Genomic DNA, 59,285 nt, shown 5'->3' on the forward strand with positions numbered 1-59,285 from the left:
CAGTTTTGACCGCGACTCTGGAAGACTTGGAGTTAAGCTTTTCTCTGAGAAAAGAACAAAGAACGGCACTGAAGTCATTCTTAAAAAAGGAAGATGTGTTCGGAGTTTTGCTGACCAGATACGGCGAATGTTTAATCTGTTTAAGCTCTGTTTCACCTTTGTTGCTCTGGTTGGTGTAGCGCTATCCTATCACGTGCAGAGGGAGTTTGAAAGACAACCGTTTATCCCGCCCCTCGGATTGAGCTGTCTATGGGGAGTTTCCAGACCAAACATCTTGATGTGGGTCTGGCTTGTCAGGCTAACAAAGTGCAGCTTTAAGAACATACATACATTTATACATACATCTGGGACAGCATAATGGTGAGTAAAATAAGAGAATTTGGATGTTTGGGTGGATTATCACAGATAGGATAAATAAGTTTCATGACAAGTTGTGCATGGAAACTTTGATTTTATTTACACTATTTACAGTTCTTTTGGTTGAATTCAGCTGAAATTCATAGCAAATGTTCGCAACACTGTATATTACATGTTCTGTAACTTAGCTGTTAAAAATTACAGTCATTTACACCCTGTTTTCCAGATTAGATAAGAAATATGAATAGCATTTAAAACAGAGAGATATTGAGCATTTAACCGTTTAATGTCCAGATATTTCCTAGAAAGTCTTAAATTGCACATATTTTTATATGAGCATATGTGTAGTTCTTTTGCAGTTCAGTTTTTCACATAAGAAGGGCACAAATCTGTAGAAATTCTCATGAGTCTCCAAATGACACCCAGCAAATTGTCAGAATCTATTTCTACGGTTGTCTATTTTGTATGATAGTAGTTTAGCCACCAAGAATATTGTCAGGTGGAAAAAGAGGAATACAGTCATTGGCAGTATTGTTTTCCACAGACTTGAATGGGTTAAGTGCCTTTTAAAGGAGACCTTTTTCTCCATGAACATTCAGTGGTTCTTAGTGTTGTCCAGTAGATGGCAATGTTGCACAGTTTTGATGCCATCCATCCATTCATCTGTGGTGGGCAGTATTTGTATTTCATTATCCAGCTTGTAAGGCAGACATTAAGCTGCCTCTGTCTTTGGCAGTGATTTTAGAAAAGAACCGAAGTCTTTTAGTCATTTTCAAGAAGATCAATGGGGCAGTCTCCGTGGGGATGGGGAGGGTGGTCTTCGCACTGGGGGCAGATCATAATGCCCGGGAATGTGGCTGTTGACGGGCAGATCATAATGATTCTGAGGTTCCTGTTCCACAACGTTGCCAAGGGTACAATGTTCTGTAATACAGTAAACAAACACATTTTACACCAGATGTGATACCTGACACACCGAGAAACCCAACCCATGTACCCATATAGAAAAATACTGTATGCAAATATTTCTATATATATTTAGAAATACATTTGCAGAAATATAATTTTTTATTATATTTCCTGATTATATTTTAACATGTATTTCCTCATATTTTGACCATTTGTTGTACATTTTCAGTTTAAATTGTCCAATATATATATATATATATATATATATATATATATATATATATATATATATATATATATATATATAAAATACATTTTGCATTTAGCAAAAATATATTTAAAGACTCTGAATGAATGTTTTTTTCTTTAGTAATAGATTTTGTTAATTGATGAATAATATAAAATATTCATCAAAGAATCCTAAAAAAAATATGTTGTAATTTTTTATTTTTTTATTTTTAGTAAAAAAGTAAGCAGCATGACTGTTTCTAACATTTGTAATAAACCAGCATATTAAAATTAATTCTGAAGGATCATGTTAGACTTTGCATCACAGAAATATATTATATATATTCAGTTTTTGATCACATAAATGCAGGCTTGATAAGCATAAGAGACTTTAAAAACATAAAAAATATAGTAATGCTTCTGATATTTTCCTTTTTCTATCCCTCAGCACAGATAGAGTAATATCCGGTTTCTTTGAATAAAAATACCTCTGCATGAGAGAGTGGAGGGCGTCATGACCGGTGGGCTGATTTCAGTGTAGGATCTTTCACGAGGCACTGCAGACTTCATCTCCATGTAGCTGCACTCTGGAGGACATGGTGGCAGTCCGGGCAGATCTTTGATGGTGGCGTACGGGTTCTCACTGTTCAGAGAGCTGCTGCTTACTGCCACACATGAATCTTTCAACTCTGCAACCACAACAGGGTTTTAGACACGATTAAATAAGATATATAGAAGCCCAATATCTTGGGGACTTTTACCTTTGTTGTAATGCTTCCCCATGGTAGCACTATAGCTGTAACTTCGATCAATCCCAAAAGCCCCTGCAAACACAATAAGACCACATCCAGTTTACTCAGACAACCGCACAGCACAAAACAAACTCAGACTACAGTGCAAGCATACAGTGGAATTGTTTCCCAGTATCCATTACCTGGATCTTTAGGTGGCTCCTGGTGTTTCCAGCCTGGAGGAAGAGTTGCATTTGTCTCAGCTGCAAACAGACCTCTTCTCTCCCTCTCCATGTTTTTCAGACTGCAGAACAGCTGGTTGTTGGTGTTCTGTCAAAGCATGAGACGTAAAGGAAAGTCATTTCTGTTATATCTGCAAAATTCAGCGTAAAAAGAAATGTTATTTTGCTCCAAAAACAGAAAATGACTGCTAAAATTTTCTGTTAAATATGTAATCAATTAATATACAGCACTACTGCTAACATAATGATGACTTTTCATCTCATTATGACATAATATTGTCATTCAATTTCAATTTAGTATTTCACAATTTTGACTTTTTAATCTCATAATGATGACTTTTTACCTCATTATCATTTACCAAAGCATGCTTTTTTTCTTGCGGAAATGGGCTTCCATAAATTCTGTTTAAAAACACCAGTTTATATCAGTTCTGGTTCATTTATTCACCTTGCAAATCAAGTGGACTGCATTCTGGGCTAGTGCTGTATACTGTACATCGTTCACTGTATATTGTTTTATTATGCTCAAATGTTTTATTTTAGCAGATGCTTTTAACTAAAGGGACTTACAAATGAAAAACATAAGCAATTTGTCACAGTGCCAACAATATGATAGTATAGATAGTATATATTCAGAACATAGCCATAGTAGTACCTTGATGGTTCTGTCCTGGTTGTTGGGCAGGTGTGGCAGTGGAGGTCTGTTCTGAGACAGTGTGTGATAACTCGGGTTTGAGTAGTAGTGATGGTAGCTGTGCGGAACATCTAAAAGAAAAGTGCAAATGTCAAATGAAATATCATGTTGAATATGGTTATGTAAATGAAGGAGCTTTACTCTTTTAAAGAATCCATGTCAGGTAGCACACATTGCTGAGGCTGACACAAACAAATAGCTATATTGTCTATTTAGAAAAAAGTGACAAGCACTTCAAATGCAGTACCATTCAAAAGTTAGGGGCCAATAAGATTTTTTTTCTGGAAAGATATTAATGCTTATTTAGCAAGGATGCATTAAATTGATTCAAACTGACAGTTAGATTTGTATTTCATATGAATGCTGTTCTTTTCACTAAAAAGTTTAATGGTTGTCACAACTGTTTTTAACATTGATAATGGTGGAGGTGGTTGGGGAGATTCCCCCCTTCTATTTGTAAAACGCTTTGAGTGCCTAGAAAAGCGCTATATAAATGTAACAAATATTATAATTATTATATTGTATGTTTCTCCAGCACCAAATTAGCATATTAGAAAGACTTCTGAACGATCATGTGACTGAAAACTGGAGTAATGGCAGTATATATATATATATATATATATATATATATATATATATATATATATATATATATATATATATATATATATATATATATATATATATATATAAACATAAAACATTGAAACATTGAAAAATTTTAATTGTAATAATACATTTTAAATAATTTAAATAATAGTAATACTTTTTCAATCACTGTAAAAAATTCTACTTAGAGCCACTGTAGTGAGATGGGCTCTCTAATGACGTCTTTAGTGTCTTTTATGAGCCTTGAGAGAGGAAATGACATTAGTGTCAATGAAGGCCTTTCTGAGCCTTTAGATTTCAACAAAAATATCTTTATTTGTGTTCTGAAAATGAACGGAGGTCTTACAGGTGTCAAACGACATTAGGGTAAGTAATTAATAAGATAATTTTTATTTTTGGGTGAACTAACCCTTTAAACTTTTAAGTTTTCTCAACTTTTTTTTTTACAGTGCTATATTGCTGTATTTTATATTGCTGCAGACTTGTTTAGCATAAGAGACTTCTTTCAAAAGCATTTAAAAAAAGCATTTTAAGTGGCAATTTAAATGTGGCACTACAGAAAGTATCAGAAACTCTCGTGGCTTACCTGGCACAGCATACTCTGAACTGACTGTGCGGGTTGAGGAGAAAGACACGACGGGTGTGTTGCTCTGTTTGTCCTGCTGTCTGCGCCGATATAATAGCAGGACAGCCAAAAGAAGCACAACCAGAATCACCAGCACCACAATGCCTGCGATCGCACCCCAAGAGTCCCTTTCCACCGGAGACACAGGCACCATCATGCTCAGCTCCTTCTCTGAAAAACACACAAGCGTTTACGTTACACGCACTGATACAGCATTGACGATGTCAACATGACATATAAATGTGTGTTACTTTTAATACCTGGTTTGCAGTCCTCGCCTGGTCCAGGCACACATATACAGTCTCCGGTTTGAGGATCGCAGGAATGGTTTGGGGGACACAAGCAGGTCTGAGCACAGTTAGGGCCGAACGTCCCAGGCTGACACACTACAAAGACAGACATTTGGCAAAGGCTTGATGAACTTGTAGAGAGTGATAGACATATAGAGCCTGATCCAGGAATAAAAAAATATTTTCAGCTGAGAATCACAATATGAGGTATTTCTTCTGAAACCACATCCAGGAAATCTGCCATACAGTCCCTTTGAGGATAATCAAATCTAATATTCACCTTCAATGCTGCACAAAGTCATGTTCTTATTCTGTATTTTTGTCTTGTTTTCCCAGTAGAAATATCTAAACGTTCTTAAAATCAAGATATACTTAAGGTTCAAAATGATAGTTGATGATAGTTTTGTTTTCTAAAAACTGTATCAAAATTAAGTAAGGGTTATGGTTAAAAAAAAAGAAAAAATATCTACCAATGGGGTAAGAGCAATCAAACTAATTCATTGACCATCTATGGCTCTATATTGATGCATATATGAATATTACATGTAATGCTATTTTTGTCTTCATTTCTAAATGTTTTATCATCTTTACCAGCCAGCTTCAAGTTTTACCCTTTATTGTGTTCATACTGTATATTGCACAAAGAAACATGTTTCCGTATAACTGTGAATGCATGTACACACATTCACCAATGAGTTACAGCAGATTTCTAATTCCCAGCATGCTTTGCTTCTGACTGTTAAAGGAGAGTAAATTGAAGTATTATTTCACATGTTTTGCTCAATGTTAATATAGGGGGAGATCTGTTAGCTTTTGTATTACTTTTGGAACTGTTATTATACTTAAGTATAATAGTAATGGCTGCAAACGCTTCAACACAGTCATAGTCTCTTTGCTAATTACTTTATTATACGGGTGTCGAACGACAGTAATTATTGATAGAATTTTCATTTTTGGGTGAAATATATATATACATACATACATACATTATGATATATTATTAAATTGATAGTCACATATTTTTTAATATATGAAAAGGGGCATATCCTTATGTATTATTCAATATATTAACACAAAATATTATTGAATATTACTGTAAATATGTATATTTTCAAATATACTGTTATTTCATTAATATATAGATCATTCACACAGCTCTGGAAAAAATTAAGAAACCACTTAACACTGATTTCTTAATGTTAAGTTGTCTCTTATTTTTTCCAGAGCTGTATATAGGGTAATATATTTTCTTTCCATATGGGGAAAACTCACATAAAGCGCAGTCCGGTCCAGTCCATCCCACGGGACAGAGGCACAAACCATCCTGATGGTGACAGGTTGCATTGTTGGTGCACCTGCACACATTACTACAATGGCTTCCATACCGACCAATTGGGCAGGCTAGAAATAAGACAAAAACAGCATATATTTTTTATAGCAGGTTTAAAAGAATGGTTCACTCAAAAAGGACAATTTTTTTAAACGATTTATGTTCTTATTTTCAGTGAATAGTGACTTAAATTGGCAACTTTTGTGCATTTTGGCCGTTTTTGGAGCTTGACAGATAATGGTCGCTATGAACTGTAATTGCATGGAAAATTACTGCGATGAAATTCCCCTTTTGTGTTTGATGCGTTTTTGTTAGAAATTACATGAGGCAGTTAAGCAAATAATGACAAAATTTAGATTTTTTGATGACTGTGTGTGCATGTTTATATCTAACCTTGTTCGCACAGTTGTCCCGTATATCCAGGCTGACACAGACAATCGCCTGTAATGTGATGGCAGGACAAGGCATGCACACATGATGGGCATTGACGGCTACACCTCTCTCCGAATAGACCAGCACTACACACTAAAGAGAAAAGATGGGAGCTCTCTTTAAACCAGCTCTAATGTGACCTGAGCTCTCAGAGACACGGTGATAACGGTGACTGTACAGAATACTTACTGTGTTGACACTCAGCTCCCCAGAATCCGGGTTTGCATACGCAGGCTCCGGTGTGTGCCTGACAGGTGGCGCTGTTGAGGCAGGAGCAGGTCTGGTTGCACTGATGGCCCCACTTTCCCTCTGGACACTGCTGTGTACAGCGCAGACCTGCAGAAAAAATAGCCTAAACTCTAATATGCTGTTTAAGATTAATGATCTATTTTAATAGCTTGGGGAGGAAAACAAATCTAAGTTTCATTAGTTTCACACTAGATTTTTCCAAATATTCTGAGAACTGATTATATACTCAAGACTGATAACATACTTCAACCATTGTTTACAAAAATGGTCACTTGTTACTTATGTTTGGGGTCTCAGATATATTTTTATAAATCTCTGACTAATATACATACTGTAGAGATTTGTGCAAAATTTCTTTAGGCATGCAAACTTAGATGACAGACCACTTTGCTGATAAATACAAATCCCTGTACATGACAAAATATATATTTATATATTGTGACCATAAATTAAGAATTTGTTTCCATTATTTATTAATTTGTTCTCTTGTTTAGGTAAATCGTGGCCACGTTGAACTTGTCCCTCATTTTAGTTTAATCAAAACAAGGGAACAAATTAAAGGGTTAGTTCACCCAAAAATGAAAATTCAGTCATTAATGTCGTTCGACACCCGTAAGACCTCCGTTCATCTTCGGAACACAAATGAAGATATTTTTATTGAAATCTGATGGCTCAGAAAGGCCTTCATTAACACCAATGTCATTTCCTCTCTCAAGACCTATAAAAGACCCTAAAGATGTTGTTACAAAGCCCATCTCCCTAAAGTGGCTCTACAATCATTTTATGAAGCGGCAAGAATAGTTTTTGTGCGCAAAAAAACTAAATAACGACTTATATAGTGATCCTGAATCCTGAATCGATTCACTGATTCATAATGTTTGAAACTTTGTTTAGAAATCACTATATAAGTCGTTATTTGGGGGGTTTTTTTGCTCACAAAAACTATTCTCGTTGCTGCATAAAATTATTGTAGAATCACTGTAGTGAGGCTTTGTAACGACATCTTTAGTGCCTTTTATGGGTCTTGAGAGAGGAAATGACATTAGTGTCAAAGAAAGCCGGTCTGAGCCATCGGATTTCAATGAAACTATCTTCATTTGTGTTCTGAAGATAAGCGGAGGTCTTACAGGTGTCGAACGACATTAGGGTACGTAATTATTGACAGAATTTTCTTTCTTGGGTGGACTAACCCTTTAAAACGTGCTGACGTATTAGTATTTAATAACGCATACTGAACACAATACTCTATTTAATAATGCAATGTGCTTGGCTTATCCTTCCATTTCCAGTGACAGAATATCAGTTGTGATTTTTATCTCCTGCTTGACTCATTATTTGGTCAACCAAAAGCTATTCATTTAAACCTTTATAACTGCATGCATACTGTAAACTGTTTTGCGTAAGGCAATAATATACATAAATGTGAATAAAGTCCTACCTGTCCAACCAGGTAAACACAGACACTGGCCCGTAACACTCTCGCATCCTTCATCATGCAGACAGTCACATTGCTGCCGACAGCCTGGGCCGAACGTCCCGATCTGTTTAAACCAAAATGGAAATTCTGATTCAGAACGATCAAGTAACTATGACTCTGCCCAGTGAGATTAATCGGCTCTAACTTAATTACTACTTTAATTTAAAGGATGGCCATACAACATATACTCAGAGTCAGAGGAGTGTTATTCATTTGCCATCCGATTAATAACTTGTGCTTATGGTGTAAAGATTACTGGAGCTGATTTAGGAGACAGACATGCTGAACCGACAACAACACAGATGTCAAATTCAGTTCATGAGAGGAAAAAGTGTGACTTAAGCTGAATTTCCTGCATCTTATAAACTGGTTATTGTAAATCAAACGCATGTGCACTGTATGATAAATCAGATATTTGATTTACTGGACAGGACTCGTGACAGGAAGCTCCTCTCCAGCCTGCAGTGCACCTGCAAGAACCGTCGGCAGGGTGGCAGGATGCTCCATTTGCACACTGGCAGGTAAAGTTGCAGCCAGGACCCCATGTGCCCTTTAAACATGCGATGGAACAGTCAAGTCCCCTCCATCCTAAACACACACACACATACACATTAAACATTTTAAAACACTGTCGGGGTGACATTGTTCTCACTTCTACCATCAGACAGTCAATATTAAGAGGAGAGGCAACAAAAGGAAACTTAAAAAAAAAAAGGTAATATAATAACAGGTTTTAAATATTTTATGTATATCATATTAATATATTTTAACCCCTTAACTGTCAGCACTTGCTGTTTTTTTAAATGCCATTTTTGCAGAACACCTTCATCATAAATTAGGTATCATGCGAAAGCTTACGAACTCAAAATCCTGTGAAAACCCATTATGAAATTGGAAGCTGCATTATCATTAAAACAGTACTTTAATTATTTAAGCAGGCTCCTCCCCTGGTGGGCAGTGATTGGTTTGATATTACAACATTAACTACTTTATGATAAAAACCTTAAAACCATAACCTCTAATCTTGACAAAACCTATCATTGGAAAGGTCTCAAGGTTCCATGTTTGGTTATATTTTGTGATAGAAATGATATTTGAACAGAAATGTATTTATTTGTTACAGAAGAGAATGCATTAAAAAAAATCAATGGAATGTGGATGACTATTTTTAGTACAGTGCCTAAACAAAATCTCAGGAAATTGAATTTGTGTGATATCAACTTCCAATTAAGAACACATCTTAGGTAGATATACGGCTTTGATTTTATAGTAATTTCATAGTAAATTATTTTGTCAAATATATGTTATATCAGTTAAAAATGTTTAAATGAGTACATTTGATTGTGATTACACTCTAAAAAATGCTGGGTTAAAAACAACCCAAGTTGGGTTGAAAATGCACCGACCCAACAATTGAGTTGTTTTAACCCAATGGTTGAGTTGTTTTAACCCAGTGGTTGAGTTGTTTTAACCCAGTGGTTGGGTTAAATGTTGCTTAAGACAACCCAATTGCTGGGTAAGAACAACTCAACCATTGGGTTAAAACAACTCAATTGTTGGGTCGGTGCATTTTCAACCCAATTTGGGTTGTTTTTAACCCAGCATTTTTTAGAGTGTATGTGTCTTATTTAAACCAATAACAAACATATTCTATATTCCAAAGCATTCTTGAATTACAACCATTTAAATTGAGATTTCCACATCTTTTCTCAAAGGGGGGTGAGGGGTGCAGTTAAAGGGTTAAAATGTCATTTAAATGTAATTGATGACAAAGCTGATTTTTATTAGCCGTTACTCTAGTCTTCAGCGTCACAGGATCCTTCAGAAATTATTTTAATATGCTGATTCGGTACTTAAGAAACATGTCTTATTATTTTTAAAGCTAAATAGAAATATTTTTTGACATTTATAAATGTTTTTACTCTCACTTTTGATTAATGTAATATTTTTTTGCAGAATAAAAGTATTAATTCCTAATATGTTTATGAGTATATGTGTGTGTGTGTGTGTGTATATATATATATATATATATATATATATATATATATATATATATATATATATATATATATATATATATATAAAAACCATACATTATATGATAAAGATCAAGAGTGCATTTGAGGAGATTGTTCCCTTTATTTTGTCATTCATTTTGAATTTTGTCATTATTTATTGACTCATTTACTGTCTCACTGATGCTCTTAATTCATTGACCAAATGTTTTATTCACAGTTTAATTCGTTTTTCTTTTCATTTGTAGTGTACCAAAACTCACCTTCCTTACAGAAACATGTTCCATCAATGGGAGAGCAGGCTATAGAGTTAACGCAGGTACAAGGAGACAAGCAGCCCTTCCCATAGAAACCATCCTCACAGAGCTTCTCGCAGTGCAATCCCTACACACACACATAGGAATATTAAACATCTGGGGTGGCATTAGTTACCTGTATTATGAGTTACTGTATTGCATAAGTTATTTTGTTTGTGACCATGTCTGTCCCACTCACCGTATATCCAGCAGCACAGTGGCACTGGCCAGTCACTGTGTCACACACCCCTCCGTTCACACAGAGGCAGGGCTCCAGGCAACCGTTACCATAGTAACCATGAGCACAGGTTTCATTACAGTACAGCCCCGCCCACCCAGGCTGACAGGTACACTCCCCCTTCAGAGGGTGACAGCTGTAACATCCACCACACAATCCAAACATATGACATGTGGGAAAATTGCTGAACAGCATTTGGTTATTAGAATGATCAGTTGATTGATTGGTCAACACAAATAGTGTGTCTTTGTTCTCAGCAGTTTTGTTTTCATTAAAGCTTGAGTCCGTGACTTTTTTTGTGTTCAAGATTTACAAAAATGATGTAATGGAAATGTACAACATTAAAGGTGGGGTAAGTGTTATTTCAAAATCGTTTTAGAAAAAGGACTCAGGCCAAGTGGAATAACAAACTTGTAGCCAATCAGAGGTAAGGGGGCGTGTCTATGGTGAGAATAGAAGCTTTTGCTTGAATATGCGTGTGTCACGTTCGCTTCTTTGTCCATTTGCGATCGTATTTTCGCTCACTTCAGCGATGATAAAGACCCGTTCATTTCCACACCATATGGAGCATCTAAATCCCCTCAGTGTTTCAAGGTTTCAAGCGTCAGCTCACAAAATGTATCCGACAGGTAAGATACTATACTCGTAATATTATGTTTGTTTCCTCTTTTCATCTATATAACCCATCCGGTCATAATTGTAATATTTCATTAGCTGGACTATCGAGCTTGTATACTAACGTTATCAAGTTGTTCATGAGAACTGTTTGTGTTTTTGTGATCGCTATAACTCTAATCTTGTAATAATTGTAATATGTCATTAGCTAGACTGTCGGCTCGTCTTCTATCGGTTTGTGTTTTTGTGATGGAAGGGGTGACTTTTTCATCGAATATTCGACCTGGATTAGTAACACACAGATTCTTCCATAGTCGTTGCCTGGGTTACGTATGTGTGGGGCGGAGCGTTCAAAATAGGGCCAAGACCCATTTTGGGGGTAGGGGCGTGTTTGTTTTGGTCATTTGAAATATCAACAACGGTTACCAGAAAGCACTTTACCCCACCTTAAATCCACTTTCCAAACCGTGTTTTTGTCCTACCCTGAATCATTATGGTACACTTATAATAAGTGTTTATATTGGGACTATTTCAGGCCAGATTGGTAGGAACCGCTGCGGAGGAGCACAGTCCCTGCATGACTCACCATAGACGTTAACAGAGAGAAGTAGCTCTGGCTGCAATGTTCTTCCGCAAGACTCATGCAGTTCTGTTTATTAACCACTAGAGCGCAAAAAGTTATGGACTGCAGCTTTAACTAAAACTTTTAAATATGAACTAAAACTTTAATCTTAAAAAAAAAAATGTTAATTGAAATAAAGCTGAAATAAAAAGTAAATAAAAAAATGAAAACTCAACAAAAATGAAAAGCGTTGCCTTGGCCAGCTGAAATAAGTACTAAACTGACTAACTGAAATAAAAATAAAACTTTAGAAATATTTTCAAAAGCAAATACATAAAACGAATGCTAAAAATTAAACTAAAAGTAAAATGAAAGTAAAAGGTCATTCAAAATATGTATAAAAATATCATATAATATAAAATCTGCTCTGAGAACAAAGATGAAAATCCTTCAATCATTAAAGTCAATCATTTTTTCTAGTAGTAGTTGTGTTTTCACACTGGCAAATCAAAGCTAGTGCTCATCAGTAAGAGTCATTGAAGCACAAAGCACACCTGAGAGTGTTTTGTGAGTTGCAGAGGCAGCGGTGTTCGCAGTGCATGCCGTAGGCCCCATCAGGACACATCCTGTGATCGCAGCGCGGACCCTTAAACCCCGGCTCACACAGACACCCACCGTGGATGTTATAGCAGCGGGCTCCGTTAGCACAGTCACACACGCCCTTACAGTCCGCGCCATATGAACCCACTGGACACTCCTCGTTACACCTTCACAGGAGACACTCATAGTGAGCAAATCATGGAACCACACCGCTCAGATAACATCAGAAGATGTACTGTGGATTTTAGACTTTGTTCAGCTTTACTAGAGTTACAAATCCATAGTTACATTACTAAATACAATTAATAAGTTTGTACAATCAACTGCATTGTTAAATGTAGATTGAAATCAGAGATTTATATACATTTTTGATGATACAATTTTATTGCAAATATCTTTTTATTTTTTATTATATAATTGACATTATTTTTATTCATGTAAAATTATTTGGACAAATGTAAACTTATTATTTATATCAAATATAAAATCTGGGCCCTGAAGAAAAAATATACTTGAAATTGTGCTCAAGGACAAACCCTTTTCCACCATCAGACGAACAGTTCTAAGCATGGTAAGGAGCGGTTCCGGTTACTTTTCCTCTTTCCACCATTTTTCCAGGATTGGTCCCTGTGTCTGTTGCCTGGCTGCCAGTTTCTCTGTAGCTGGCCAAGCGCCTTATTCAAATTCTGTCATCATTTATTCACCCTCAAGTTGTTGCAAACTTGTACGAGTTTCTTTCTTCTGATGTTGAACACAAAAGTAACAAAGTAACAAAGCAGAGAGAGCAACCACTGACCACCATAGTATTTTCCCCCACTATGGTAGTCAATGGTTGCTCTATATGCTTTGTTACAAGCATTCTTCAAAATATTTAATTTTGTGGTTAGCAGAAGAAAGAAACTCAGGTTTGAAACAACTTAAGGGTGAGTAAATAATGACAGCATTTTCATTTTTGGATGAACTATCCCTTTAACGTAGAAGGCTGGAGCACGCTTACGTCATTCACAATGTAGGGTTTTTGCAAATAGACTGAATAATAGATTTATCATTTAAATCACGCAGCTATTTTCACTTGACTGCATTGCATGTATCCGAAGATGAATGGAGGCAGCTGAATTTGATGCATCTTTACTTGCAAATTCATGTTTTACTTGCAATTACACATGTTCATCAATAAGGTGAGCACCAGGCCCATTATAAACCTAAATATTCTTGAATTAATTAACAAGATTATCCAAGTAGTAATAGTTTGGTGACCAGACTTTGGGGGTCAAATGCTCCTGGGTTTTTTCAGATTGCCTAGTGTCGAAGGCATTGTCTGGAGTCTGGCAATTTTATTCCCAAGTGCTACTTCATAGTGGACGAAACAGCGTCCGGCTCAGCCGACCTCGATTAGGAGCGAGCTAGATGGATAAATTTGAGTCAAAGTGTCGACTGGAGACAGGTGAGTAGGGGATTTTTTTACAACAGTACCGACAAGGCTGTATTGGCATGGAATGGAACTGTTAAGCAGTGAGAACGGTTTGACCTGATGGTGGAAAAGTGGCTTACAGTATGGCTTGATACTTAAGGGCCTCAAGCATCCTTTCAGCCCTGATCTTTAAACTATATTTTAAAATGTATATAAGCTATATATTCTTTATCTTTAACCTTAATTTGAAGTAAAACTGTTTATCACCTGTGCTGGAATACTAAATTCTAGTATAATCTGAGAGTACATTATACAAACCTTTCTCCTGTATAGCCTGCATCACACTGACATTGGCCTTTCTCTGGATCACAGTGACCTCCATTATGGCACAAACATTCTTTAGCACAGTTTGAACCAAAACGGCCCGGTGGACACTTCTCAGTACACACCGCACCCTGAAACAGAGAGAGAAGCTAAAAACAGATGACCAACAAATAAACAAAAAGAAAACCATGACTCAGATTTCTCACCATCCAGCCGGGTGGGCACAAACACACCCCTCTCCCCTGGCAGATGCCTCCATTCTGACATGGGCAGCGTGCAGGACAGCGTTTCGTCCCCAAACACGGCTCTTCGCATCTGAGCGGCAAAGACATCATTCAAAAATGTAAAATATGGAAACATTATTCAGTAAAATGTTTAAGGAAGATTTCAGTTGCACACTTTCTTGGCCACTAACCAGATAAGTACATCTGTGACAAAAGGTCGTGATGCTTCCATTCAAGCAAATACTAAGAAATTTCAATTAGTTTTTCAATTCAACTTTTGATTCAAATTGTTATGCTGATCAAAAAGTAAAATAAATACATAAAATAGCACAGGCATAGACATGGCATTATGTTTTCCACTCAACTGAAATCGCAGAAAAGACCAAGGGACAGATTTACTAAAAAGGGCAAATTAGCGTGAGAGTGCCAATCCAAAAAAACACTGATGGTAGTGGAAAGTTCTGCATGTGATCTACTGATGATGCGCAAATTAAAGAACACAGACGCAGCCGGATCATTTCCATAAATAACCAACACAATCTACCAAGAGCAGCACAAAATAGGGGATTGAGTCATGCTTTTTTCGTGGTAAATAGTGCCGCAAATACCAGTAAGCTGACTAGTGCAAACCTTAGTAAATCACATTGCATGATTCATGTAAATACTCTCCTCCCAAAAATTTTGCATCTGAAAGGAAAACTCCTACAAATGCATACGCAATAAGGTCAGCCGCAAAAATAACTGTCCACGCCTTTTCAGCACTATTTTTCACTGTGTGTCTTTAGTAATTCCTGACAGTAGCTTTTTATGCCAAAAGAGGGTTTGCGCTGGCGCAAGCTGTTAGGAAATCTGGCTCCAAGAATACAAAAGTACAGTATATGAAGCAATCCTCTGATAATGTATGTGCACGCACACGCGGACACACAGAGTAAGTCTGCATACTGGCTTAATATGAGAATAATGTTAATAGAAATATGCATAGGCTTATGCGACTAAATTTAGCATTTGAAATCCCTCCATAACATACAGAACCCAGTAAGAAAGTACACTATTATTCTAAAGTACTTCCTGTACTTACAGAGTTCCCGTAAATCCATCTCTGCACACACACTCTCCAGTGGTTTTATTGCAGAATCCGCCTGTTCCACACTGGCACTGCTGCAGACAGCCCTGACCGAACGACTTTGCCGGACAGGGGTCCTGACAGGAAGAAAACGTATTTCATTAAAATGATTCAACTTTCAATATAATGTACGTTGTAACTTTAGCTTTTTGTATCTTGTATACACTGCCTGGCAAAAAAGAAGGTTGCTGTTTGGATTTAAATAGACAGCTGCTTAAAAGTCTGTGATTGGATCACTATTGCAGAGATTATTATGTTTCTTGCATGTTTTATGTTTGAAGGTCTTTGGGACGTGCTGGAGTAGACTGAGCATGAAAGAATGCTGGACTCTTACATTGTCAATATGAGATCTTGAACAAAAATTATTGCACCTCTTGATGGAAGCAGTCTGTAAAGTCTCCTCCAGCACATCCCAAAGACTTTCAATGAATTTAAGTTCTAAAGTCAGAGGTGCCAATTCATGTGTGAAAATTATTCTTTTTGCACCCTTCCAACCAGTCTTTCACAATTTGAGCCTGATGAATCTTGACATCCTGGAATATGGCCATGATGTGTCTTTAAGAAATGAAAAGCTACACACTCCTTGAATTAGGGTTAGAAGAACTGTTGCCAAATATATAACATTCTAGAAACATAATAATCACGGCAATAATGAACCCCTCATAGACTTTTTTTGCATATTTAAATTCAAACAGACTTTTTTTTTTTAGCCGGGCAGTGTATCTTCTCACAAATCACACAGTAAAAAATGGAAAATGTGCAGTAGTTACCATTTTCATATTAATATTGCATTTAATAATATATTTCACTAAAATATATTAAACAATAAAACCAGTTCATTATTGACATGATACCATATCAAGATGAATAAAGAGGATGTTTGTGCGGCCATACCTGGCAGCGTTCACCAGTGTATCCGGCTGGGCACTGACAGGTTCCTGTAAGAACGTCACACTCTCCCCCGTTCTGGCACTCACAGAGTCGCCTGCATCCTGTATCCCAGTGCTGGGCATCACATGCTAAACACAAAGAAAAATTCAGCTAAATCTGAGATATCAGCAAAAACACATATTACAAAGTCTGTTCAAATGGTTTTCTTTGATTAAGGTGGTCTGACTGTGTTTGGTCATTTGAGGAAATCAGGCTTCCTAAATATTTTCTCTTGAGCATCCCTGGCATTTAGAGCATAAGTAATCGATAGCGTGATTGGCCAGAGAATTTGTACGGAGCCCAACAAAAGGAATGAGTTACAAATGGGAAATTTAACAGATGGAGTTTGGCCGGACCTCAGAGAGAGCTCAGCCCAGCACTCACACAGGGATTGGATTTCGGTCATGACACAACCTTAACTGATGACACGTACCCTTTACGGGTTAAGAAGAGGAATCCATCACAGACAGACACACACACACACACACACACACACACACACACACACACACACACACACACACACACACACACACACACACACACACACACACACACACACACACACACACACACACACACACACACACACACACACACACACACACACACACACACACACACACACACACTCACACAAAGAGGATGAATAGCTCAGTACCGAGAAAGCTTCTCTGGAATTAAAGAGATCATTAATCAATAATCAATTTTTGAAGGATTTCTTTCTATTTTGATTTAGATATATACTTTTTTAAAATAGAAATTCGATACTACAATTGAAAAGTTAGGGTTGGTAAGATTTTTTAAATGTTTTGAAAAAAAAAATCAAAAGTCTGCATTTATTTAGTCACAAATGCAGTAAAAACAATAATACTGCAATTATTATTATTATTAAATTAATATTATTAAAATCTAAAATGTTTAAAATGTTGTAATGGCAAAGCTGAATTTTCAGCAGCCCACACTTAAGTCTTCAGAGTCAAGTAATCCTTCAGAAATCCTTCTAATATCAAGAAACATTTATTATCACATTTATTATCATAGTCAAGAAACATTTACCGTTACAGTTGATGAATAGAAAGTTTAAGAACATTAATTTGAAATAGAAATCTTGAAATGAAAATCTTCAACTTTTGATTGATTTCATGCTTGATTTCATGTCTTTGAGGAATATACTATTAAAAAAAATTCTTACTGACCCCAAACTGTATACTTTTTATATATTCTGCAAAATGTTTGTTCTGTCTTTCCTTCAGGGCAGAGATTTACAGTCCTGTGGTCTGACACTGACAACAGGGGACGTGAATGATTCCAGCACCCCACGTCCACATATCAGGCTTTGGGAACTGGAGCTCACCAGCTGTCTCAATTCAAACACTGAGCTGACGTCCAACCAGTTCTCAAAGCAAATGCATACCACTTTAAAAAGACAAGAGGAAGCCTCAGAACTTGATTGATTTTCAGCTCAAAGCAGTTTCCTTGACCATGACACTTAATTGGGCTAAACTACAAGTCCAATTTTTTGTTCCCAAGCCCCCATGCCCTAAAGTCCCCCAGGATAAATCAGCATCATCTAAAATTACAAACTTGTGATGTAAGATTATAAACAATGAAGCTGATCATTTTCACCCCTCTTTGTCCATGTGAGTCACATGTTTATATTGTGTGAAGATGAAAAATAAAAACAGTTTTATCAAACAGTGTACGTGTTTCTAGTAGATATGGAATGACTTTTTGAGATGTGGGAAAATTCCTCTATAGTCCACAAGGGAAAAGTTGTTGATGGGTTAAAGGTCTTGTCTTGAAGGGCACTTTCCCAGAAGCCCCAACTTAAATAGTTAGCCTTACATTTTCTCTCCAAAAGCTGTTTTTGCTTTGTGTAGCATGCATTTTCGATTTTAGTGTATCTACTATAGGCTGTTATGTATATTCTACTTTATTAATGATCCTTTTGCATGATTTTAAACAGGCAAGAAGTTGATTAGCAGTTTGGTCTCTCAGGACAGAGTGAAAGAAATGTGTATTTAAAACCTCAAACCGCTCTAATTTCCCACAAAGCTCCCAACACACAGGCATTCAGGAAGTGTCAAGCCTCCTCTAGCCAATGCGAGCTAATAATGGGGTTTCACAGTCCAACCAAACAAAGAGCAGGGCCAAATTAGAGAGAAAGGTCTTCTGCCTAGAACCAGTCTGTTTCCGTTTAATTTATGTAAACTCCCCTCAGGAGCCTATACGGTACTGCACTCCTCTGAAGCCACAGTTTTTCAAATCAAATCAGTATCACAGACTAATTAACAGACTGGCGTAACTTACACAAGTACTGGACAGTCACTGCAACACTATAAAAATGACTCAAACTTAAACTAAAATGTAAACTGAAAATATAAAAATAATAGCTATTTTAAAATAAATAAATGTTATAAATAAGAGTAAAATAACACGGTTACCTTAAAAGCTACACGGTGTAACTTTTTTAGTTTATTCTTAGCTAAAAACACTTAGTTCTTTCAAAAATATATGTGCTCATTAATGTTTATTTACTTCTTTTAAGTAATAAAGTATTACTAGTATTAGAGATTCTCATAAGCCGTTCTGAAGCGAGCTGGGCGTTGCCATCTTGCGAGCGAGTCATTGCGTGTCACTCCCGGATAACAGAAAATGGGCAAAAAGGCGGGAGGTGGGCGGAGCTTAGTTGCTGAATGACTATAGACGGTGGATAAATGGCTAGCCACCTATCACTCAGAGTAACCACGCCCTTAATTATGCAGAACTTTAAGGCTTTATATAACGTAAACTAATGAGTTATAAAAAATTCACCCCCTCACAGTTGTCATGAAGGTCATAATTAGCCGTATAGGCCAAAACCACTATTTGTACCAGGCTGTAAACATGTTTTTTTTGGGTTTTTTTGCTGTAAAGTTGAGAATTTTAACATGAGGGTCAAAGAGATTCTGCTCCCTTCTGGAGCATGTCCCTAGTGGCCAGTCGAGGAATTGCAGTTTACATTACTTCCGTATTGGCTTCAAGAGAGATCGTGGGAGGTTGTTGCTTGGTTCGAATGCCAGTCGCCATGTTGCCCCTCCATCTCAAAAGTACATTAGCTAAAGCGGGACATACCCGTAATTTCAAGCTTTGCCTTTCAAAGCTTTTAACACTAGATGATGTCGAATGTGAAGAGGGGGATTGCTTTATGAAAGTGCGACTGCTATATGAAAACCTAAGCATTTTTGAAAGTCTGTTGCTGATCGAGAATCACTAATATTCTTGAGGATATGTAACAGAGTCACCAAAGAAGCGAAAAAGAGAATTAAAGGTGCACTATGGGTGCCTATTCTAAACAAAGGTGTAGTTTGATGACGACAAGTGCGAGCGCAGTATCTTGGGACACGCTGGTGGAAAATAGGACACGGCAGTAATCATGTTCATGCATGCGGTTATTAATGTTACTGTAGTAGAAGTATGAAGCAGAGCAGGACAGAGTGTTGTGGAGCTGAGCATGGCCGCTGGAGCGATTGTTGCACAAATACCCGCCTTGCGAGCACCGGGACTTTTATTATGACGGGACACATTCGCCAGGTGCCTAGCTGTACTATTTCCGCTCTTCCGGTTATGATTATGAGGTAATGCAGCTCTGTTTAACATATTAGATACATTTAAGTGTGTTGAAAATGATGTTATGACGTTACTCCGTGCGTTTACTTGTTCATACTCCTAAGCGTAAAGCGCTCCTGCCAAATAAAACCCGAAACCGAGGGTAGCGCAGATATGATGCAATTAACAGGCGACTTCCTCAGACGCTATGCTGAAACGTCCCGGTCCTTAGTTTATATAGCAATTTTCTCACAATTTACAAATAGTTGGAAACATTTGGGATATTGTAGCTACTAAACTGAACAAAATATATAACACTGGCCTACACTGTAAAAAATTATTTAGAAAAAAAGTTACCTGGTTGCCTTAAAAATTTGAGTTCATTGAAATCAAAATTTTGAGTTAATACAATGACATTTTTTTGAGATTCGACAACCTTTATTAAAAGATTATTAAAAGATTTTGTAAGCATATTGGGTAATTGTGTGTTTTATTTCTGATGATGCAGTGAAACATGCCAAATAGTGCTATTTTCATGATTTATCAAATTTTTTATGTGGTTCGGATACAATATTTTGAGTTTCTATTTATTAAACAAATTTCTTTCATTGTATCAACTCAAATTTTTAATTTCAATAAACTCAAAATTTTAAGGCAACCAGGTTACTTACTTTTTTAAGTTAAACCAACAAAAAACAACAATATTTTTTTTATAGTGTAGTGGTTTTTGGATATTTTACTCCAAATATACTACATAGTGCACCTTTAGAGACGGCCCTGTTTTTATTTTTTCCTTTCCCTCTACCTCTAGCTCTCCCTCGCACATCCGTCACATCAACTGATCTTTGCTCACGGAGAAAATGATATAGCCTACAATGTAAACTTTGCCTTACACTAGTGATGTCGTACAATAGACAGAATAACAATAGCACTGATAAAAGTTACTTTACTAAGATTAGATTGCATTCGTCTGGGAACCTGATAGCTGATGTTAGCAATGAAATGGTAAAAAAATAAAGAAAACGTAAAACTATTATTCATTTTACATAGATGTCATAACCTACATGTTAACTGACAAATTAAATAACTGCAAATTATAATTGTTTTCTAAATTAACCTCATCACTTGAAGGAACACTCATGGACGAACTGGAAGCCATGTTAATCTTGGACTAAATCCGCCACCGTAGGAGTTAAAACGAAATCAGATTTGAGAGCAACAGAAATTAATATTCACTGGATGGTCATATACCTTTTCAACACTAGATGGGTAATGGTAATAGAAGGGGAAAATATCACACAGTGTAGCTTTAAAGTCCCCCTGTAGTCAATAATTGTATCCATTAAAACTCATCTTTGATCACCAAAAATTCCCGTGAAAAAAATATCTTCATGCCTTAAAATAGATTGAATGTAAATCTACACCCTTGCTTCATTTAGTATATGCAGAGCCATGAAATTTGCAAGTTAGCCCCGCCTCCACTCACTCAAATGAGCTCAGAGACCAGTTACTCAAGTTGCTGTAGTAAACATTGCAGATACCGCTCTTTACAACGTCGGACACATAACGGTTATTAATGATTACCCTTTTGCTTGACTACATTATCAGACAGCTAATAATGTGTTGCTAATGTTACACAAACAGTGTTCCCGTTCACCATCTCAGCCATCCTTCTAAAAACCAGCATCCTTTTATATATATATATATATATATATATATATATATATATATATATATATATATATATATATATATATATATATATATATATATATATATATATATATATATATATATATATGATATATCTCATATACACAATTCACCCACTATATTGCTAAATGTGCACGATTTTTCATATCAACAGATAAATACGGCATGGCTTCTCTTGAGACTCCTTTGCTTCACAGCTTACTAATAATGATACACTAAAGACTGTCTGCATATTGAGATGAATCGTTACAGGTAGTTTGTAACGTCAGAAACACCAGTGATTTCAACCCGTGTTTTTGAGGCTGTCTTTGGTTTACTGGACTTCTAGGAGAAAAACTCAGAAATGGTGTTGACTTTTGTCTGGAAGCATATTAAAACACAGGGGGTCTTTAAGTTATTTTGGAGAAATGTGCCAAATCAGATAGCTGATTTGTAGCTGAAAATTATATTTTACTTTTGATGATCCATACACATACTAAAAGAATGAAAGGAGCAGAGTTAAGGAGAGAACATATGCAGAGAGAGGAGAGGGGAAAAGAAAACAAGAGGAAAAAGAAAAGTTAGAAAATGGGGCCCAATAAAAATATGCACAGCAACACTAACAGATGACAACACGTTTAAAAACAACGCCAGAACACTCGCTAGTGAAAAGTCTCTCCTTATGAAACCTTGTGCATGACCATGTGGGATACAGAAAGACGGAAAAAGAGTTTTCAGTATTGGATGAATTATATATTTATTTATAACCCACATTGCTCTTCTTCTGTTCACCATTTTGGGTTACCTTTTATAACATCGCTTGTTGCGAAGCATTATGGGATTGCTTCCTTAGAAATGAGCATAAACAAAGTATCTTAAAAGCAGCAAAGAAGTTGCCTGCTTTTTTTAAAACAGCTTTCACGCTGATAATGCTTTTAAATGTTGCACTTTTCGGTTGTTTTTGTGTGTCAGAAAGAGGAGAGAAAGTGTGACGCATGACTCACAGCTGGAACAGTCGTCTCCACGCCAGCCGCTCTCACACTGGCAGCGATCAGGTGCTACACAACGGCCATGAACACACTCCTTAGTGCAACGTGCTACACACACACACACACACACACACACACACACAGAGCAGGAAGGGAAAAATAAACACAGAGAGATGAAAAATACAAAAACAAACTGTTCAAACCCATTAGGTTAGAGGTAAAACTTCAATTTAATACTCACGGACACATTTATTTCTGCTCTCATAGAAGCCACGACAGCACTGATACCTCCTACGATAGTCCATTTTCACCACCTGCCTATAAAGTGTTTTATAGGTGATCCTGGAGAGTGAATAAGAGAAAGAGTTTAATAACCTCCATTAAAACACTGGAAAATGCACAGGATAAATGCAAGACCACACAATATATTCATTATTTCATTATGACAGATCAGCTTTAATTGGAATATAAAGTCCCTCAGTAAGACTTCTGATTCAGTAGTTGTCTTGGATCAATTTTTGGCACTTTTATGCATAAACATATAATATTTAGAAATGTATTAAACATTTAGAGCCTTCGCATTCGCCTTAGTTCAGATAAAACTTAAAAAGGCCTTTGGGAACCGCCATAAGACCAGCAGGGAGTGAGAGTTCCATGCCAGCATTATAATAAAGGGAGCATGTGTGCACGCCAGCATCACAATTACTTGGATTCGAAGCAATTTTAAGCCTCCAGTGCCAAACCAAACAATCCTTCCAATGACCTAAGCTGAAGAACCAAAACCTCTGCAGCTCAGTAGGAATCAAAGAATTCATGCTGCGTTTAGTCTAAGTCAGCCCAATGTAACTGTGAGTAAACGCTCGAGTGCATGTGTGTTTGTCAGCGTATGTCACCTGTGCCGGGTGCATTTGTTAGCGCTCCAGGGTTCAGAGCAGGTCTCTTCACTCACTTGGTCGAAAGGCTGAGCATATGATTCCTTCACTGAAGTGGTGAAACTAAAAAAGGAACAAAGATATTGTCATGCTCACAGTCACTTGCTATTTTGCATCATTCAACATGATGTACAACACACTAAGTACAGGAACTGTCCCTGTATAGTGTCTTGCTCAACGGTATTATAGCTGCTTGCAGTGATTAAACCAAGGAGAGAATTAGCTTATTTTTGAGCCATGGGTTCCCTCAGGAAATTATAATGGATTCTGAGAATGACAGTTTTGGATTTATGAGTAAAATAAGGTCTGTGGTTAAGATTACTTGAAAAGGCTGTAACATTTTGTCCCTACACCATAAATGGGGCTTTCTCAAAAATGTTGACTTTCTGACTAAAAAAAATGTTTTAAGTTCGGTTCAGTTTTTTCCCATTAAAAATGAATGACATTTTGAAAACTTCCATCTATCCATTCTCCAAACAGCTTGTCTAACTGTGTAGGGTTGCAGGCATTTTAAAATAATTGACATTTTTAATGTATTTCAATTTGAATCCTGAAACCATTGTGTGCTAAAAATAAAAGTTGCTAAGTTCTTAAGGTCCCGATATTATGGAAGCATGTTTCTGTCATGGAACGGAACTTTTTTCCTCACATTTGTGAGATACAAACACTCAATTATGAGTTATAATGTCAGAATTGCAAGATATATTAACTTACAATTGCGAATATAAAGTCAGAATGAGATCAACTTGTTTTTCTTACAATTCTGAACTGCGAGTTTATATCAGGCTTCTTTATAAAAAAGTCAGACCTGCGAGATGTAAATTCGCAATTGCGAGAAATAAAGTCTGAATTCTGAGATAAAAAGTTGCTATTACCTTGTTTTATTGCTTATTCTTTGGCAGAAAAAAGCTTCAATAAGATATGAGCCTACTTCAAGTGAAAACAAAGAATGAACTGGTGTGACGTCATTTCGAACAAAATCAGGCCAAAACAAATTTGGTTTGGAGTTCACTACAGGAGTTTGAAACAGCTTGCCAAAGCTGTTTTTCTTAAATAATAATTAGTAATACATTTAAAATATAAAATTATACCCCCTATACTCGACTTTTCCACTACACTGCAAACCTGCAACTTAAAGTTTTGTAGCTTTAAAAGATCCTCCCATGTCTCCAGCTTTAATGGACTTAAGTGCAGCCTAGTGCAGGGGCGTAGTTTATGGGGGGGGGGGGGGTATTCAAGTCCATCAGTTACAACCCCCCCCCCCCCCCCCCCCAATATTTCAACATGAAAATCATAGTAGATCAAATGAAAAATATGTAGAATTAATTTATTTTGTAACAATAATTTTGTTCCTAATCAAATATGCCTGTGTCATAATAAATCAGACAAAAATACTCCCCCTCCATTGAACCGATTGGTAACGCCCAACCAGCGAGTCGCACTTTCACCAAAACAACGCGAGTGGCGTTTGAATGGGAGACACACGGTTAACGTTCGCGTCAAAAAGGAAGAGAAGCGATGCACAGCGGACTATAATTGCTGGTCAGAGAGGGATGCAAAAAAATGAAATAAGCTTGTTGTAGCCTACTGAGAATGAGGTATGAGAATATTGAGTAATATCTAACAACACATGACATCATATATTTCGCTAGCTTATCCATTTCAATGTACTTAGCTATAACTATCAGTAAAAGTTACCAAAACAGCTGTCTGTTTTTCTAGTTCATTTTTCAATAGTGTCTGTAATTATCACTGACAAAAGTATTCACATCGGTGTTTGTTTTCTTCCTAAATCAATCTGACTTTTGAACGAATTGGATGAATGAACGATTTTAGTGGCTCACTCATTTAAACAGTGAATCGCCGCCCCCTACTGGCGGTTTTAATACTTAGACTAATTTATTTCTTTTTATAATCTCTACTATATTAGAATTTTATGATTGCTTAAACACAATTTTTATATGATTACGAGGTCTATAATCTCTTAACATCTTTTTATAACAGATTCGAGGTAAATATTGAAGCAATTGCTGAGTTTCTACTTTCTACTTTCTTGAACCACCTGATAATGACTGAGTCCTTCCAAAGAATATTATTGAAGTAGAAATTATTACCAATAAAGTTTGAGTAGTGGCATCTGATTTACATAAACTAAGGTCACAGAAACAATAGAACAAGACATATGTAGATAGACTAATATTTTTACACTTACTGTATTAAAGACACTCTCATAACTCGTAAAGTATATATTTATAGGTAGGTTTTTATATATTATTTTACTACTTAAACAATATTTAGATGCTTTAGTTTGAGTTTTACTAGGGAAACAAGACTGGATTTTTGCAGTGTTGTTGTTGTTGTTGTTGTTGTTTGACTTGTAAAATGATCTACAACAGCAATTTTGGTTGCCAGTATGCATTGGAGCAGATCGGCTGTATTGGCACTGTCTTTCTTAGCTCTGTATTGGAGACGATGCTTACCTTTCCCATAAACTGCAGACATTTGGATCTTTGGGGTCCAAAGACAATGACAGTTCACACACACAGCCCAAGACAAACAGGACCACACAGATCTCCGCCATCTTCATCTTGCTGTAAGGAGAAAAACAGTCAACTGCCTTATAAAACATTAAAACGCTGCCCCTCACAACTGTTGATGTGACACTGCAAGACCAGTGCAAAGCTCTCCTTCCATTTCAAGACATACTGAAGCCATCTGGTTTTATTTATGAGGATGCTTTAGGCACGCTGTAGGAAAGGGACAGACAAGTCTCCCATGGTGAAGATTTCTGAGAATAACACCAGCTTTATGAGCACATGCTCTCACACACACATACACAGAACGCACGCACGCACACACACACACACACACAGTTTTCAGTATACTATTCTCAGTATATTGTCTCTTCCTCTAGTATAGGAAAACTGTGAACCCTCGAATATTAAGCAGATCCCTTTCTTGTCTGGACACCTTCTATAGTAACACTATTCCTTTATGTTTTAAGAAAGAGGTTTCTTCCAAGAAGACCATCATATTTGGACATCAACGGTATTAAAAAATAATAATTACAATCCCATGTCTAGTAGATTATAAGTGGAGGAAACTCTTTAAAATTATTTTGAATGAATCATAAATCAGCACTGTCAATTTTAGTTTAACCCCTTAACTGTCACCGCTCCACATGTCGGACACTTGGCGCTCTTTTTTTGATGACATTTTTTTCGTATCCTATATTTTAGTAATCATCATAAACTAGGTATCATTCGAAAGCTTACAAACTCAAAATTCATCCTGTGTAAACCGTTTTGAAATAGGATGTTGCGTTACCATGGAAACGGCACATAAATTTATTCTAGCAGGCTCCTCCCCTAGTGGGCGGTGTCATGTTACATATTACAAAAATTCTTTTAATTACTTTATAATCAAAATCTTTTCTAATCTTGACAAAACACATATCATCAGAAAGGTCAGAGCCTCAAGGTTCCATATTTGGTGACTGTTTTGTGATGGAAGTGATATTTGGACAGAAATTTACAGGAAAGTGCATAAAAAAAAAAAAAACAATCAATGGAATGTGGATGACACCCGGTGGCTATTTTTGGTACAGCGCCTAATTTTTTTTTATGTGATATCAACTTCAAATTTGGAACACAACTTGGTTAGACATATGGCTTTGATGTTATAGTAATTTTAGAGTACATTTTATTTTGTATATATAATTATATTTTATATAAATATATTATATTTTATATAAAATGAAAAATATTTAGTACAGTATTTTTAATTTACAGTTAATGTAAACTTCCATAACTTTTTCATACTTTCATATTTTGAGTTGCTTTCACTTCAGAGTGTTTTTTTTTTTTTTTTTTTTTTTTTAAAAGACCAAACTTAGGTTTATATTCCAATGCATTCTTGAATTACAGCCATTTAAGTTTGGATAGTGCATTTTCATGTCTATTCTCAAGGGGGGTGACAGTTAAGAACAAATGAAAAGTTAAATAAAAAGAAAAAGTCAGATGAATGAAGGGTCAGTTTATCATCACACACATCTCCTACATCAAACTAGACACAAACAGAAAGAAAGAGACCAGAGCATTCTGGGAAGATGACGGGTTTTCATTTAAGAGCTATAGGATTTTATAGGTCCCCTTACTGGGGTGGAGTATATTATCCCTATTCTTTCTGTTGTTTTTTTTCTTTAAGGGCTTCATTAGAAAAAGAACTTGAGACCACATTAGGATTCCTGTGAGCTGAGAAACCAGGAGTGTATTTAATGAGCAGTGCACAGCGACAGAGCGTCTGTGACAAACAAGTGGTTTAAATCTACTCTGAACCTGAGGCTGCATTAATTACATTTACGTCTAAGAAAACAACAGTTTTAGGCAGGAGCAGATGAATGCTTTGGATGCATTTGTCTCCAGCAGGGTATTTGGCATGTGTAAGGATGCTGACTGTTCAAATGCTACCTCAATACAAAATCCATCACATAAGTTCATGACACAAGCAACGCTAATATAAAAATATTCTTCTTAGCTCAGAAAGCAGGTGTTAATGGAAGCCCATTTCTGCCACAAAAAAGAGTGATTGCGACTTTTTATCTCAGAATCAGACTTTTGTTAATTACAATTGCACATTATAGTCAGAATTCTGAAATATGAATTTGCAATTGCATGATATAGTCAGAATTGTGACTTTATATTACACAATTGCAAGTTTATATCTCAGAATTCTGACGTTCTAGCACGCAATTGTGAGAAAAATGTCAGAATTGTGACTTTATATCATGCAACTGCGAGTTTATATCTCAGAATTCTGACTTTATATCACGCATATTGTCCGAAAAAAAGTCAGAATTGTGACTTTATAACACGCAACAGCGAGTTTATATCTCAGAATTGTGGCTTTATATCACGCAATTGCGAGATAAAAAGTCGCTCTAAAAAAAAAAACTCTTTTTATTTTTTTATTTAGAGGCAGAAATGGGCTTCCATAGGTGTTACATCTCTATCTCAGTGGATGCAACAAAAGAGGACATAAAAACAACTGGATTTGGCCTTATTTCCAGAATATGATTCAACATTACAATTAAACTTCATTATAGTAAATAATAAACCAATAAATATTTGTATTTTAATGTTTAGAATACTACTTATAAATGTATTACACCAAAATGTGTTGTCCTATAAACAAGCAATCAGTAAATATACTGATGGTGGTTTAAAATACTCATCATAGTAACGGTTCCTGACATAAACAAAAAATGATTCTCGATTCAGTTGTGACCTTATTAATATTTTAAAACGATTCACTGACTAATTTAAAGGGGTCCTGTTATGTCCTTTTCCACAGACAAACGTTGGGATTATATTGTTCAGGAACAGTGTTTAAAATCAGCCTTGGGAAGGTCAAACAAATGAGTTTTGGAAACCTTGTGGTTAAAACTGTGTCTCTTTGAAATAAAGCAGCAACACTCTCTTCTCTAAAGCAGCTCAACCAGTTCCCTGCCCGCTTTTGGCGTATTCTGTCGGCGGGGATTACTTAAATGAGCAACACTGTGACTTCATAAGATCCGGAAAAATCGTGTTGTAGTCCAAATGTGTCGTTTGTTGTAGTTCTTGGAAATGGTATTCTGTTAAATAAAATATCTCCCTTTGGAGTGTAACCTTGCAGATCTTTTTTATGCCCAAACAGCAACATTACACACTAACTAAAGTTGAAAAAGTGGAAAATCAAAATAGGACCCCTTTAAGCGACTAACTACTAATTGGACATTGACTTTTGCTGGGTTCATTTCTTGTTGTTTGCAGGAAAACAATTTTTACAGACTTTCAACAAAGCCAAGTACACAGAAAGTTTGTTGTTATTGTACCATTGGCCATTTGAGTGGCAGCCTGGAGCCCCGATGACCTGAAAGACTAAAACCCATAAGTTAGATTGCTCTTGCTAAACTGTTGCAGGGCTGCAGCGCTATACAAGGTGCAGTATTAAACCATGAGTGGATTTTAATGAGCCGAACAGATGCCGTGCCCGCACTCGAATGCTTTTATGTGGACAAATTATGGGGAGGACGCATACACGGCACAAACAAGAAAAGAGAGAGAGTGAGGGACTCCTTTCATCAACATTTTGTTTGCATCTGAAACCAAGGATTGGTGCCACATTAAAAATGAGTACCATACGGCGGGATATTTTTAGGGGACACGCTCACTAATGGAGCTCACAAATGCCAAACGCTCCACATCTGAGTAGTAGCGTGAGTGAGAGGGTGCTCTAATGTTCTGTCTTGTAAAAAGGCCCACAGGGCTGTCCCTGTGTGAAGATAGGAGCATAATGGAAAATGAAAGAAAACACATGCAGTTATCTGCCTCTGGCTGGGTCGCTGTCTTCGTGTTTGGGAAGAGTACTTGCCTCAAGTATAAAATTTGCATAGGGTCAGGGTCTTAGCAGACATACACTGTTCCTTGTGGCAGAGAGTCGGAGAAGTCTTGTCCCTCACCATTTTCAAGTAGGATTTGAACGTTGAGTGTTGCTCTTTTATATTAATGACATTAATTATGCTGCGTTTACAATGCGGAGATCTGAAACCATTTAGGTGTGCGTATAATGATAATGCGATAAATTGCGATTTTATAGATTTCACTGGAAAAGAGGTGTCCGGTGTCTGCATTTTTGTGTGTGTGTGTGTACATTCGTTCCCTGAATCACACATACATTGGATAATTATCAGTATTATCAATATTAATTTCATACACTGTAAAAACAAATCAGGTCTCCAAATGAAAAGTTTTAAATGATTGATCACATCTAAATTTTTCAGTCGGCCGAATTTAATTTCTGTAAATTACATTGCATCAATTCACAGATTTTCATTTCATTTCATTTTCATGTGATCAGTCACTAGAAAATTTTCAATTGGAGACATTTAAAAAAAAATTTTTTTTACAATGTATCATATCAAATGTAGGACAGTTTCAATGCAACCTTTTATAAATTAAGCAAATATGAAAAGATGTAAATAAGAAATCAAATCATCCATGCAGAAGAGTTTTTCATGCAGCTGGATATTGTGGTTGAATTTCCATAAACTGTTTGATTCTGTACAAAAATAATTTAAAACCTAGACAACTGGGCAAACTTTGTGTGCATTGATATAGATATATTGATAGAGTTCACATGGTGTTTACTAAATAATAACTAGTGAAAAATTTTGTTTTGTTTTTTAGTAGTCAACCATATTCACAAAACAGCCTTGAATTAGATAATGGTGTGATATAATAATGAATAATATCTGAGGGTTTGAATCAGATAATGGTTTGATATACAGTAAAAATGAATAATAATTGAGGGTTTGAATCATAATCATAGAACCGAGAGACTTACTCAATCTATTTCTGATTGGCTGAATTTGGGAATAGCATACCTATTACTATTTCTGCCTTCTTTATATATATATATTTTAATTTATTTTTTTATATTTTCTACCTTTTAAAATTGGAACAAATACAAGAACAACCAATCATTCAATACAGTGCATATAGCAGTGTTTGTTGTAAAAAAAAAAAAAAAAAAAAGAGTCTCCAATGTTTAATTTTAGGAGCTAATAGCTCTAGCAAATCTTTTTTTTTTTTTTTCTTTTTTTTTTTTTGTCTGCAGCCCTGCTTTGTTGCATCTCATATTAAACATCTCACCATGTGCATTGTGGTTTAAGACACTGTCAAGTTAAAAATAGTCTTACTTCGTTCTATTTAGTATCTTACGTCATCGGCCTCCTGAAACGTGGCGGACTGAGGTCAGATGAACCTTAAACTACAGTTCATTACAATTCTTTCCAAACAACATTTGGAACACAAAAAAAAAAGAAAAAATTGAACATGCAGTCACAGTTTCTCTTAAGTCTTTTTCAGCTCTGATTGGAGTGAATTAAAGTTGGATTAAAAACTCCAAAATTAATGCTGGCACATAGGGCTATCAAACACACAGGGCACATGGCATTGATCAGATTTGCTTCTTTCCTTTCCTGTCCCTCTCCACAACTACTTGGGACCGCATGCTAATTTAAGGAGAAAATATTAGTCATTATTTGGAACGGAGGGACACAGGAAAAGGAAAGTAAGAAGAAAAGAAAAATGAGCCATCAAAGACAGCCAGAAAGAGAGGGAAACAAAAAAAAGAAGAGAGAGAGAGAAAGGTTGCATAATAGCTCTGGACCCTATGGACCCGCGTACATAAATAGTCTCTCATATAACAACTCATAATAATCATTCCAGTTCTCCGCCAATTCCACAGACCACTGACAAATGTAGAAAAGAGCAGATATCCTGGCAGGGTCCAACTAACACGCGCTCATTCAAGCAAAGCAACACATATGCTGAAACTGCCAAACCTGCAATGAAGTATATTGGGGAAAGACTGGAAAATGAGAAAAATAAGCTCTTAAACATTCAACATGTCTTTCTAAATCGACTGTTGTTAGAAGTCCACTTCAGCAAAGAATGAGATTTGTGTATTATTCGTTAAAATAACACATAAACCTCTTTGTCCCTCCAGAGCATCCAAAGCCGACAAATCAGGACTTGGAAGACGCAGGACTGAACACAAATTCATGACCATTCGGAAAAAGAGCAAACTACAGCTGGAAAGCCAGTGTATTCAGCCCTCCCGTTTGAAGAAATACTGGGAACACAACGGTAACCAAATCTTCAGCATACGGTTCTTATCTCTAAGTGAGGTCATGCGTCTGCTCCTCAGATTGTCTGTTCATTTGTTGTTGCAGTTCATTTGAAATTGCCTTTTTTTACTTTTCATTCAATCTCTGGTGCACACAAAAGAGAATCGTTTACTGCTCTTTAGTCCTAGCCTAGAAATCTAGACGCACCCTAGCGGCAGCAAATTTAATCTGCCCGCGAGTGTCGTCTAGCAACTCTCAATACCCTTCTGAACTGTAATCGCCTAACTCTTGCCAGGCCAATCACATCGTCTATAGAGTCGGTGGGCGGGGCCATAATGACGACGGCCGAGTTACGTTTGCGTGCTTCTAGTAAACACAGAAACTGGCGAACGGCGGCGGTCTTGGAGTTAAGCTTTTCTCTGAGAAAAGTACAAAGAACGGCACTGAAGTCATTCTTAAAAAGGGAAGATGTGTTCGGAGTTTAGCCGACCTGATACGGCGAATGTTTAATCTCTCAACAAGCTCTGTTTCACCTTCGTTGTTCTGGTTGGTTGTAGCGCTATCCTATCGCGTGCAGAGGGAGTTTGAAAGACAACCGTTTATCCCGCCCTTCGGATTGAGGTCTGTCTATGGTGAGTTTCCAGACCAAACATCTTGATGTGGGTCTGGCTTGTCAGACTACTTTAGTCCCTGATTCTAAATGATCAATTGCAGCATTGAGTAGTCAAATATGTTTTTTTTGTAAAATAATGATACTTATTCATTGTCCATTAAAAAACCTACTCTTTATCATTTTAATAAGTTAATCTTATAAAGAATAATCCACATTGCAGGTTACATTTACTGGTATAGAGCAAAATATAGTACTGTACCACTGCAATCTCTTCACTTTTAATATAAAAGTAAGAATAGCTAATTAAAATAGTACCATCTTTTGACTTGATTAAGGCTAATTATTTAATAAATAGCTAGAATAAATGTTAGCTAACTAGTCCATATAGTAGCCATTTTAATTGCAGATTAATAATAATATATATTAATATTGCCGTTGCTGAGTACTTTCTCTCTTTAAAAGTGCAGTAAACTGATGTCACAAACTAGGCAGAGGAGTCAGGAGTCAAGAGAAGCTAGGTTATCCCGGCATATTTTTCTGTTGATATGAAAAATATGGTACTTTCATAGCTGGTGAATTATGTATATTATGATTATGATGTTATAATGAACTTTCTCCACTAATTTTCTAAATTTCTAAGGATTCTTCTAAGCATTTCTAAGGATGCTGGTTTTTAGAAGGATGGTGAACGGGAACATGGTTTGTGTTACATGAGCAACACATTATTAGCTGTTTGATTACATATTCAAAAGGCTATAATCGCGTGATTCTGAGATTCATCTTTAATACATTTAGGGACTCAAACACAACTATTAGAAAGGTTCAAACAATTTACTGATGCTACAGAAGGAAATAAAATGCATTAAAACTCTTTGAATTTGAAGATCAAGTTAAATCATACTTAATTTGTTTTCCGGGAAACATGCTAGAATCTTCTGTTGCTTCTAAAGGGGAGAAAAATGCGATATTTAATCAAAATAAATATAATAATGTGGATATCTTCATTCTTAATGCGTCGTGTTTCCTTCTGGAGCATCAGTGAATGTTTGAACCTTTTTAATAGTTGTGTTTGAGTCCCTTGATTGTCCTGGAGAAGATGAGTCTCAAAGTCATATAGTCACTAATGGAAAGGGTTCAAATATGTAAAAGATGCTGGAAAACTGAAGAATTTGCAGGACCTGGAAGATTTTTCTGAAGAACATTAGGTAGTTTAACTGCTCAGAACAACGCCTCATTGATTAAAAAATAAATGTTGAGAAAAAACATTTGCACAAATTTTGGGCTGCAAACATCAACTTAAACTTGTCCGTGCTGGCAAGAGACCAAGGCGGGATAATCAACTTTAATACACACCTAGCTTCAAGTCGGATGGTTCTTTGCCTCCAGTGAGCATTAAAATGGTTTAATGCACACCTAGCTGTGGATTATCCATTACATAATCGCCAGACTATAGTTTGAGCTAAACACTACATTAATCTTCAAAGCCAGAAAGAGACAGAGCTCATGAGTAACCACTAAAACCAAAGTTAAACTCAGTTTCATCCACATTCAACCTCAGCAAAAGCAACCTCATGAAAACATATCAACAGACTGAAAATGAGTGAGCGCAAAATTACTAGACTATTGTAACGATGGCCTGCCGCTGACCAGCTCCTGTTCTGGCAATACGGTTGCATGTTATTTCCCACACCGTTGTTTACCTTGCCAGAAACAGACAGAGAGATGAGATCAGGGAATAATGCAGTGCTGTCATTTGACCAAAACCCCAGTTCTGGCTCAGACACACTAACTCCAGTTAAACCAGTAAATTTCAGTTACGGTAAACTGGCATAAAAGCCCCATAATGTAAAACATCTGGGGCTGAATTTCAAAACACACTCTCAGCCTCCGCACCACAGAGTGTTTAGCTGGCTGTGGTCTGATGGGTTCAGTGTAGCACCACTAGTGTGTCTTTAAGTGTGGGGGTGGGGGGTAGTGAACCCCTCATCAATAAACCAGGGGTTAGTGAGTCAGTGCAATATTGTACCCCACCCGTTTTTTCCATGTTTAATGCTTTAGTAATCTCAAAGACTGTGGAGATGTGTATCACTACGGTAAACGCTTGGGTTTGGCAAACCCCGCTGTATTTTTTAGTATTGTAGATTCATACTGTAAAATAATTGTTTATGTCTCTGCTAGAAAAATAATTCTCACGCCAAACGCTTCACAATTTTTGCTGGCTGGTTTTATGCAGCTTGGTGCAATTTTGTTTACGTACATTACTTGCCTCATAAAAAAAACATTACAGCCACACAGGAACAGCAAAGTTTGGTAGGATTGTGGGAAGGCGTCATATAGGGGCCGGGTCTGAACCACCAGAATATCCACTTACGAGCCAAACAAGCCATAATTGCACTGGAAAAATACATAAACTGGCAGCTAGAGGCTTTTCTGATGCTTCTCAAGTGACAATGGGTAAGTTTCAGTTGGAATGTGACTTTTAAGACTTTTAATTTGTAGGGGGAAAAAATGTTGTTTCATACATAATTTGATTATATATAATTAAAATATTATTATTTAATTTATTGAATTGTGTACATATCTAATATCTTCATTATTCAGCATAACATATATACCAGTTGAGTTAAACTATTCAACCTGAATTCATAGTTTACAGTTACTATGACATCCTTTATATTTTAAATATAGGCCTGTATATAATTCATAGAATTGCATAGGGTAATTCAAATGTATCTCTTTGTCTGGTATTCTGTTATTTTATTTGACTGTCATTTGATTTAGAAAATAAATTATTAAAATTGCTACAATTTAGCAGTAAATACCCCCCAACATCTAGTAAGAGAGCAACAGAAGAATCTCTACTTTTAATGTATAGGAATGGAACTGGAATGTTGACCTCTGACCTTTGAGGCCTTGTTAGACACCTTCAAATTTTCACATACACTAATATCTTCACAAGCTTCATCTCTCCATCTGTTTTTGCATTGCTGTTAATATATAGGCTACTATAAAAAAATCTGCAAACAGCAACATGTTTCTGTTTTTACTTTTTACAGAAAGACAAAACACAGCTTTGAGGGGAATGGCCGTTCACAGCACAGATGGATTTTTAATACTCTTCTTTACAGTATGAGTAACAGAGTTCTCAAACCCAAACACTCTTAGCAGATGAAGTGACATGTAGGCTGCTGTCTGCCAGCCCTTAAGCTAAAACACCCTTATACCCAGCTCTCACATGCTGTTGCCCAAATAATTGTGATGGAAACCGTATAAACACTTACTGGAAAAAACTTCTTGAGAAAGAAAATCTGTATGACTAAACATGCCTCCTAAAATAACCATCAAGTCTATTCGCAAGACTAGAATTCTAAGTTGGATATATTTGTGCCATGTATGTATTTTCTTTTTCAAAACATTTTGTATATGCAAAGGCAAATATTTTTTGTAAAAAAAAGTGTATGTTTTTATTATTAAGAATAATCAATTAAATTAGGCTATCTATAGCATTTATTTTTTAGTACAACACATAAATATTAATTTATAAACTGTAAATATTAATTTTTAGTTTATTCTTAGCTAAAAACACTTAGTTCTTTCAAAAATTTATGTGCTCATTAATGTATATTTACTTCTTTCAAGTAATAATGTATTCTCCTAATTTTATAATATACCATTGAAAATACATACGGGTGAGGGTTCGGATGGCGGTCGCCATGTTGCTCCTCCATCTTGAAAGTACATTTGCCAAAAAGGGACATAACACGAAAAGCGAAGCTTGAATTTACGGGTTTTACACTCGATGGCACTGTGTCGAATGTGAAGAGGAGGATTGCTTGAGGCTGCTATATGATGATGGAGGATCCCTCTTAAGCCCCTTTCAAACTGCACGTTGGACCCGCAATATTCCCGGAACATTGCCGGGTCGCCTTCTGTGTTAAAGCAACCACGTCCTGGAATTGATTACCGAATTCGACCCGGGTCGGGGACTTTCCCTGCGTCTCAATCAGCTCCCTAGTTCACTAGTCAGGGCACTGATCAGGACATAAGTCAATGGGCTGACTCCCTGATCAGTGCCCTGACAACTGAACTAGGGAGCTGATTGAGACGCACCCCTAGTAACATTGCGGGATATGTATCAGTCGCCAAGGAATCGCAAAAGAGAATTAAGACAGCAACACAACAGGCAAATCAACAAGACAAAAGTAAATATTGGAGTGGCCTTTCCAAGATGGAAAGAGCTCATGAAGAGCAACGATTTTAAAAAGAACGCCGACGTTGCCTGCTTTCTTCTCGACAGGTAATATTAATTCAGCCTATTTGTGTATATTGGAAGTTTTATTGTTGCTTGGCTAATTATATCATGGTGTGCTGAGCATAACACTAGAACGACGTCTAAGATAGTTTTCCTCGCGTCAATGATGAAAAAGTATTGTTTACCTTATAACATAAATCCGTGTTCTATGACGGATAACATGAGATTAATATTTTAATTGCATTATAATTTGTTTGCCTTACGCTAGTGATGTCGTACAATAAACAGAATAAAGATAGCACTGATAAAAGTTACTTTACTAAGATTAGCTTGCATTCGTCTGGGAACCTGATAGCTGATGTTAGCAATGAAATGGTAAAAAATAACGAAAACGTAAAACTATTATTTGTTTTACATAGATTAATTTGATCATAGATCATTTGACAAATTAAATAACTGCAAATTATAATAGTTTTCAAAAGTAACCTCATCACTTGAAGCAACACTCACCGAAGAGGTCGAACTGGAAGCCATAATCTTTGACTAAATCGGCCAACGTAGGAGTTGAAACGAAATCGAAATTGAGAGGAACAGAAACTATTATTCACTGGATGGTCATATACCTTTTCACCACTAGATGGGGGGAAATATCACACAGTGTAGCTTTAAAAAAGTTCTGAAGGAACATATTCAATTTGCTTAATCAATCAGGCCTATATACAGGTCCTTCTAAAAAAAATTAGCAATTTGTGATAAAGTTCCTTATTTTCCATAATGTAATGATAAAAATGTAACTTTCATATATTTTAGATTCATTGCACTCCAAATGAAATATTTCAGGTCTTTTATTGTTTTAATACTGATGATTTTGGCATAGAGCTCATGAAAACCCAAAATTCCTATCTCAAAAAATTAGCATATCATGAAAAGGTTCTCTAAACGAGCTATTAACCTAATCATCTGAATCAACTAATTAACTCTAAACACCTGCAAAAGATTCCTGAGACATTTAAAAACTCCCAGCCTGGTTCATTACTCAACACCGCAATCATGGGTAAGACTGCCGACCCGACCCTTTCCAGAAGGCAATCATTGACACCCTCAAGCGAGAGGGTAAGACACAGAAAGAAATTTCTGAACGAATAGGCTGTTCCCAGAGTGCTGTATCAAGGCACCTCAGTGGGAAGTCTGTGGGAAGGAAAAAGTGTGGCAAAAAACGCTGCACAACGAGAAGAGGTGACCAGACCCTGAGGAAGATTGTGGAGAAGGACCGATTCCAGACCTTGGGGGACCTGCGGAAGCAGTGGACTGAGTCTGGAGTAGAAACATCCAGAGCCACCGTGCACAGGCGTGTGCAGGATATGGGCTACAGGTGTCGCATTCCCCAGGTCAAGCCACTTTGGGCTACAAAGAAGCAGCACTGGACTGTTGCTCAGTGGTCCAAAGTACTTTTTTCGGATGAAAGAAAATTTTGCATGTCCTTCAGAAATCAAAGTGCCAGAGTCTGGAGGAAGACTGGGGAGAAGGAAATGCCAAAATGCCTGAAGTCCAGTGTCAAGTACCCACAGTCAGTGACGGTCTGGGGTGCCATGTCAGCTGCTGGTGTTGGTCCGATCTGTTTTATCAAAGGCAGGGTCAATGCAGCTAGCTATCAGGAGATTTTGGAGCACTTCATGCTTCCATCTGCTGAAAAGCTTTATGGAGATGAAGATTTGGTTTTTCAGCACGACCTGGCACCTGCTCACAGTGCCAAAACCACTGGTAAATGGTTTACTGACCATGGTATTACTGTGCTCAATTGGCCTGCCAACTCTCCTGACCTGAACCCTATAGAGAATCTGTGGGATATTGTGAAGAGAAAGTTGAGAGACGCAAGACCCAACACTCTGGATGAGCTTAAGGCCGCTATCGAAGCATCCTGGGCCTCCATAACACCTCAGCAGTGCCACAGGCTGATCGCCTCCATGCCACGCCGCATTGAAGCAGTCATTTCTGCAAAAGGATTCCAGACCAAGTATTGATTGCATAACTGAACATAATTATTTGAAGGTTGACTTTTTTTGTATTAAAAACACTTTTCTTTTATTGGTCGAATGAAATATGCAATTTTTGGGGGGAATTTTGGGTTTTCATGAGCTGTATGCCAAAATCATCAGTATTAAAACAATCAAAGACCTGAAATAATTCAGTTTGTGTGAAATGAATCTAAAATATATGAAAGTTTAACTTTTATCATTACATTATGGAAAATAATGAACTTTTATCACAATATGCACCTTTTTTGAGAAGGGCCTGTAGATAGCTGACTCATGCTCAGCTGACTCATCTTTCCTGACACTTTCCAGGTTACTATACTAACCAGATATACAGGGAGAGTACTCTGGGTTAGGGCCAAAATTCTGAGGTTAGAGCCCTCCCCTCAGACATGCCAAATATCCATACGTTCTGATTATTTGTGAAAAATAACTCAGGAAATGTTAGAAAGTTGGCCTTTTACAAAGAGACCAGTGTTGGGGGTATAGTAACACATTGCAAGTAACACAAGATATGTAATCAGATTACTTTTTCCAAATAACTTTTAAAGTAACGTGTTACAAATTTTAAAATAAGTAACAAGTTACTTTGTTTGCCATTTACTCATTGAGACCTCTCTTTGTCCCCATGTTGAAAGAAATCAGTAGTAAATGCAGAGGAATAGTATGGTTATTGTAGGTTATTGAAGTTAATCTCATTTTATTAACCAAAGTCTTTGCTGCTGATCTTTGATGGTCCAATTCAACTAAACTAAAAAGCAAAAATTATTTATTTTTTATTGCTGACGTAAGAGTGTTGAACTTTCCTGCTTCCTATTACTTAACCCGCCAGAATGGCAGAACAGCTGAAAGGTTTGAATTTGCATTTCCGTCAGCCTGAGGCTTATTCATTTAGCTTTTTTGAGTGAAAGGGTCTTTACATTTGCCAAAAATAAAACTTTTGTGATTTTTTTGTGATTCAAAAACAAACATGCAAGCCCAGTAACATAACGCATTACCTTCTATGTAACTTAGTACTTTCTATCGCAACTTAGTAACGGACATACTTTTTTAGGGAGTAATGCATTAATTTTAAAAGTAACTTTACCCAACACTGAAGGGAGCTATCATATTTGGGGGTCTTTGTGTGAGAAACAGACTTATATTTAACTTATATTTAAGTTATTTACTGTTTTGAATCTTTTGTGTTAGATCTTCTAAATAAAAGAAATAATGATGGTCAATCGTTCTAAATGATTTGTTAATATAAATGATTGTACAATGCTTTTATGGTGTTTATATGTTCTTTTAGAAAGCTCTAGTCCCACTATAATTGCATGGAAAGTCACAAATTTCCTTTTCGTGCTTCACAGAATAAAATCAAACAGGTTTAAATGAAATAAGGGTGAGCAAACGAACATCCGTTCTGTTCATACTCTGCTTCAGATCTAGCTCTAGGTTTTAGTAAGACTGACAGTGTCTGCCCTTGTTGGGTTTGGCTATGGAACAGAAGCTTATGTCATGCTCTGCTCTGTGGCCGGTCTGTAGCTTCTCTGAAAAGAGAAAAACAGGATATGTGGGGGCCCTTCCTTCTTTATCGCTCTCTCTTAACACTCGCCATCTCTCTGGGGTCAGACACCACTCTTCCACACTCGCACAGACTGCAGAGACTGACCTGACCGCTCGGCCCACATCAAAGAGTCTGATTCCAGATATCCATCAGAGAACACACCCCTGCATCCGATTCATGTATCTCCGAGGCAGCCTTGAGCTTGTGTGTTTGTGTTGATGAGTGGTAACTGATTCTAGTCCTGCGGGCAGTGCCCAGCTGGCTTTTGTCCGCTATATCTGCATGACCTCACAGACATTACGATATGGCTGCTGTCATCGCAACAGTTGTGTTGCGGTCATGCTGATGTATATTTTTAAGAGTCAGAAAAGACAACAGTCATCTATAAACAGAAAAAAAGTTTCACTTCAGGGTGTGTTTTGTGATAAAAGGCAAGCCCGGTCAGTACAACCAAAAATGGGCAGATGAAGCTTTATTTTTGGCTTTGTCTGTTGTGATATTTCAGCCTGAGTGTTTTAAGTGGTGTTAAGTTTTCTGCCATTTAAAGGCATGGAGCCGAGAGCTCCTGAGTCCTTGTGGGGGACCTCACAGTTTGACAGCTGGTTCCTGCTAGACATTGTAGACCATATAACCACAGAATACATGACTGTGGCTTCACTGGGGCCTAAGGCACGTGGTGGCCGAACAAACAAAACACATTTATATAAAAATACAGGGTTTTATATAAATATGCATACATGCGCTTGTTTTTTTTCACGAATAGGTGCACACAGCCCAACCACACCAAATCAAATTATATTTACTTAAAAGCACCCACTCGCGTTACCAAACCATGGTGAGTGTTGCCATGCTAAACCAAACCCTCAGAAGCAGAGAAGTTAAAGAGATGGGCACTTCTGAGGTTTGCACTCTTTAAAAAGACATGACCGAGCACCACCATAATTACATGGGCCATAATTTATATGGCCCAGAACATGTAGAAGCAAAAACCAAAGCAGAAAAAAAACATTTTGTTTTAAATTTAATTTTAATGTCGTAATTAAATAATCACTTAATTAACTAGAACTGTTTTATTGCTTGTAGATTTCTTGTAAAAAAAAAAAAAACAGGAAGGTGTAAAGCGAAACATTACCTCCATGACTCAAAACTATGACATCTGCTTTTTCCGAACAGGAATTTGACAATAATTTCATTGGAATGTTTATTAACACTGCAGCATGACTATTCACATCCTTATCTCACCGGAAATGTTTCCTAGCTTACCTCCTACTCACTTCTTCCTCTACTCCTCCTCTTCCTCTCTGCCTCCAGTGTGGTCAGAGATGTCCACCCACAAATATCAAGACAGCTTCGCTAACTATATCTGCCCACTGCGAGTCTTTTAACCTGTTCTGCAGAATCATTGTTTCAGAGACACTTCACTATGAGCTCATAATTACTTGACATTAGTCTGAAAAGATGGTCTTGAGAGAATATTTTCAGATCTAAAACCAAAGAGTAAGTTTGCACAGTGCAATTTGAACCTTAAAAAGCGTTTTCAGAATTCCAGAAAGCAGGTAATGTGACATGCCAGGGTATATTTAAGAGTAAGTATCGGATAACCCTTAACTTCCGGTTCCAAAAACGGAGGTAACTTTCAGGGTACGTAAGTAGCTATAGCAACTCACTCTCTGAACATAACCTGTTTCAGAGGTATTCAGATGATTTATTTATAGATGTTATATAATTAATATAGTTATATTAATATTACTAAATGTGTTATATAGATATATTTTTATAATATACAACATTATATATTAATTCTAAAGCACTATTACAACAAGGTAATGTTTAAATTTTAATTCAATTCAAATATATTATTTTATTGTCATCTCACACATGGATCTTCATTTAATTAATTAGCATCAAACTAACAATATAATCCATATTATCAGTGAAAAAAGATTACTTATTAAACAAAGACATTGAAAAAAATGATTGCACAACCACCAAATAGATGGCGATGTGCATTAAGTAGGTTAAGTAAATCGCCATTGAACAAAAGAAGAAGGAAGTTTGGGTTAACCCTTAAATGCATACCTCAGGTCTTTAGCAACCCGGGACGTCATTCACTACCCTCCTCCTCATTCATTTATTAAGTTAGACATCAACCTTCTTATTCCTCAATCAATCCATAATAAACACTATAACAAAACAAAAAAAGAATACAAATATAATTGAATGCCTGTATTTCCAGTAGTTTTTTGTAAAAATTGTATAGTGTGTGTAAGATTATTATTACTTACTTATTTTTTTTCTGCATAAAAATAAATGAATCTATAATGACGTGCAATTCACCTTTCCACAATGTTCCAATATCTGATACGCAATGATGAAGTGTCGTTTCACTCATTGTTACCGCAGACAGAAAACAAAACAATAATAATTACAATCTGCAAAACTTGAAATGGCTTACAGTTACAGCAGAGCAAATACTGAACACATTCAAATATTAGTATCACTGTCACTTGATGATGGATCTGGTCTAAAAGCTGTCAGCAATCAAAATATTGATTTTGAAGATGTTGAAAATAAGTTTTGAGAATATGCGTGAGATTGCGAATATGAGCCAGATGCTGAATGTATTGGGAAATGAGCTCTGACGAGAACTGATGATGATGGTATAAAAACATCTGCTCAAACTGAACCCTTCCAAACTCCAAAGGTAAAAAAATATGCATTATTTTTTTCTTCTGTAAGTGTTACTCTGATATCAGGAGTCTTATAAAAACCAGATTCCAAAAATATTGGGACACTATACAAATTGTGCATAAAAAAGGAATGCAATAATTTACATATCACATAAACTTATATTTTATTCACAATAGAATATAGATAACATCAAATGTTGAAAGTAAGACATTGTGAAATGTCATGCTAAATATTGGCTCATTTTGGATTTCATGAGAGCTACACATTCAAACAAAAAATTGGGACAGGTAGCAATAAGAGGCCAGAAAAGTTACATGCACAGATAAGGAACAGCTGGAGGACCAATGTGCAACTTATTAGGTCATTGGCAACATGATTGGGTATAAAAAGAACCTCTCAGAGTGGCAGTGTCTCTCAGAAGTCAAGATGGGCAGAGGATCACCATTTCCCCCAATGCTGCAGGGAAAAATAGTGGATAATTGTCAGAAAGGAGTTTCTAGAGAAAAAATGCAAAGCTTTTGTTGTTATCATTATCTACAGTGCATAATATCATCCAAAGATTCAGAGAATGGTCAAGAAAAACCATACTGGATGCCCGTGATCTTCGGGCCCTTAGACGACACTGCAGGAATGCTACTGTAATGGAAACCACAACATGGGCTAAGGAATACTTCCAGAAAACATTGTCGGTGAACACAATACACGTGCCATTCGCCGTTGCCGGCTAAAACTCTACACGTCAAAAAAGAAGCCCTATCTAAACATAATCTAGAAGTGCAGGCATTTTCTCTGGGCCAAAGCTCATTTAAAATGGACTTTGGCAAAGTGGAAAACGAATCAAAATTTGAAGTTCTTTTTTGGAAAAAACATGACACCATGTCATCCGACATGACACCATGTCATCCGGACTAAAGAGGACAAGGACAACCCTGGTTGTTATCAGCGCTCAGTTCAGAAGCCTACATCTCTGATGGTATGGGGTTACATGAGTGTGTGTGGCATGGGCAGCTTACACATCTGGAAAGGCACCATCAATGCAGAAAGGTATATCCATGTTCTAGAAAAACATATGCTCCCATCCAGACGTCGTCTCTTTCAGGGAAGACCTTGCTTTTTACAACATGACAATGCCAGACCACATACTGTATCAATTACAACATCATGACTGTGTAGAAGGATCCGGGTACTAAAATGGCCAGCCTGCAGTCCAGATCTTTCACCCATTGAAAACATTTGGTGCATCATAAAGAGGAAGATGCGACAAAGAAGACCTAAGACAGTTGAGCAAGAAACCTGTATTAGACAAGAATGGGACAACATTCCTATTCCTAAACTTGAGCAACTGGTCTCCTCAGTCCCCAGACGTTTGCAGACTGTTATTAAAAGAAGAGGGGATGCCACACAGTGGTAAACATGGCCTTTTCCAAACTTTTTTGAGATGTGTTCAAATTGATTGCCATGAAATTTTAAATCAACTTATTTCTCCCTTAAAATGATACATTTTCTCTGTTTCAACATTTGATATGTCATCTATGTTGTATTCTGAATAAAATATTGAAATTTGAAACTTCCACATCATTGCATTCTGTTTTTATTCACAATTTTTACAGTGTTCTAATCATCATCAGTGTCATCGTCATCTAAAGGACAGTTGTATTACTTCAAACCAAGTCATTATTTCATCCAAATAATTATGACTACAACTCACCAGTCTTCATCAAAACACCATGAGCTCCAATGTTTTAGTATTATAATGGGAGCAAATCTCAACACATTCAGGGCATGAGAAAGTCATATATTATGAGATTACAGAGGATGGTCTGAGATTTAAAGTTCTGTAAACTGCTAGAGGCTTTAAGAGAAATTACAAGGATGTTTTTCTGTTTTTGTTTCTTTCCAAAGAAACAGATGAAGTTACCCTCTTAATTTTAGCGACCCAGCCAAACATGACATCATGACCATTGCTTCAACATGATTTATCATCCTTGTTTTTCCAATACACACTGCATAAACAAGCATGGACAATATTCTTCCATTACAGGGATAAAAGGAAAACTGGATAGTCTAAAAATCTAGGCTTTCATAATCTTTTGCTTATTGCACTTGGGACTGTGACCCAGTTTAGTTAATTGCTCTCTGAAATTGCTGTCACAGTGATTGTTAGGCCGAATTACTGATAGGGAGAAGACTGAGTTTAATTTTAGCTCTAGCTGTGCTGACATGTCAATCACATATTCATGATAGATTGGCCAGTACTGCAGGACAGAGATGAGCTGCGTTTCTCCTGTCAGTACAACAAAGCTTGCAGTATGTCATCCATAGAGAGGAAATGCTGAACAAATGTGTATGTGTGTAAAGAAACAGTCAAGCCAATCGTCACAAGCACACATGAGCATACCCGATTTCCATGTGCATGTATGTCTCATGCACAGCTCTCTAAAAATGGGGGGTCTCTAGTGTGACGCCCCCTCTTCTGCTGGCTAAATTGTTTGCAGATTTCCATGAGTGCAGAAATGGCTTGTGTATGTGTATGAGGCCCTCAGGAGTCTGGGCGTACTGTCAGAACACATGCGAGAGAGAGAGTAAAAGGAGGAGAAAAAGAGTGCCGCGGTCCCAATAGGACCCAAAGGAACGTCACTCCAGGCTGGAGACCCAGAATCACAGCTGTAGAGTCAGCTGAGCAACCTCTCAGTGAGGGATATTTTCCTGAACAAACTTCTGTCAGCACCATCAACGTAACAACTGTGGATTTGTGCAGTGAAATAATAAGACCGAAAAGAAATATGAGCTCAAATCTAGAGTTTTAAAGTTACATCAAATATCAAAACGTGTCATTTACAATAGAAAACATGAATACAGTAGTGCTTCAGATAGGGTTCCCAAAAATTAGCTACTCATTTTATAGAGATTCAATTGTATTATTTTTTTAATATTTAGAGACAACATTATTTTAGTCATCAATATTATTTTATTTAAATAAAAAAATTACCTGATATTTCTAGGTTTTTCATTTTGAAATTTGGCATGCAGTGAATTTTGATATAACATTTTAAACTTTTTTTTTTCTTTTTTTTAACTGGATTTTGGAAATCTGAATTGAAGAAATAAATATTTATATTATTTGTTTCCCATATACAAACAATAAAAAAACAGTATGGCCCATTTAACAACACTGTACAAAAAATTAAATTAAAAAGTTAAGTTCAGTTGTAACACTTTAGAACTTTTTCTTTTCTTCTAAAGAGAAAATAACTCTCCAATGACTGAAGTCATTTTAAGCTTTTAAGGTTTTTATGAAGTTTTGACTAGTAATGACTCAAGATTTTATTTCTAAAGAATTGAATACTACTCAATATAACTAATTTAACTATGACCTTTGCTTCAATAAACTCATAATTACTGCTTATTAATAGCTAGGTTTACAATTTACAATTTTAAGGTTTAAGGTTTACAATTTACCTTACAATTTTCTTTTCAAAAGTCTACAATTATTTTAGTCTTTAGAGAGTTATCATGATATCACTTTAAAATACTGATTAAAATAATTAGAAATTCCTTCTGTCATTATGAGTGGGTTACAATGACCTCCACTTTATAATTAATATATTATGCAATATTCATGTTAAATATGAACCTTTCATAGTTCTCAGTAGTCCTTGGAAATATTGAAAAAAAAGTGTTTATTGATGAGCTAATAATGAACTAAAACATCACATTCGACTAAGCACTATACTAATTTGTTAATTGCCGTTTCTTGTTAGTTAATAAATACTAGTGTTATAATGTTACTCATTTGTTCCTGTGTTGTTTTTCATAAAAAGTATTCTAAACTGTTACCAGTTTGAATGCTGCCTATAATAAAATAAGCCATACAAATAATTTCAACTTAAATTATATTAAAATCCTGAACTGAATCTTGTGTAACTCATAAAAAAAGCTGCAATTGCTTAAATTATTTCAATGAGTTCATGCAAAAACATAGGTTGCCATGACTTACTGATCACATAATTCTTTACAGTGAATCTAATCATTTAATATAATTAATATAATTTTTGATTCAATAATCTAAAAAATGTCCACACAGAGTAATCGTCTTTAGCTTCACTATTCAGAAAAAAAAGTTATTTAAAGGGATAATTCACCCAAAAATTAAGTTTATCCCATTATTTACCCTCAAGCCATTGATGTATATGACATTATTCTTTCAGACAAACACAATCGGAGTTATATTGAATAAAAATCTTCCAGGCTTTATAATGGCAGTGAATGGTAAATTAGATTTTGAGGGTTAAAAAAAACACAACAATACAGTCTAAAAGTAATCCACACACGGCTCCGGGGGCTTAATAAAGGAAAAACGAAGCAATGTGTGTAAGAAAAATGTCAATATTTAAATATTTATATAACAATATAAAATAACTAGCTTCCGGCAAATGACCAGACCAAAGTCGATTTGTGCTAAAAAAAAAAAGACCTGTAAGGCTGTGACCCAATGCACGACATTGGAAGAGCCAGGGCATTTTTTAAGTCATAAACACCTTGGATGTCTTAAGGGCTCAAATTATGGGATTGTTTTAATTTTGGGGTTATTTAATTTCAATTAGCTATTCGCTGCTCCTTTGACAGCTGCTCAGAGTCTTAGTCATCTCCTTGAGAGAGGAGGCATCAGATAACAGCAGTACCACTAAAGTCCTCTCACCATTTCTTTTTGCTTTGGTTTGGTTTGGTTAATGAACTGCCACAAGAGTGAAGTGAGATAACAGACTCCAACCTCCCCTGCATCTGGTCTGAATCAACACGCTGTTGGCTGGCAAATTTATTTGCAAACACTAATATGGTCTCAAGCTCATTCTGCGCGGTTAAGGAACTTTTCATATGTGTGCTTTTTTTCCCTTCTCTGTGCTGTTTTATTGTATGGGTCTGGGCAGAACTGCATGTCCTGGGTATAGTAAAGCTGTCCCACACAGGAATTTACCTTAAGAGGCCCATTTATTTATGAGACAGAATAGCAAACATTTGGATCAGAATGAGGTGGCCGCTATGCCTGAGCAGACAGATGGACAAACTGCAGCAGGTCGTTCGGATGATAAAGCTATCATGATGCTGTGATGAATGAATTCATGTCCTTATTTTTACATTTATACTTAATAATATTTTTTCCCAATTTTATTTATTGAATTTTCAGAGATTTGGACCAGTCCTGGGTCCATTCAACGGAGTGTGACATACAACGCCAAGCCTCCCTTCAGTGCAAAGAGATGTGCAGCACTCAGAAAAGGCATTAGGACAGAATCCAGGTGCATGATGAAACCAAAGCGCTCGTATTTTCCCAGCAAAATATCTCTGCAAAGCAATGCAAAAATATTTTTCTGTTTGCCAGCTTAAAGATCTGCTGTTTCTCTCTTGGCTTCTGACAGAATGTGGGGATAGTGTTTGTGGGAATTCAGGGATTTGGTACCACACAATATCACTGCATCACCCATTTGCCATCACTCATCTCCCTAGAGGAAGTCCACTCGCTGCCAGTACATTCCTCCCAAAGCTTTCTGATTTACTCAACTGGCCATTGCTGAAGAACCCTTCTGGAGAGCGAGGAGGAAGCCTGCTCCTTATTAAAACCGTCTTTTTATCGCCTTTTTACAGCCCCCCCCCCCCCCCCCCCCCCCCCCCAGATGTTTCTGAATCTGAGCATTTGAGAGTAAAAAGGTTTTCACCAGAGGAAAAGAAACGCATCACTCTCTGTCTGCCCCTAAAGTGACTCCTTGGAAATGCTTCTAGATTCTCCTCCTCCTCTCACTCCCATCACAATGAAGATAATATTTTAACCCCAATCCAGAGGTTTCTCAAATGTTAAAGAGTCCCTTGACATATTGGCCAAATGCATTTTCAAAACTCTCAATTGGATATAAACTTTAAAGGCGTGCTAAGTAATGTATTAAATAAAGTCAGTTATACAGTAAAAACTTAAATATTCAAATAACTTTAATATCTATATATTTTTATATTTTGATGGCATATATCTGATGGCAAAGTTGAATTTTCAGCATCATTACTCGCCTTCAGTGTCACATGATCCTTCTGAAATCATTGTGATTTGGTGCTCAAGACACTTTGATTAATAGAAAGTTCAAAAGAGCAATATTAAATCTTTAGTAACATCATACAGTGCTTTTAAACGCATCTAAAGACTGTGAACTTAATGATATGCGTATATATTTGACAACAAGGCAGAAATAACAGGATGAGAAGGAGAGACAGAGAGAGAGGGCAAGTATTTGCCAGATGCTTTACTCAGGATGTCCTGGGCACAAGAGAAGAAAAGAGGAAAAGAGGGGTAATTTCCTGTGCTGCCAACAAAATCTGCGTCAAAACATCATTGCATTCGTCAAAATGAAAGCTTTTTCCATCAAAATCTTTCTTCCAGTTGCATCGGATGCGCTTGTGCTTGTGGAGCCTCGATTTAATGTACATTGTGTTTACAATTCATTGTTTGTAAGATAAATAACAATATCAGAGTCCTCGGGTCACTACTGTCTCCTTCTCTCATTCAGAAGAGCACCAGGGAGTGTACCAGAAACAAACAAAAGGAAACATCTTGAGAGAAAATACAGGTCTGTCATGCAGTGACCATTTCCCTTTGGTAGACACCACACACACACACACACACACACACACACACACACACACACACACACACACACACACACACACACACACACACACACAAACACACACACTCATAATACACAAGCATATAGTCAAATATATCTCTTTTTGTCTCTTACAAACATAAAAAAGACAGCGTGTCCTGACCTCATATTTTACCATGATGAATTTTCCGATTGGATCTCATGGGACAAACTTCAGCACATTGCCAATGCCTTTTCCATAATGCTAAAGCAAAAGGAAAAGATGAGGAGGGTTGTTATTTTCCCCCTGTCGTCTACCTGATTTAAAATACAACTCTGAGATGGCAGGAGGACAGCAGTTGAATCCATCGGTTCAAATGTCAGTCCCAAATATGAAGGAGCGGATTTTTAGGTAACAATGACTTCGCGCCGACTGATATAATGAGAAACAATTACTTTGGAACGACTCCTCAGATATGATGATTTAAAGGGATCCCCTGGTGTTGAGACTTGTATGGCTTAATGTAACATAAATGATGTCTCTTACTGAATTATGTAGTAGAAAACCCATGAAAGATCTACGTTATTTTAAAAATCGATTTTATATTTGGACCATGGGCGGCGCCATTTTGTTTGCGTTCTAGGTTGATGACGTAGATTGGTTGAACTCCTCAATCAGCTGGCATTACCCGTAGCTATTTTTACCACAACGCAACTCGAAAATTGTTTCAGAGTTAAACAAAACAAATGAATTCCTTTGTAATTATACTTAAAACACACTCAAACATACATGTGCACACAAACTCACCTACACAAGTCACAAACAGATCGGCGGGCGCGCACACGACAGGCTCTGTTTCAATCGAGATGTTGGGCTGCTCAGTCTCCACGACAGGGGCTGAATCTGAAATCGACCCTATACCCTTAAATAGGGCATTATTTGAAGGGACGGACATTTGTAGTGTTGTCCGACACCATTTGGACATGTTCGAGTGCAGTCATTCAGTCTCACGTTCCACCGCAATAACGAGTGTACAGCCGATTTACAAACAGCTGTCCGACTTCACGGACTCAAACATACATGTGCACACAAACTCTCTCTCTCACACAGACTCACACACAGAGCCGGCCCTAGACCTTTGGGGGCCCTAAGCAAAATTTGGTTGGAGGCCCTTGACCGTTTTAAGTAAGGCCTAAAGAAAAGCAATGACTACCTTATAACTATACTGTACATATATCTACTATGTTACTTTAAAATTTCGTAGTCTATTAAATTATGTTTTAATTATTCTATGTAGCCTACTGTATGATAATTATCTTTTTTTACGCTGCTGGTCCTGAGTACGTATTTCGTTCTTATGTGGTAGCATGTACAGAACGTCAATAAAAGACCTTGAGTTCTTGAGTTGAGTTCCATGTTTGATGTCTAACAGGAAAATTATGATACCACTGAGCTGAATGGCAGTGCAATGAACACACACGGATGAACTTGCTGAATAAAAAGACTGATAAAGTGATTTTCACTGACCATCAAAGAAACATTTTTAATTGACACCAGAGTTTAAAAGGCAAAAACAGCACACGATAACAAATTTTGCTGGACAATAAATTGGTCAAGAAATTATTGCGATAAATGATAAGATTTTTCGTTCTAAACCCATTTTCATCTAAAATAATGATAATGGCATAATAATGCAGGTACACCTTTTTTAAAGATTTTTTAAAGACTCTGAATACGGAAAACATTTTAAATATCCACAATAAATTAACAAAACAACCAAAAAACAAGAAAAGCAATGGACTCTAAGTCTGTTAACAAAAAATACACTTGAATAAATACCAAAAGCAATAAATAAAATGGATGAAAACTGCTTTAGGTACACATTAGGGGTGGCACGGTTCACAAAAGCCACGGTTCGGTTCGTATCACGGCTTTAGGGTCACGGTTTTTAAGTTCTGTACGGTTGTTGTTGTTGTTGTTTTTGCTTTTACTTGTTAACACTCCAGAAATTTACTTCAGCATAATATGATATATAGCTTACTTATCCACAATTCAGGATACAGTATTAACACAATTTGTTATATCATGTAATCATGCACAAACTGAACTTGACTATCTCTGAGGAAAGCTAGGTGAGATTTTGATACAGCAAGAGAAAGACATTGATGACATGCTTTCATTTATTTGGCAAAAAAAAAAGGAGATTGTGTATTGCTATCTCTACAGGAACTTATGTGCCTTTTTTAGACACAAATATTGAACTGAAGAATTAACTTGCATTTATCAAACGGCCAACTTCAGTGTAGCTTTAAGCCTTGTTTATACTTGACGCGTCCGCACGAGCACGGCAAAAATTGCGTCAACGAGGAGTGCACGAGACCCAATTTCGCTTGCCGGTGTCCGGTGTGCACGTCAAATTTTGTAACTTTGCGTGCGGCTCCGCAACCGAAGAAGCTCGAGGCGAATCTGGCCGAGCATGACGTCTCATCACGCCTGCACCCAGTCTGCGCTTCGAGTATAATAAACACCTCCCCAAACAGATGAGGCGAGGTGCGTAAGCTCTCTAGGGGGCCCTCTGCAGGCCACGGGGCCCTTTGCAATTGCAAGGGTCGCTTAGTGGCTGGGCCGGCTCTGCTCACACACACCCCAACAGATCGGCGCGAACACACACACACACACCCCAACAGATCGGCGCGAACACACACACACCCCAACAGATCGGCGCGAACACACACACACACACACGCACGCACTGCGTGCGCGCATACATAACCCTCAATCTATTCCCTGTGTTAATATCCTAGACTGTTGATAGTAGATTGACTGTAATGCCTAATGTGACCAGCAGAGGGAAATATCTAGGTAGGACGATGGGATAAAGTAACGTGAGGAAGAGAGGCAGGATGTTTTGGTGATGATGCATGCGATTGAGACAGAGCAGTCTGTCGCTGACCTAGGTGTGTGTGTGCGCGCCCGCCGATCTGACTTGTGTAGGTGAGTTTGTGTGCACATGTATGATTGAGTGTGTTTTAAGTACAATTACAAAGCAATTCATTTGTTTTGTTTAACTCTGAAACAATTTTCGAGTTGCGTTGTGGTAAAAATAGCAACGGGTAACGCCAGCTGATTGAGGAGTTCAACCACTCTACGTCATCAACCTAGAACGCAAACAAAATGGCGCCGCCCATGGTCCAAATATAAAATCGATTTTTTAAATAACGTAGATCTTTCATGGGTTTTCTACCACATAATTCAGTAAGAGACATCATTTATGTTATATTAAGCCATACAAGTCTCAACACCATGGGATCCCTTTAAGATTCTGAATAACAACAATCACAAGACGAGGTTTACTGCTGGTTTTCATTATCATTTTCAAGAGTTCTCCACTTAAACACTTGCATAAGATTTCCAAACACAGCTGTTTATATATTTCACCCTAGATGGGTTGTTTGTTTCTTCCGTGCAAATAGTCCCTGCAAAACAACATCACTTTCCCCTCTCCTAATGACTACCAGCACTGCGGCTATGCTTCAAGCCTCTCCAAGACCGACCGACTTTAAGATCTGAGCAAAGATCAGAAATCTTCTCACTGGCTCTACAACACTGTGGTGGTTCTGCAGTGAAACTAAACAGAGATGTGCAAACAAAACTTAACAAAAAAGCAAAATCATGAGTTAAAAAATGCTTGATCCGTTAGAAAAATAACAACATGACATTTTTTAGCACTCACACAGAAGAATAGGGTGTCAAAATTGTACCTTTAGGGGTACAACAGCTTGGTGCTGGGGCAGTACCCTTAAAGGGATAGTTCACTTTGAAATTAAATTTTGATATGGTTTAGCTTACCTCATGGGCATTCGAGATGTAGGAGTATTTGTTTCCCCAGTAGTTTCAATTTTGATCATTTTAGGTCAAACTGTTCTTGTCTGTGCCTCACATAATGCAGGTCTATGGTCACCACCTCAAAGAGCAGACACAGAGAAGTCCAAATTAAACAATCCCCCATCGGAAGTACACACTGATGGCCTAAGACACGAAACGAGCGGTTTGTGTGAGAAAACGAACAGTATTTATAATTTTTACCTCTTGTACACCACTACGTCCGATTGATCCGAGGGTACGCATGCGTGTTTCCTGTGGTGTACAAGAGGTAAAAATGATAAATACTGTTCATTTTCTCACACAAACCGCTTGTTTCGAGTCTTAGGCCATCAGTGTGTTATTACGATGGGGGATTGTTTAATTTGGACTTCTCTGTGTATGCTCTTTGAGGTGGTGACCATAGACCTGCATTATGTGAGGCACAGACAAGAACGGTTTGACCTACAAACAAATATTCCTACATCTCGGATGCCCATAGGGTAAGCTAAAATATAACAAAATTTAATTTCAGAGTGAACTATCCCTTTAAAAGGACATCTTTGTACCTTTTCCTAAAAGGTGCATATTAGTACAAATGCGTACCTTAAGGTACTACTATGAACCTTTTTGTGGTAAAAATGGTACAAAGTTGTCCTTTTAAGGTTACTGCCCCAGCGACAAGCTGTTGTACCCCTAAATTTTGATACCCTATTTTTCTGTCCTCTTAAAAATAAAAATAATAAAAGGTTTCAAAAGAAGGTTTTCTCAGTGATGCCATTGAAAAACCATTTGGTTCCACAAAGAACCTTTCAGTAAATTTATATTCTTAGTGTGAAGAACATTTAAAAAAAATCTATTAAAGGTTCTTCATGGAACCATCAATGCCAAATAAAGAACCTCTATTTTGAAAAGTGTATTGTATAAGTGACAGGAACAGCTTTTAGCAGAACCCTGCAGATCCAAAGCCCTCCTCTGGCCTCTGCCTGCAAAAAGCATGAGTTAGAGAAGCTTATGTAAGCATGTGGTGGAAATATTATCCACCGTCTTCATCCGTTAACACAGCACCCCCATCTCATCACCATTGACCTCCGTATGTTCTTTTCCCTGTGCTTTTTTATTTTGCCCTGCACTCATATAAAGCCACTTTAAATACATTTTAGAGATTCGACTCAAATATTAAATTCCCTCTTTTTTGAATGTTTACTTTTAATGTTTCCAGAAAACATTTGTAGATAATTAGCTACTAATTCATGACATAATTAATCTAATAACACAACTGTGAACTACTGAATCAAGAGGCGTTATCCGTAGAATTTAGTTAAAGAGTCGGTGCCAACCCAGTGCTCGCGACCCAACAGAGAAATCATATCAACAGCAGATGTTTTTTTTTTTTTATGAGGACCTCAGTATGCTGCTGTCAAGGTGAAAAGTTTCTCCTGTGGAAATCAATTACAGTCTCTGGGCTCCAGATGTGGAACCATTGGCAGGTACTAGTGATTCTTCTCGCGCTCCTATTCATAAGTCCGACCTGTTTTAGTGGATATTGTGGTCTGAAACAAAAAGATGGTGAAACAAGTAGTGGACTCATTTTAATTGTCTGGAATCATCTAGAACATAGGTCAAGGTCAACATCTGGCTTTCGGCCAATTATGGTTTTGGAATTCTGTGTCTTGCTTGTATTTCCAAGCTATTAACACCTCACAATGTCGGTGGGGAAGCAACACTCAAAACGGATGCAATCTGTTAGATAAACCACGAGAGAAAAAAACCCAAAAACATTATGAGTCTGATATGAGTCACCATTTCAGTCATACCAGAAAAGATCAAATGTGTTTAGGGCAGTGTGTCATTCTATTATTGCCCTTCACATTACACAGCCATGATTCAGATATTTGTATTATGTCAAGCATCAAGCTCAATTCACTCTCTAATATCGAAATGCATGCAATGTTTATCATGTAAATTTTGGATTTCAAAAATATATCATTTTTGGAGGAAAAACACATGATGGATAAAGCACATTCAGTCTTTCTACACCTGCTCCAGATCACATCTGCCTCTGATTTGTTCTGAAAGAACAGTCAATGGACATTTTTATTTCAACAGCTTAAGTGCACCTAATTACCTATAAGAAAACCACTTATAATATTTTTCATAAATAAAAACAATGTGTGAGCTAACGAAATCTACCAATAAGTTTACCATGCAATTGCTTGAAACTTTGAAAGTGTGCATTCACAGCAAACACTATTGATTATACAACTTTGGTTTGTATGAGTTAGATTGTTTGTTTGAAATGTGTAAAAGTGACCCTTAAGAAAAAGCAACTACATAATCACATCAAAAACAGACTTCAAGAAGTAGGTCAAGGCAGAAGATGAAAACTTATTCAGGACAAAGACACGATGAAAGGGTGATGAAAGGTCTTAAATTGCATTGCCGATGTATTGATTGTAACTTAAGTAGCGAAAACTTTCTTACCTTACTGGAGAAGTGGCATTGGACATTATTAATCGAAGGTCTGGGGTGCTGCGTTCTGTGGACAATGAAGACTCTCTCACAGACGTACGTCCTTTTGTATAGTTTATAAACCTGCAAATAAATTTTGAAGCTAGGTCTTGTTTCTACATTGATCCCTAACCGATGTTCGGGTAACCATTAGCTGTATCCCTATTCTACGCGTAACAGTGACAGAACTGTAAGACAATTGAGTCGCTAGTGCTCGAGGAGTGGGCACGCGCTTGCGCCTACTGTATGTCCCTCCCTCCCACTCACTCTTTAGTTTTCGATTCTAGCTAAGTATAGTTTATCGTCTTTTTAACAGATTGGTATAGAACTTCCCTCAAAAAGCCATTATAAAACAATATGCAATCTTAAGAACGTATGTCTTAAATGGATGTATATTTACATACATATTTCATGTTCCATGACATTTCCATGCTCTAGCTACTCCTGGTCATTATAGGCTACATTATTTTTATAAGTGTTAACCCTATGTGTTTTGTTGAGATGTAGCCTACTCATTGTTTGTATGCTTGGAATCCCAGAGACACTAATTATGTGATAAAATGATGGGAGTAATCTAAGCAATGAATATTTTTCTATTTTTTCTTTCAATAGCCTACAATACATTGTAAAAAACAAACAAAAACAAAACAAAATAAAAAATTCCGGTCTCCAATTGAAAAAATTCCAATTCCAATTGAATTGAATTTCTGTAAATTCAATTGCATCAATTCACAGATTTTCAATTTGGCCTGAGGATTCGGACTGAAAAATTTAGATGTGATGCAGTCACTAGAAAATGTTCAATTGGAGACATTGTTGTGTTTTTGTTTGTTTTGTTTTTTTACAGTGTATAGGCTATATTTATTTGACCTAATAAAACTAAGTAGGCTAGTGGGCAAATATTATTGAAGGTCTCTCCCCCCCCTCCCCCTATTTTATGACTGATATGGTGACCTATATCAGAGTTTCATCAATGTTAATGAATATCAATAGTTTTTTCCTTTTTTTTTCTTTTGTGGTTTATCTAACAGATAAAACATTTTTAACAATACAATAAAATAAATCAAAATAAAGAAAAGAAGTGTATTATAGTTATAACTGATTAAAAATTATTGTTTTAGTGTGGTCTGTTCAATTAGAATAAATGGGGTTGTAAAATAGAAAATTCAGGATCTGGAACAAAAAAAGCTGGTCAAAAGAAGGTTAACACTATGATTGGTAAGCCTCTGCAGTGAAGGGTCCGTGAGAAACGTTTCCTGCATGGCTTTAATGATAAGTGATGCTCCAGGATGTATTTCCCCATCTGGCATTGTATTAGCAGATAGCACTCTGTAATTTAGGAAATAATAGAGAATGAAGGAAAACAGAGTTTCCGTTTCACTAAGACACTCAGCAAAAGATAGGCTGAGTCAGGTTTGGCATTAGTTTATCATCTGAAGACAGGAACTTCACTTGCACATTTTAGGTCTTGAAATTCCCCAGGTGATCTGTTTAATATTGTTGATAATCTTTAAATAAGTATAGAATGTTTTTAAGATCTAATGTGTTTATAAAGATGTCTAATGCAACCCAAATATAATATGCATATACTGTATTCTACAGAGTAGATGGAAGGGGAAAAGTAACTGTTTTTAATGGACTGTGACTAAATGACCGAGTATTGACTTTTGTTATACATTAAATCAATACGCAGTCAGAACTATTGAAGATGAGTATCTTATAAAGCAGTCTTGCTCATGATATATCTCAAATATTAGGCTATATTGGTTACATTTTACAATAAGGTCTAATTTGATAAACTTAGTTATTAACTAAAATAAACTAACAATGAGAGATCCATTTGTTACATTTTTGAGGTTGAACTAAAGTAGTTAATGTTAATTAAACTTTGCTTTAAATCACTATATTAATTATATTATATTATATTATATTATATTATATTATATTATATTATATTATATTATATTATATTATATTATATTATATTATATTATATTATATTATATTATATTATCAACTGCAAGACAAACCAAGTTAAAGAGCATTCTTTTGCCAAATAAGACTCTTCTAATGATGCATAATGGTGACCTCTAGTGTTAAAATAAATCACTGCATACTTTCACTTTCACATAATTACTTTAAAAAAAGTTTTTAAATTGTATATATTTTTTTGGTTAAATCTCTAAAATATCATATGTGCTGCAGTAGGTCACATGATTTGCCAAGTAAAGGCTGTGTGTGTGCATTTATGCGTGTGTGTTGGTGCACAGATTCATTGATGAAAAATTAAATCTCTTAATGTTAATCACTGAATGTTTAAAACATCTTCAAAGAAAATGTAAAAATGCACTCCATGCTGTGTATGACATACTAAAATATGACTACTATATGCATCAAAGCAAAAGTAACATGTCTTTTGTTGATTTGAAGTGTAGAGGGGTCATGTCATTTTTTTTTCTAGAAGTTTCAGAACTCAAAACTTCCTCGGCAATTCAGAAAAGAACATTGTTTCCAAAAATTACCCACATCCTTTTTTTTGTTTCTACATTAAACACTATAAAGGTATAAAATATCCAAATAGGTATAGCCTATAATATAAATACATATAATTGTAATTTTTATTTATTGCCAACACATTATTTTTTTAAAATCAAATTACACTTTTGTTTGTGGCACATTTAGCTTGGCCTTCATTTAAATGCATTGAACTTAGGTTGGAGGGAACTGGGAATTAATTCTCTAGGTTAGTGAAGTGATGA

At 36.6% G+C, this 59,285-nt stretch overlaps 1 protein-coding gene across 1 annotated transcript; it reads right to left on the reverse strand.

Moving 5' to 3' along the window:
- Window positions 1–418: 418 nt before the first annotated feature.
- On the reverse strand, window positions 419–56,698 carry pear1 (platelet endothelial aggregation receptor 1). Its single transcript, XM_067448492.1, has 24 exons — window positions 56,500–56,698; window positions 26,196–26,306; window positions 23,677–23,778; window positions 23,025–23,125; window positions 22,799–22,891; window positions 16,476–16,600; window positions 15,537–15,658; window positions 14,441–14,549; window positions 14,229–14,365; window positions 12,454–12,666; window positions 10,684–10,858; window positions 10,452–10,572; window positions 8,598–8,761; window positions 8,135–8,237; window positions 6,637–6,783; window positions 6,409–6,540; window positions 5,958–6,086; window positions 4,656–4,781; window positions 4,357–4,566; window positions 3,123–3,232; window positions 2,429–2,555; window positions 2,256–2,318; window positions 1,983–2,183; window positions 419–1,281 (listed from the first exon to the last, which is right to left on the reverse strand). Exons 1-24 carry the CDS (start codon window positions 56,523–56,525, stop codon window positions 1,139–1,141), a joined length of 3,090 nt encoding a protein of 1,029 aa, XP_067304593.1. The 5' UTR covers window positions 56,526–56,698; the 3' UTR covers window positions 419–1,138.
- Between the last annotated feature and the right edge of the window lie 2,587 nt (window positions 56,699–59,285).

The sequence above is a fragment of the Pseudorasbora parva genome, chromosome 7 (genome assembly GCF_024679245.1).
Source record: "Pseudorasbora parva isolate DD20220531a chromosome 7, ASM2467924v1, whole genome shotgun sequence".
In the NCBI taxonomy this organism is placed as follows: Eukaryota; Metazoa; Chordata; class Actinopteri; order Cypriniformes; family Gobionidae; genus Pseudorasbora; species Pseudorasbora parva.

Excerpts from the sequence above, each read along its gene's own strand:
- pear1 (XM_067448492.1), bottom strand. The coding sequence starts at position 56,525 with ATGTCCAATGCCACTTCTCCAGTAAG. Across the intron at positions 23,126-23,676 it reads AACAAATGCACCCGGCACAG|GATCACCTATAAAACACTTT; the intron begins GTGACATACGCT and ends TTCACTCTCCAG. Across the intron at positions 15,659-16,475 it reads ACACTGGTGAACGCTGCCAG|GACCCCTGTCCGGCAAAGTC; the intron begins GTATGGCCGCAC and ends TCTTCCTGTCAG.